Raw genomic sequence first — 72,089 nt, 5'->3', positions numbered from 1 at the left:
ACTCTTCTGGGAAGCTTGAGGCACTCTGCTGAGGAACTCGCCAACACTCCAATCTCCACCATGCCGGGGAATAGCACTGCTGCTAGGGAAAATACCACCCTCACCAGGGACAACCTCCTCTGCACCCAATCCGCTTGGGGCCTTCGCTGGGGAAGAAACCACCAACACACTCTGTGGGGAAAACAACAATCTTCGACTTGCTGGGGAGGAAAAAGCTAGCAACGGACACCTCCGCTGGGGAAATAGCAACCTTCAGGCCTGGCTGCTGAGGAAATATCGGTCTCGAAACTGCTGGGGAGATAACCATCCCGACCCTGCTAGGGAAGACACAGACCTTGAATCTGCTGAGGAGATAACAATCCCGACTCTGTTTGGGGAAATAAGGAAAGTCTGTCACAGAACACCCGTCGACTCGTCGAACCCTGGTATCCAACATCTAAATCCGGTGTCAGCTTTCCATTTTTGAGAGCTCCCAGACTCATCTGGATTTTTCTGATTCATCACCTTGTATTCTCGCCTTCTCCGTACTCCTCGGAGATTGCACCCCCTGGATTCATACAAACTTTCCAGTCCTCAGACTTTGAAGAGTTTTCTTGATTAACCCTCCAGGATCGTCGTCATCCTTCGCCGTCTTTTTACCATTCTTCTATCCCACGTCCCTGATTGGACTCCACGGGGATCTTTTTGTCAAAAAGCTTCACATCACAACCTGCAAGTGAGTGAACATATCTAACAGCACCTGCAAAAAAGATTGTTAGATAAAAACGTGCCCCAGGTGTGCCAAGATTTCAACACCTAGGTCACTCAACCTTCCGAATAAGATTTCAGGTTTTCAATCTTATAAACATGCACTGGAAGGGACCTGTATGTCTCAAAATGCAAATATTCTTTATCAAAAATACATGGATGTTTTTGCAATCAAAGCGGTAATGAAAACAAAAACAAAATCATTTGACTGAATATGCATTTTATTGATTGAAAAAGGTGTGGCTCAAAATTGAGCAATACACAGGAAGCAATTCCTGAAAAGAGGTAATTGCGCACAAAAGGAAAATCTATCCTAATGGCAACGTGAAACCGCGATCTCATCGAGTTCCAACTCGGTTACACCCCATATGTCCTCAGACTCTCCGTGCTTTTTGCCTTCTGAACAAGACGGTTCCGACTGATCCCTGTCGGGGATTATCCATGTGTCTTAACCCAAAGCTACAAAAGATCATGCTAGACGCAATTGTTCGTTTCAATCCCTCTTTTGCCTGGACCGCCCTTTCGGGTTTTCAGTCCACCGGGATACCCTTTTTTGCCCAAGCCGCCCTTGTGGGGTTTTCGACTTGCCGGGTGTACAGTTTTTTTTTATCCCTAATTTTTGCCCGAACCTTCATTTTTTTTTCTGGTTCGCCGGGATGCCCATTTTTGCCTGGACTATTTTATTCTTTTCGTCCAGCGGGTCTCTTATACGAAGTATTTTTTTAACTGCGTCTGTATTCACAGGGGATGGAAAATCCTCGCCATCCATGGTCATCAACAACAAGGCTCCGCCAGAGAAAACCTTCTTGACCACGAATGGACCCTCATAATTGGGTGTCCACTTGCCCCTACGATTGTTCTAAGGAGGAAGGATCCTTTTCAGCACCATATCTCCCACGTGATACACACGAGGTCGCACCTTTCGGTCAAAAACATGCTTCATCCGCTGCTGGTACAACTGCCCATGACAGATGGCCGCCAACCTCTTCTCCTCAATCAGGCTCAACTCTTCGTACTGAGTCCTTACCCATTCAGCCTCTTGCAATTTTACGTCCATCAGGACTCTCAACGATGGAATCTGAACCTCAAATAGCAACACAGCTTCCATCCCATACACAAGTGAGAATGGCGTTGCCCCAGTAGACGTGCGGACCGAGGTTCGATACACATACAATGCAAACGGAAACATCTCGTGCCAATCCTTATAGGTCACGACCATCTTCTGCACAATCTTCTTTATATTCTTATTGGCTGCCTCAACCGCCCCATTCATCTTCGGACGATAAGGAGAAGAATTGTGATGCTCAATCTTGAATTCCCGGCACAGTTCTGCCATCATCTTATTATTCAGATTAGAACCATTATCAGTAAAGATTCTCTCGGGGACCCCATATCTGCAAATGATGTCTCTCTTCAGAAATCTGGCAACGACCTGCTTCGTCACATTCGCATAAGAGGCTGCTTCCACCCATTTGGTGAAGTAATCAATAGCCACTAATATGAACCGATGCCCATTCGAAGCCGTAGGCTCAATCTTTTCGATCATATCAATGCCCCACATAGAAAACGGCCACGGAGACGACATCAAACTCAACGGATACGGAGGCACGTGCACCTTATCGGCATAAATCTGGCATTTATGACACTTCCGCACGAAGTTGAAACACTGGGCCTCCATGGTCATCCAATAATAACCATCTCGTAACAACTTTTTCACCATTACATTCCCACTGGCATGGGGAAGACCCCTCGTGTACCTCTTTCATCAATTGGCTTGCTTCTTTGTCATCGACACATCTGAGCAAGACCCAATCAAAATTCCTCTTGTACAACATCCCATCCTTATTCAGATAGAACACCATGGCCAACCTCCTCAGAGTCTTTCGGTCCTTCTTGGATGCTCCCTCAGGATATTCTCGGGTTTCCAGATAGCGCTTGATATCGTAATACCACGGCTTCTCATCATCAGGTGCTGTGTCAACAGCAAACACATAAGCCGGTCTATCCAGACGTCCCACCTCAACACTGGGGAACTGATTCCACCACTGTATCTTAATTAAGGCGGCGAGAGTGGCCAAAGCATCTGCCAAAGGATTCTCTTCTCTAGGCACATGATGCAATTTCACCTTGGTGAAGAACGTCAACAATCTCCTCGTATAATCCCGGTATGGAACTAAATGAGATTGATGCGTATACCATTTTCCGTTAACCTGATTCACAACCAAAGCTGAATCTCCATATATAACAAGGTTTTTGATTCGCAAATCAATCGCCTCCTCAATCCCCAGGATACAAGCTTCGTATTCAGCCACGTTGTTGGTGCATTCAAATGTTAGCCGGGTAGCAAAAGGAATGTGGGATCCTTTCGGCGTAACCAAAACAGCACCAACTCCACTACCATTCACGTTAACGGCCCCATCAAACATCAGAATCCATTCGGATTCAGGGTCAGGCCCCTCCTCCGGGATTGGTTCCTCACAATCTTTCGATTTGAGAAACATGATGTCCTCATCAGGGAACTCAAACTTCATCGGTTGATAATCCTCAATGGGTTGCTGGGCGAGGTAATCAGACAATACGCTCCCCTTGATTGCTTTCTGAGAGGTATACTGTATATCATATTCGGTTAAAATCATTTGCCATCTCGCCACCCGTCCGGTCAATGCTGGCTTCTCAAAAATATACTTGATCGGATCTATCTTGGAAATCAACAAAGTGGTATGAACCAGCATATACTGTCTCAGTCGGCGAGCAGCCCAGACCAAAGCACATCAAGTTTTCTCGAGCAGTGAATATCTTGTTTCACAGTCGGTAAACTTTTTGCTAAGGTAGTAAATCGCATGCTCTTTTCGACCAGACTCGTCATGCTGCCCCAATACACACCCCATAGACCCCTCGAGGACCGTCAAGTACAGAATTAACGGTCGTCCCTCCACAGGAGGCATCAGAATCGGAGGCTCCTGCAAATACTCTTTTATCTTTTCAAATGCCGCTTGGCAATCATTATTCCACCTGACCGTTTGATATTTTCTCAACAACTTGAATATAGGTTCGCACGTGGCTGTTAGATGAGATATGAACCGCGAAATGTAGTTCAATCTACCTAAGAAACCACGAACCTCTTTCTCTGTTCTCGGTTCAGGCATTTCTCGTATTGCTTTTACTTTAGCAGGATCAACCTCGATTCCTCTTTCGCTTACAATAAACCCCCGCAATTTTCCGGACCGCACTCCGAAAGTGCACTTATTCGGATTCAACCTCAGTCTGAATTGTCTCAACCGGTCAAACAACTTGGCCAAATCTACCAAATGCCCCTCTTCTGTCTGGGACTTTGCTATCATGTCATCAACATAGCATTCGATTTCATGATGAATCATATCATGAAACAAAGTCACCATAGCTCTCTGATAAGTAGCACCGGCATTCTTGAGACCGAATGGCATCACCTTATAGCAGAAAGTGCCCCACGGTGTGATGAACGTTGTTTTCTCCATATCATCTGGCGACATTTTGATTTGATTATAGCCAGAAAAGCCATCCATGAAGGAAAACACCGAGAATTGAGCTGTATTATCTACCAACACATCGATGTGAGGTAGTGGGAAATCGTCCTTCGGGCTAGCTCTATTCAAATCCCGGTAGTCCACACACATTCTCACCTTCCCATCCTTCTTCGGGACTGGCACAATATTTGCGACCCAAGGCGGATAATTAGTGACAGCGAGGAAGCCAACATCCAACTGCTTCTGAACCTCTTCTTTAATTTTCATGGCCATCTCAGGTCGAGTTCTGCGCAACTTCTGCTTCACTAGAGGACAATCTGCTCTCAACAGTAGCTTGTGCACAACGATATCGTATCCAACCCTGGTATATCTTGATAGGACCAGGCGAAGATATCAACATAATCTTTCAACAAGGCTACCATCCTGCTCTTAACATTTGCCTCCAAAGCAGCCCCAACTTTCACTTCTTTCCTGACCTCGTCGGTACCCAGATTCACAACCTCAACCTGCTCCCCATGCGGTTGAATCACCTTCTCCTCTTGTTTCAACAACCTGGCTAATTCCTCCGGAAGTTCACAATCTTCTTCGCCTTCTTCTTCGGCATGATAGATCGGATTGTCGAATTCATATGAGGGTGTAACAGGATTGTTATCAATGAGATCCGAAGAAAGATCGCATCTGCATGAATGTTGATTCATGCACTGCTTTAGAACCGAAGCGAAACAATTTAAAAGAAGAATGAAAATAAACACTGTCATTTTTATTTTTGTTTTAAACTGCAAAAATAAATGAAAAACAGGGAAACACCGCTTTAATGAAAAAAAAAACATCCTTTTATTTATGATGCAAATATTGCAAAATGAAACATGAGGTGGCCCTTACAATGAACCATTACGTTTCGGGAAAAACGTATGGCTTTCATGCAAACAAAATTGAAAAACAGGAAATATTACTCTTCAAGTAGAGTGACAGTGATGATCTTTTCGGCCTTCCAGTTCCGAACTTCCATCCCTGGTACGCACGGCTTTATCCATTGATCTAGCTGACAGTCACTGTCAACTTCTTCACCCACCATACAGATGTGATCTGGATCCAGCATTCCAGCACTAGTGAACGTGAATGACGTACGACGTCCTCTGCCCTGTCCAGACGAGCCTCGGCCCGGCTGATAACCAACCCCAAATCGGTATTTCTTGGCGGCGATGTCCATCATCTTCCCCCAACCTGGAGCTTCTCCATTCTTCACCACCTCGGCAGCCTGCCTGTACGAAGAAATGGACGACTTCTCCTCTTTAGCAAAAATAGCATTCTCCACCTTGACGGTTTCGAATGCTTGACTTGGCGTTTCAACAATTTCACCATCCATTTCAACATACTTGAACGATGATAGGTGGCTGACGAAGATGTCTTCTTCCCCACAAACCGTGACGGCCTGCCCGTCCCAGATGTACTTCAGTTTCTGGTGCAAAGTCGAAGTCACTGCCCCAGCAACATGGATCCACGGCCTACCCAACAAGCAACTGTATTCCGGCTGAATATCCATGACACAAAAAACGGACTTAAACACCTCGAGCCCGATGTTCACTGGGAGCTCCACTTCCCCGAACACAGCCCGCTTCGAACCGTCAAAAGCTCTCACCACCAGGTCAGACGGCCTCAGCACTAAACCATCACAATCCAGCTTTGCCAGGGCTTTCTTCGGCAACACATTGAGCGATGAGCCGGTATCAACCAACACGTGCGAGAGCACGACTCCTTTACACTCCATCGCAATGTGTAATGCCCTATTATGATTCCGCCCATCCACAGTCAAATCCAAATCAGTGAAACCCAGCCCATGGCTGGCATTGACGTTTGACACCACCGTCTCCAATTGATTGATTGTTATCTCATGAGGAACATAGGCTCTCTTCAGTATTTTCAACAAAGCCTCTCTATACCCCTCGGAGCTCAGCAACAAGGACAAAATTGAGATCTTGGATGGAGTCTGTTGCAAGTGGTCAACAAGCTTGTACTCTGACTTCTTGATGATCCTAAAAAATTCTTCAGCTTCATCATCAAGTTCTTTTTCCGACCCACCAGGCGCCGGTGTCACCACAGGAGTACCCTCATTTACCACCTGCTTTCCTCTTGCCCTGGCTAAAGCCTCGGCCTTATCTTTCTTTTCTCTCTCTCCATCCCCACTCCTCAACGCATCAGGTGCAAACAACCTTCCACTGCGAGTGAAACCACTGGGTCCGGCATTATCGACCTTTGAAACGGTGGTTTCACCTGCAGCTTGATCATCCAACTTCTCCCCATTACAGTAAACCTCTCCACCATAATGCCACGGCACCGCATCATCATTGTCATAAGGAATAGGCCCAGGTACCGTGATGGTAACCGGAGCCGCATCTGCCAGCGTTGACAAATCAGCCAGATCGAAATAGATGGTTATGGTGGAGACATCTTCCTTCCCCGAATCAATCTTTTCAAATCTGAGGCTTCCCTCATCCATCATGCTCTAAACAGCTTCCCTCAACAAAACACACCCATTAGGAGCAACAGTGCACGCATCACAACAATCATCACAGCCCGGAAAAACCCCATTCTTCAACAATTGTCTCTTGACCTCAGCCAATGGAGTCTTCAACTGGTCCACATTCATCAGCCCAACGGTTCTACCATCTTCAGAAATTGCATTCACCCCCATTTGACCATGCGCAGGCATGGGATTAGCATTCACATTTGGAGATGGAGCAAAATTGATAGCTTTAGAATCCACCAAGTCCTGGACCACATGCTTAAAATATTTACAATTCTCCACATTGTGTCCAGGAGCACCAGAGTGGAATTCACATTTGGCATTCTCATCAAAACTGGCCGGCCTCTGGTTACAGGTGGTCTATCAAATTGACGGTCAGTCATTCGCCCCCGCACCTGATACCCGGCCCTCTGCGGTCTCTGTTGAAACGGTTGTCGTTGTTGTTGCGGTTGTTGTTGATGTTGTTGTGCAGGCTGATTGTCAGCAGGAATTGTTACCGCAGCAGTGTGCTGGTAGTAACGATCCCTACTCTGTCCTCTTTGGGCATACACAACACTTGTATCACCCTCCTTCTTCCTCTGACCATTCCCAAAGGGCTTCTTCGATCCAGACAACGAAGCACTACCCTGTATCTTTCCCATCTTTAACCAGCTTTCTATTCTTTCTCCGGCCACCACAATATCAACAAAATTGGTAATCGGGCATCCAACCATCCTCTCTGCAAACGTCCCCTAAAGGGTACCCATGCATAAATCAGACATTTCTCGGTCTACCAACGGAGGTTGGACTCGGGCAACCAGCTCTCTCCACCTCTGTGCATATTCTTTAAACCCCTCATTTGGCTTCTGAGACATACCCTTCAGCTGGGTACGACTAGGAGCCATGTCAGCATTAAATTGATATTGTTTAAAGAACGCATCACCAAGATCCTGCCAGCTCTTGACATCAGATGACCTCAATTTGGTGTACCATTCCAAAGACCCCCCAGACAGACTGTCCTGGAAGAAGTACATCCAAAGCTTCTGGTCGATTGTATAAGCAGAAATCTTTCGGACAAAAGCCTGGAGATGAGTTTCCGGGCAAGAACTCCCATTATACTTGTCAAACACAGGCGCTTTAAACTTTTGCGGGATCACAATCCCTTCAACAAGCCCCATGTTCGACATATTAACAACCCCCGGAGTAGCATAGCTTTCAAGAGCCCTGATTTTCTCCTCCAGCACCTGAATCTCTTTGTTTGGTGGTTGGACACCGTACTGCCCAAACTGTTCATTAAGCACGGAAAACTGGTCTTCTTCTCTGTCCTCCTCGGCCCCGAAGAAAGGAGGAAACAGATTGTCCTTCAGATTGTTGCCCACCGGTCCTGGTCCACCGCCTGTGGCAACACCGAAACCACCCCTATTATTAATCACCACACCAGCAGTTGTCTTCTTTCCGAGATCTCCTCCATCCCTGGAACCACCAAGGCCATGGTTGGAGACACCCTCTAAATTGATACCACTGTTGGCAGCTGAAGCCCGCTCGAGCTTCTCCACTTTATCAGCAAGCACTTTTTGCCCCACGGAAAACCCTTGCATGACATTGATCAGTTCATTCATTTTCTCCTTCAGCTCGAGAATATCTGCGTTGGGTAGATCCATCAGCCTGGATGTGTTGCGTCTGGTAGGGTATCTGTGCGGACGTGCTGCGTGCAAAGGAATGATTCTACGTGCGCGAGCAATGATTCCTGAAACAATCAAGCACGTTAGAAACCGACACCTGCAAAATAGAAGACAAGTTATTATGATTATGCATGAATGCAATGTCTATCCATATAAGGAACACTCTGTCTTTCGATCCTGGTTTCATCGAGACAGATAATAATTTGACTGCAACATTCTGACATCAATCGTCTGATCTTGCCAATCCGAGCAGAGATATATGATTTAGCAAAGATATCTCCCAACCATGTGTGTGCGATGTGAGTGTGCACAGAGAAGCAAATAAAGCTTGAAGATCAATCACTGAATGAAAATAACCACTGTATATCAAAAGTGCACTACAAGTGCAAGAGTCATACATCAGGCTGATACAAATCAAATACAATTCTCCAGAATCAGAAAGAAAATACAAACAAGTGAATTCCGTCAACAGGCCTGACGGTAATCCACCACATGATAACAAAAGTCTACACCGAAGAAGGTCCCACAGACGGTTCTGCATCATCAACCATCCTAGTAAACTTCACGGCGAACCTGAGCTCAGTGTTCTCCTGCTGCAGTCTTCCTATCTCCTTCTGGTGAATCTTCATCTGTCTGAAATAATGATCCCTCTCATCAAGATAGTGATCTCTCTCAGCAATAATCTTCGCTTTCTCAGCTTCCCCTTCTGTGGCAAGGACTTTAGCTCTGACATCTCTCTGATTCTTCACAAGGATCTGTCTCCTCTTCTCATCTTCAATATCCCTCAAAGCTCTAGCTAGCTTCTCCTTGGTAATGTCATGCTCCTTTGTAGATGACTCCAACGCTCGGCTGACCTTCCGATAATAAGCGGTGTCTATCTCAAAGCGCTTCACCTCCAAAGCATGTCCCTTATCCTGATCTTCTATTCTCCCTTTGATTTCCTGATTAGCCATCTGAATCCTAGCAACACTCATCTCTAACTCAGTCTTCTCTGCTTGCAACTGATCTCTGGCCTTCTTCATCTCAAGGAACTCTTCCATGCTGACAGAAGACCATGGCCCCTCAATCAATGGACACCAAGGATCGCCTCCAGGAAATGGTAGATGTGTGAGCTCAATCCTCTTCCCAAGCCAATCATCAAACGGAGGAAAAGACTTGTTATTGACCTTACCAAAAGAAACCTTGCCCTTCCTCTGAATGTCACGCCACTCATCAGACACTTGCCTCAACTTTGGCTGATTACCCTCAATCGGGAAGTATAAAGACTCCTGAATCTCTCGCCCGAGAGGAGGACCCTCCACAGCGAATCCCATCTGTCTCCTAAGAAGCACCGGGTTGTAATTAATGCAACCTTGAACTCCTATAAGAGGCACATTGGGAAGACTCCCACAACTGTAAATGAAATCTCGTCCAGCCATACCATTGTGAGTCCAAGCTATGCCCTTGGCTCGCAAACCCATCAGCCTGAATGACCACTTGACAGTAGGATCAAGAAAGACAAAGGCACCTCTGGAAGGCAAATACCCCATGAACCATTTGTACAACAGCTGAGCACAACACCGGATCAATCCCCCACGCCGCTTCTAGTTCCGATTATGGACCGAATAATAGACATCTCCAACCAGGGTAGGAATGAGATTCCTCTGCACAAACAATCGGATGGCATTAATGTCCACAAAGTTCTTCTGATTGGGGAACATGATGATCCCATAGATGCTCACAGCAATTAAAGCACAAACGGTCCTCCAATTACCCAAAACAGCATGCTCCTTTACTTTAGCCTCCAAGAAACTTAGATGGAAACCGGGCAACTTTCCCTTCTCCTTCAAACCCCCCTTAGTCACCTCTGGGCTCAAGTAAAGAGCACGAGAAATCTCAGCAACATCAAGTTCCCCCTTAGTGACATAGAATGGAATCTGGTCTCTGATCTGAAGACCCAGGATACTGGCATAATCTTCCATCAAAGGCCCTAACAAGTAATCTGGGAACACAAAGCACCTCAAGCCCGGGTCATAGAACTGGAGAAAAGTGTGGATAGCACTCCTATTTGCATCAGTAAGCCTGAAAACCAACTTCAGAATACCACCGTATCCCTCACGGAACAACCCCGCATGGTCAGGTGTAATCAATGCTATCATATCTCTCAGCACACCAATCTCTGGGTCGAAGAAACTGTAGACGACGTCATCTTTCAAGCCGGTCCTCATGTCTGGAACAAAGAAGTCTCTCAACCAGGATCTCGATCAAGAATGTCCCCTGCATATGGATAAACATGAGTTAGATGCAGATAAATGCAAAATGTGAATGATGCTGATGTATGAATGCAATGCACTGAGCCATCCTCCAAGTCATCTGAACATCCACTGCACTGAGTTATGGTCTCTGAACTGATCACAACCATCTGAGGTACTGAATAACCATAAATCCAACTTGGAAGTTCCGAAATAAACGGAACTGAAGGATACATCACCATCATCACCAGAAAGTCCTCTGAACAGATAACCACAAGACACTCTGAACCAGCCCAGGGAATCCTGAAATAAACGGATCCCCACTGATAAATACCATGGACAGAACTCCGACGTCTCAGAAATAAATCCGTAAATCCGACTTATAAATAGGACTCTGATCAACAACTGAACCATTAGTCACCATCAAAGTCACCATCAGAACATGCATCTGTAAGAATCAACCCTCCCCTCACAGGTGAATTCTAATCAGGTCATCCTAAGGCGGATAATGGTCTCGACAATCGGACAAGATACTCAACGGATTTGCCCTTTCGGGTGTGCCGCTGCAGCTCTCATAAGATCATCTCAACCAAAGATCCGGGAAAGAACGGTCACCGAAGTCACCAGCTCAGATGAGGTAACTCAACCAAAATGGATACTCCACGAAGGAAAAGCTCCCTCAAAAGAACCTCGTCCGGCTTGTGGTATCTCAAGTCGCCAAAAACATGTTGACCTAACATGAGAGGCAACATGCGACCACACTAATCTTAGGTGTATACTCGGGCCTGGGTTTTAGCCCCACTCAAAACACCCACCCCAAATCAGAGGAACCAACCTGTACAGAGTCAACACAATGATAGTATGATGCATGCAAACATATATGCAAATAACCATAAAATAATAATCATAAATGCAATAAATAGAGCAACACAAGCAACCAAAACTATCCTAGAGAGCGCTAGGAATGACTCGCTTAGGGAAGATGGACCAGCAAGAGGTCAACTTCCTAGTCCCCAGCAGAGTCGCCAGCTGTCGCAACGCGAAAAACAACCGACGGGAAAAACAAACAAACAGAGCCGCCACCGTGCGTTATTTATCCCAAAGGAGGGAAAGGAAACGCTCGAAGTAAACATGGAAAGGAATGGTCTTACGACCGGAGATTACAAGATACGAGAGTCGGTTACGCAAGGGGAAGGTATTAGCACCCCTCACGTCCGTCGTACTCGACGGGATCCACGCTCAAAAGAATAGAATAAGGTTGCTAAATAACTGCTCAAAGAATGCACACACACTGGAATCAAACACAGATGGAAGAAGGAGGAAGGTGACTCGGCAGGATGTCGCATCCTGGTCCTACGTAGTTTGTCAGAAACAAACATCAGAGTCAACGTAGTTCGGGGAAATGGGGAACGGGCTCGCTAGGATATCGCATCCTATGCCTACGTATCTCATCTAGAATGAGAATCAGAGCTACCGTAGTTCGGCTAACGCACGCCGAAACAAAACACAACACAAAGACACTGAGACGTCAAAGTAAACACACAAATAGAAACAGACTGCCAATGGCTGGTCTTACGTCCAACTCCGAACACACAAACACAAACGGGAAACCGAATGCCAATCGCTGGACTTACATCAGACTCCACACACAACAAACACGAAAAGGAAACCGAATTCCAATCGTTGGACTTACATCAGACTCCAAGCACACAACAAACAAACGGGAAACCGAATGCCAATCGTTGGACTTACATCAGACTCCAAACACACCACAAGAAGGAAACGGAATGCCAATCGCTGGTCTTACATCCAACTCCTAACAACCACAAAAAAGGTTATCAAACAGACAAGCTAATAGGGAGTCTGGAACTCGAGCCTAATAGCTGTCAGGCAAACACAAAAAAAAATAAAAGGTTGTCAAACAGACAAACTAATAAGGAGTCTGGAACTCGAGCCTAATAGCCGTCAAACAAACACACACAAAAAAGAAAAGGTTGCCCGGAGAGATCTCGCACGATCTCCTGCCTACGTACCTCATCTGGTATGAGGATCAGGGCGACGTAGTTCCCCTTAACAGGGGAGAAAATTCTATCCTAACCAGAGACTGGGAAATAACAAACTAAAAGGGAGACTAACTCGAGCCTAATAGTTGTCATGTAATCCACAATAATCCTAGGTTAAGGTTTCTAACAAGAGTTTGACTCACACAGGCAGTGAGTCAACTCAAGTCTATCTCTACGTACATTCAACTTCCTTGAAAGTTGATTATATGACTCCTACAGAAAGGAGATGAGAAGCAAAGCAGATAAACATCAAAAGCAGTCAACACACACTATACACAACCAAGGGGGCTCAAGCAAGGTTGGGCTTTAGTCAAGGGGTCATATCGACCTTGACAAACAAGCCAGATACTGAAATGGGTAGTCAGGCTCTTAACCTCTAACATTAAGAGTTAGGGTGGGCAGATGAAATGGAGATGAGGGTTATGCCTCATAGCTCTTAACCCAGGCCTGGGTGAGCTTGAATCAAAGAATGTGTGGGAGTCCAGAATGTGGGACTCTATTCCACATGACTTGACACAACAAGATTTTGGGTTTTTATTCAAAGTGCATCAACACAGGGTGTGAGCAAGATGAATGACACAACTGAATAGCAGGGGATGTGTTGCACATCCCTTTTATCTGCCAATGCCTCTTCACTTAGGAGGTCTTTACATGTACAAGGCACAAAGATAAACAAGCAAAAGCATTGCCTCTTAAGGAGGGCTTCAGGCAGGTGCCTGCCAAAATAACATGACAGGTCTTCCAGACTACATGGAGATCAAGGAAAATACCTAAGTGGTATGCCAACCACAAGCCAAGCAAAGCAACTCAAATAATGAGTTAAAGCGGCTAAAGTACATGTAAGAAAAGCTAAAACAGTCAATATTTACATTTAGACAAACATACAACAGTCAATAGATCTCAACAGACAGACAAGTCCAATACACACAATGAGTAAGCCATAAGGCAAACACTCAAATGAATTATCATCAAAGCCTACAAAACAAACAAATGTTAGCAAACAATAACAAATGGCCAAGCTCAAATGAAGAAGCAACATCAATCATGGAGATGCATGCTTGAACCTGAAATTCACAACTCAAATGTGAGTACAAACCCCTAGGGCAAAGCCTAGGGTCAAAAGTGAAGTAAAAAGCCAAATCAGAAGCTAAAAATCAACATGAATCATCCTTAATCAATCATGAACATGTCCTAAAAAGGAACAAATCAAAATCATCAAGCAAGGTCATCATTCCACCAAGAGAAGGCAATGCACACAACATGATCATCAATTGGACATACAAGATGAGAAAATGCACATTAAATCAGAAATGGCTCAAACAATTCTGGAAATTTTCATGAGCATACATCATGTCTAATTCAATCATCATACCAAAAATCATAAATAGAGGAGCTCATTTGATATGGATATGAAATTGCACAAGTTGAACATCCAATTGTGTGACACAAATTGTCACACCATATAAACATATACATAAAACAGGAATGGAAAATGAGAAAAACATTAAACCAAGCCTAAAATGTCAATTATCATGTTAAGGATCAACACACAAAATTTCATGGCATTTGGATCAATATTGAGCATTTTATGATAGAAAGAAGGAAGCAAGGTCACAAGAGCATACATGACCAAAGCGTTTAGCACAAACAAAAATCCAGCCATGCACAAATTCAGAAATTAACATCATAAAATTATAGACATTTCAAGGATCAAGTAGCAAAAAGCCAGGAATTATTTGGATCATTTTTCAATTTATTATGCATTTTCAAAGTTAGAAAAAATATTTGACATGAACATGATCACACACATGGAAAATGGAGGGAAATGTAACATGCTGAAATTAATTTGAAAAAACGTAGCCACCAGGAATCGAACCATGTTGCAATTTGAAATGAGCGCTGAAATGAAAATAATATCCAAAATGTATGAAGCAGGAATCGAAGTGAGTCTACATGAAACACTGAGTTTCATTAAATGACTCAGCATCCATGTCATCGGTCAAAGCAATGCGTGGCATGGTCAGCGAAACAAGGTCCACTCATTTGGCTAGCAAGGCGCTCACATGGACGCGCGCAAGGCGCCAAACCCTAGCACAGTCACGCTGAACCAGGCGGCGGCGTGCCGTGTTCACATGCGGAGGAAACAACCGTCTCCTTCGTGGAGACGGTGGTGAACAGTACTCATGAACTTTTTTTTCTCCAGATTTCGAAAATGAATACACCATTGGAACCGTTATGCTATGAGGAACACGAATCCATCAACAATTCATGCTAAATCCTATTGTACAATGAGAATCGAAGAAGAATACATATGAACACAAAACTTTAAACACATATATCTCACTCAATAATCATCCGTTTTTTATGAAATTTAGATCAGAATTTTCAGCGTGGAAAGATCTACAATAATATGCACATAAAATCATGAATTAAGAGGTTCGAATTTTTGACCTCTTGAAGATCCAACAATGGCAGTGGCAGACCCAAGGCTTGGCAAGCGTGTAAATCCACTCCTATATCACTGTTATGAAGCTTGAAGTTGAAGTTGAGACTTGGAACAACTTAGATCTTGCTTAACAATCAACTTCCATTCTTGAGTTCTTGAGCTTGCTATGCACAATTTCCACACGAATTCCACAATCCAAGGCTTGATCTACACTAATTGAAGATCACAAAACCAGAATATGTAAGAAAAACCAAGGCTTATGTGAAATTTTTTTGAATTTTGGTTGAGAGAAAAAATTGGAGGGAAGAAGAATTTTGAGATCTAGATCTAGAATCCTCTCAAATTCTGTTATGATTATGAATATATATGCTCCACTAATCACATCCAAATTATAATTAGGCAAGGTTCAGTTGAGATTAGCAAAGATAGGGTGTGTGACCAAAAATGACAATTTTTGTGGTGCATGGCAATTCCAAACGTGAACAGTACCATGTGCATGGCCAAATTCACTTTAAATCCTCTAATTAACACAATGACAATGGTGATTTGTTCCCATGATGCACCAATTTTGAATTTATGAATTTCCCTCCAAAATCTTCATGAATAAGCAAATGATCATATGTTCAAATTTCATGTAATGTGTAGAATGATTCGGAAAGTTCATGTCATGAGAAGAATTTTTCAAAAAGAACCACTCAATTTGGAGTTATGAGTCAAAAGATATGCCCTTTTGAAGTTTCAAGCACACTTGGCAATGATTTGATCATATCTCCTCAACCATTCATAATAAATTCATGACCTTGGGCTTTTTGGAAATGGGAGAGAAAGATCTTCAACTTTAATGTTGGACAAAAATTCATTTGAGGCTTATTTGATGATGTAAGATCAAGTTGAATTTGAACCAAAAACTTTCCATTTTTGGAAACTTTCAATTACAGGTCACTTTCCATTTTTGGAAACTTTTGATCTGACCTCAAATTCTTCAAGATATACATTTGACATGATGAATAAGCTTCTTTTGAACATGAATGAGGTGTTGAAACTCATTTCTCCACCTCCTAACCCTCAGTTGACTTTCTGTTGACTTTCTGGTTGACAGATGACTTAGAAGTGCTCTGATCAGCTTGAGCCTCAACCACCTGAGGAATTGGCTCCAAAATGAACCCCTAGCTTTAATAAGCTCAATATAATACTCATATGATCTCCATCCAAGAAATAAACCCCATCTCCTTGAGAAATCCTGACTGGTAGAATGCAACTGACTAGGGTTGACCAGAGGTCAAAACCCTAATCCCAAGGAATCTGAGCATGAATTCTGAAACCTTTGCTAAGGACACAACCATGCTGATGATGATGTACCCTTGCAATCAAGATAATACTCAACCTCTTGAAAGATCAAGAAAACCCTAATTGAAGCACAAACCTCAGATGGCTAGTGATCAATTCATGAGACCCTCAAGCTTGAATCTCTTAACCTCTTTACCTTCTGAGAAAGACTTAGGAGGATGACTTGTTTGTTCTCACATGATATGCAACATGCAAATACCTAGTTTCCTAAAAAATGAAATGCAATATGCTAAACTAGTCCCAAGAAGAGGAGGGCAAATTTTGAGGTGTTACATACGGTAGTAACGATTCTATGAAGATTTAAGCAATAGTGAGTCCATTGGTCTCAAATTTATGAAATGCACTATGATATGTGAATCATGCATGCATGCAAATGTTTCTTTTTATTATTATATTTTCCTTGTTGTTTCCAGGGAATTATGAGATTCTTTTATTGCCGTGAGCAATCATGGAGTATAAAAATGGAGACAGAAGATAATGTCCAAATAAAGGGAAATACACCTTTTATTCATATGGAAGAAATAAAGGGTACAAATACAAATCAAAAATATGCTCATCAAGCGACAACATGATCAACCTGAAATCTCTCAAATACAACTCTACAGACAGAGACAAAATGAAATACAACCCAAGGGGTGTCATGTGGAAATATAACATCATAAGCTTCTTCCAACAACTTGGGCAGATCTTCCAGTGCATGAACATCAAACTGAGCCAGATGAGCATGCCTATCATTCTAGTATTGCACATCCTTGAGAAGGTTGTGCAACAGCATATGATTAGGTCCATTGAGAAGATCATGCAGGAAGGAGTCCTTCTGATCCAAAAGAACTTGAAGATGACGAATGTGCCTCTCCCAATGGGTGACCTCTTGGTTAAGCATGTTGATGTCTTCAACATTCTTGTGAGCTTGACCCTTTAGCTCCCGACTTTCTTCAAACCTCTTGTCCATGTCAGCCTGATGCTGAGAAAGAGAAATTTATAGTTTCTTAGTGTAAGACCCCAATTTTGACCCTAAGATCCCTCATGCAATTTCATCATATGCATTAGCATTGGGATCATGCCTTGGCATCCTCCTTACCCCTCTTTCATTGGGTTTGCTTTGGGAGAGATCACCAAGTACTATTTGATTGTATCATACTTGTATATCATCATTTTACTAACCAAAATACCAAAAATATGTCTTTGCATTTTCCTAACTCTTTTATAGGTAGGGCATGATCATCATTGATCTATTAAGTTCATATCTAGGGTTTAAGACCCTCATAGCTAAGAGCACAACCGGGGATTGATTCACAATGTCTCAAAGCATCATATATGAGTCCCAATGATCTTTACATGATATATTGATCAAGCATTCTTCAAGAATTTAGGGGTGATTTGCCTTGGAAACCCTAGTTTGATTGGGTATCTTAAGTAACTTCTCCAACAAGCTATTTCACCAATTGATTAAATTTCTCAAAGGGCATTTCAAAATTCAGCATCTTATGCATATATGATCTACCATGAGCCTAGAAAGTCAAGAGAATTGGAAGTTAGCAAGTTGGTTGATGGTGGTTGGCCAGATGAATTCATCTGATCAAAACTAGGTCTCCCTAGACCCTATCTCCTACACTTTTCACCATATGAAAATGATTCTAGATCAAAGTTACTCTAAATGACATTTCAAACAACTTTCATGTTGAAGTATATAACTAATTTTTCTTGGAAAGTCATTTTACATGTTGAAATATTATAGGTCATTTTGTCTAAACCCTAATTTGAAAGTCAACTTCCCAAGACCATAACTTGCTCAATTTTTATGAGATGAAAGATTTCCAAGCTTCACAATCAAATTCAAGATGTATACTTCACGTTTGATGTTTGGAGTGAGAGCTAAATCAACTTTTATGAGCATGTGATATGAGGATACATTATAGGTCATTTTTGCCCTATACCATTAAACAAGTGATTTTCCTCAACTTCAAAAATTCATAACTCTATCATTCTAAATCCAAATGACATGACTTTGGTGACCATTTTGAAGGTCTTTGAAATAGATACAACTTTGATAAAGACACTTTTCTCATTTGGAGCTCACCTAAAAAGTTAAGTAAGGTGGAATATTGAGATATATGACTTAACACTTAGAAATATTTTCAACATGTTGAAATTTCCAAACTTCCACCTCAAAATTCACCATGATCCAAGTTCCAAATGAAAAAGTGTCCAACATTAAAGTTGTTCCCCTTGATCTAAGCTTTCCAAAGAGTCCTATTTCATGCATTTTGGATGAGGTTTCCTAGCGCTCCGCATGGTCTTCACAGGTCTGCATCAAGTGGAAAAATCAAATGTCCAAAACTTCACATTGCATTGCCTTGCCATTCAAGCATCATTTGAACTTCAGTACAATTGCAATTGGATCAAAATGGATTGCTTCATGGGCCTGTACACACCCATGCAAGCTTGTGCATCACACTACCAAATTTAGCAAATTTTCAAGTGTGCAATTATCAATCCCAAATGCTATAAATACAAGGCCTCTGAGCTCATTTCAAACAGACCTTGCGCGCCAGCTTTTGCCCCCCAATTGAAACCCTCACAATTCAAAGGAAAACCTAAGAATTTTCGACTTGAAAATTGAGTTTGAATCTCACTGTTTGGAGATTCAAAAACTCCAGGATCCAAAGCTTTGTTTCATTGCCAAACCACTTCTGCAAGCTCCTCGAGTGTGATCAAGTCAAGTTTGAAGCAAGCAAGATCCAGTTCTGCACATCATTGAAGGTAATTTTCAGAAATCTTCTTCTCTTTGATTCTCACTCAATTCTCATCAATTCTCTTGGATCTTTGGTTGTCTGAAGTCCTACCAATGTAGGCAAGAAGATTGAGTTGCTTTGAGGTCAAATCGAAGCAACTCAGTTAACACACCTCAAAATTCAACTCCTCATATCTTTTTATATATTTGGAGTTAGTTGAAATTGAGGTCAGGTTCGTGCTCTACGCCATTTTTTCTTTCATATCATGTCCTTCTTTTTCATTTTTTTGATGGTGATGACTGAACCAGTTCGGTGAGCCTCGCCTGAGAAGGTGACCGGAGTTCCAGCGCCGGTGGTGTGCTAGACAGGTTCTGAGCCATTGATCTCATTTGAAATGTTTTAATCTCACATGTTGGTTCTGATTACCATTGGTGTGGCGCGCTGACTCAAATGTACCATGGAGCGCGCATTTTCATCCACTTGATCTGCCACCTCAATTAATGAGGGAGATCAAGTGGTCCACGTTTTTTCTGATTATTTGAATTTCATTTAATTTGTTTTGTTTTCATTAATTCATATTAATTTTAATATTGATCCAAAAAATATGAGAGTTTCACCAAAAAAATATAAATAAAATCCTCTTTCATATTTTGAATTAAAATTATTTTTTGGATCATTATTAATATTTTTCATGATTTAATTGATTTTGTTAATATTTTTAATTGTTTAAAAATACTTTTAAGTTTCCAAAAATTCTGAAATTTTTTCTCCAAGGTCCTTTGACCTTTTTTGACCTATGATAAATCTCATGGCAATTTCTTTGGTGTTTTGATGAGGTTTTAGGAATTTGACAAACCATATTTAATTTAATGAATTATTTTTAGTATTTTTAAATTGAATAAATGTCAAATAATTGTTTTGAGCCATTTTAATTGTTTGTATAAGTTTGACTTGTGTTGTTGGGCCTTGGTCAAGGTTGATTTGACTTTTCTAGGTTAAGATCATTGGATTTAGGGGATTGATGGAATGCATATTCCATCTCCCAAAATGAATGAATGATCTTAATTTGGTAAAAGTCCTCCTTTGTCCAATTTGAGTTTTGATCCATTCCCCTCCCTCTTCATCTAATTCCCCTTCTTTATGCATCCATTTCATTTGGCCTATGATATCTCAAGGTCCTAAGGCTAGTTGATTGAAAAATCAACATAAGTATGGATGAGATTAGGCCACCCCTTTTGCATATTCTTTTTGTGTGTGGTATGTTTCATGAGCATAGTCCATTATACTATGTCTCTAACATGCATTAACACCAAAATTCTATTGCACATCCTCAAATAGTTGTGGCTTCTACATAAGTCCAATTACGATTGCTTAACATAGCGCTAAATTTTTGACACAAAAAGGCATAACATTCTAGTTAGTGAGATTGTAAGTCTCCCATCTTTCATGGTATTGTGTGGAAACTTGACTTTTTTTCCTTCCTTTGGAAGATGTCTTGGTTCAAGGATCCATGCTTGTGATAAGTGGGTTGAGTGTTCTCCAAAGAATGACCTAAAAAATAAAAAAAAGCAAAAGCAATACTAACTTTTAATTCATTAACAACTAACATTTAATTTCAAGCCATTTACTTTTAATGCCTTTTAATTTTAAACTCTATTCATTTGCCATTATTCATACCATTCTAATTGTTTATATTAATGTCATTTTCACTTTGTCCACTTGGACCATATTGTGTGATATAACTTGTTTGTGCGTATTTTGTTTGCTTGTGTGGTCTTTGACCATTAATGTACATAATAAGAAGAAAAACCCTAAAAAACTTTTGTGTGGACTCTTGGTTTGATCTTGGATAATTGGACTTAGAATTTAGACAACATCCCTATCAAAAAGGACTTGGCCAATGCCAACTTTCATGTAACCAAGTGCTTGTAATTTGAAACTTCATCTGATACATCATTGAAGATCCATCTGAGTTCATCTGCAACATGATCATTGTGAAGTTGTTATTTTGAACCTGTGACTTGTGGAATTCATCTGTTACATAGGCCAATTTGAAGAAGATTATGGAGTGACTAAAGCTTGGATGTGGCTTTCTTTATTTGATGCCTTGCTCTTCAAGTTAATATGTTATGCATTGTTTGTTTCTTGATTCTAATGTCCAAGGGAATTTGGGTTTCTATATGGCATTCTTGCCTATTGGATTGCAGCACATTGGTCAGATCTTTTCAAATCTTAACTTTTAAATTTATGCTTAGGATTAGTCTCTTCATCTCCTCCCCATCTCTTTAATTTCAAAATCTCTCCCTCCTTTTAAAAAAACTTCTTTGCTTGTGCTTGTCTTTCTTTATATTTTAAACTTAGACCCTTTGAAAATTAGAAACTTTGGCCTTAGTCCATTGAATTTTCAAATTTCTTTTCTTAAATCAAACTTGTAAATAAACTTAACTATACTTGACTTAAAATTTTCAAAAGCCAAAAAGAACCAACTCATTCAAACCATTTTCTAGGCCCTTGTGCCTTTCAAACTTAATTTTTTGATTAAAAGCAATGTACCCACTTTAAAATTTGTATCATGAACTACGAGGTTTTGATCCCTCATTCTTATGTTGGTACGTAGGCACAAGTCCGAAGGTCTTATCAAACACAAAAATATAATTAATGAATTCTTTTCTCATCCCCCCATTCTATTTGTTTGTAAACATCACTTTGTACAAAATACATATGCCCACAAGAAAGGGCTCCCTAGGAGTACCTAGGACACTTTGGGTGCTAACACCTTCCCTCTGTGTAACCAACCCCCTTACCTATAATCTATGGCATTTTATTAGTTTTGATTTGAAAACTTCTTATTTTTGGATTTTGTTCGTACTTTTCCCCTTTCCCTTGAAAATAATAAAAGCGCGGTGGCGACTCTTGTTATTTGATGTCTTGCTTACCCATAGCTTGATGATCATGAATTTACCGCTACACTTAGCACGACTTCGTTCTTCTTTTAACTCCTTCTTGCAAGTCTCCAACTGGTCTTGCAGTTTCTTGAGCTGATCTTGGAAGTTAATCTCTATCTTATAGACTTTGTACTATGCTTCGGCGAGTTGCTTCTTCTTAGAAGAAGGGCTTTCATAAGTACCCTTCAAAGCTTTACCTACTTTCCTCCTTTTATATTGTTCATCCCGAATCTCTTTGGCAGTCTTGGCTGCTATTCCCTTTTTTGGTTAAGGTTGAGCTTCAAGTTCTCTCTATCCAAGGTAAGTCTACCAATGTCAGATCGGAGATCAGTATTCTCCTTTTCCAACATTCTGATAGTCTCCTTGAGTTCGTCAACCTCTGAAATAGGAACAACAACAGGCTCAACAAGTTTGATGATCATGGATGGCTCAGGTGGAAATGGCAACAAAAATTCTCCGACCCTCTCCTTAAACCATTGTGTGTTGGCTTCCTTGTGAATGTAAATCTTCTTTCCCAACTCAGACATTCCTTTGCGACAAATTTCTCCCCATGCTCTGATAATCCTCTTCTGAAACTCTGAGTTTTCAACCCCTTCATACAAAACAAACTCCTCTAACTGCTTGGAATCTGGCTTGTCCAAAATTGGGTAGCCCAACTGATGTAACAGCAATCTCGGATTATAGTTAATTCCACCCTTTGTACATAAGAGGGGCACATTGGGGAAATTACCATAATTGAGGATGATCTTGACATTGTCGTAGCTTCTAGAATACCAAGAAATATCTTCAGCTATAAGAGACATGATCCATTGGGATCATTTAAGATTTCTTTTGTTGTTGACGAAAGGACCCTTGCTGGGTAGATGTGAAATATACCATCTATATAACAGGGGGATACAACACATGATGGTTCCTTTCCTCTTATGATTCGTTACATGGATAGAATAATAAATATTAGCAATAAGAGTAGGAACAGTATTCTTGGACATGAAGAGATAGATATAAACCAAATCCATAAAGTCTTCCGTATTCGGGAACAAGACAATCCCATATATGATCAAAGCAAATATAGTGTTTGGAGTCACTTCACCGACCTAATAATAAGGCACCCTGTAGGCCTTACCCTTCATTTTAGATGTTGAGGCAACACTCACCTCTCCTTACTTCTTCTTAGGGAAACCAACATAAGGCTTTTTACCTTCATTTGACGTGGCAGCAGCGACGCCTTGAATCTTCCCACTCTTTAGGCAAATCTCAATTCTTTCACCGACGACCACCAAATAAGAAAATCCTGACGATGCACTTCTAACCATTCTATCCAGGTAGAGGCCTTAAAGGTTACTCATTAACATATTACCAGTTCCTTCTCCAAGAGAGGAGGTTGAACCCTAGCAACCAGATCCCTCCACCTCTAAGCATATTCTTTAAAAGATTTTTCCGTTTTCTGGGTTAAATTCTGAAGCTGAGTTCTGTTATGCACCATATGTTGGTGTAAGCCCTAGAGGCCAATACTTTTGGTACTTGTATCGAATTATTTAAGGCTTTTTCTGTATTATGTTTGTTTAATAAAGTCCCTAGAATAGCTAGTCCGTTTAATGTATCAAGTATGACTTAATCATGAGATCACATTAAACATAAGGACACTATTCTTAAAGTATCCGTAGTCGAGCTTTATTGTGAAGTGGGATAACATTAAAGCATTAAGACTATTATGTTTGTAGACTGATGATCATATCTCATGGATCATGGATAAAGAGTTATCAAGTCTTAAACATAGGTACGAATATTAAGAGTAATATTTATACTGGATTGACCCGCTATGAGAATACTATATAGAATGTTATGCAAAGTGTCATAAGTTATTCTCATGGTGATAATGGTGTATACCACTCTTCGACCTGAAACCACTATGGACCCTAGATGTAGAGTCGAGTGCTTTATTGCTGATCCAACATTGTCCGTAACTGGATAACCATAAAGACAGTTGATGGGTACTCCACAAAGCATGCTGAGGGACATGAGTGACTTAGATGGAATTTGCCCATTCTGCATAACAGGATAAATGTCTATGGGCCCAATATTGAACTGGACAAGGATGACACGGTCTATGCCTTGTGTTCAATATAGACATAAGGGCAAAGGGGTAATTATACACATAATTATTATCACAGAAGGACTTGTCAGATCACATGACATTTTCGTGTCTTGGGTAGCAGTGATGTGTTGCTAGATATCGCTCACTACTTATTATGTTAAATACGTGATTTAATATAATTGCCAACGCCGCAAAAACCTATAGGGTCACACACAAAGGACAAATTGATGAGAGATAGGGTAACTAAGGAATACCGTAATGTACGGTGCCCTTAAGTGAACTAAGGAACATCGTAAGGTACGGTGCACTTAAGTGGAGTACGAAATATGGTAAGGTACCAAATACTTAAGTGATTTTGGCATATTATGAGATATGGGCCAAAATACACTTAAGTGGGGTTTTTAGCTTGAAGCCCACACAAGTGGTTCTATAAATAGAACCCTTGGGTAGAAGCATTGTAACACTCTAATTGGAATTTTGTTTCCCTCTCTCTCTCTCTCTCACTCAAAGCCTTCATTGGTAGCAGCTAGCACTGAGATTGAAGGAATCCGTTCGTGTGGACTGAGTAAAGACGTTGTCATCGTTCAACGTTCGTGATCGCCACAAGAGGTAACGATTTTATCACTGATCATGCCCATTCGTAAGGATCACTAAATGGAGAAATTTTTAAATTCCGCTGCGCCTTGGATGGCAATTCTCCTTCAGTGGTATCAAAGCCACTTACGAAACCATGAATCTGATAACTGTTTATTTTCTGTATTAATAGGATTAAAACAGAATGAATCAAAGATTAAATTGATATCGATCAAGTTATATATATGATATATGTAATCCTGATGCAAAATACATTATATATGATATAGTGTTCTTGTTTCATTCATTCAACCACTCAATGGTTGTTTTCCTTTGAGCGATCAATGGTCGTTTGCTTCTTGATCCGACATTAGTATGGTGAAGCAATGACGTGTTGATCAATCATACTGAATCAACAATCAAGATATGTTTGACGGTCTGAAATTGGTGCATCAGGGTTAGTGACGACACAAGGGTTGTGTTGTCAGAGAGTTATGCGATTGGGGTTGTGACTGCACAAGAGTTGTGCTTTCTAAACACTTTTTGGAACAGTGTTAACCGGTTAACGCATATGGTTAACCGGTTAATGCAATACGAAATAAAAAATTTAAGTTTTTCAAACAGTGTTAACCGGTTAACGCATTTGGTTAACCGGTTAACGCAAGACGGAATACAGTTTTCCAACAGATTTTCAAACAGTGTTAACCGGTTAACGTATTTGGTTAACCGGTTAACGCAAGACAGAAAGAAATTTTTTGAACAGATTTCAAACAGTGTTAACCGGTTAACGCATTTGGTTAACCGGTTAACGCAAGGCAAAATTCACCCGTTCGGCTAACTTTGCGTAATGTGATCGGTCGTCGAGATTTAATTTGGTTTTAATTGATTAAAAGAATTAAAATTGATAATAATAATAATGTGTTTATTATTGTCTTGTGGTGATCGGTTATGGCCTTAGTTTTCCTTTATTTTGATTTGGGTTTTAAAATACGACCTGCGTGTCGTGCCTCTCTTTTAATCTCTCAATGTAACTTCTTTTCTCATCTCACTCCCTCGTATGTAAAACGAGTTTCTTTATGTAATGTAATGTTATGAAGAAAGCAAAGAAATCAGTGCCAAAGCAGGACAACCTTGAAGATCTTGCTTGAGGAAGCTTAGATCGTTATTAGGTTAGCTTAGGTTTTCTCATTGGCTTGGGAGAACAACTGCGCTAGGGGCCATAACTGTTTCATTATGTATATATGTATGTTGATGCATGTGAATGTATGTTGATGCATGTGAGAGACGATTTATATGATAAATAAGCCGGTGAGATCAGAAAAACTGCAATTCCCTTAAATTAAATATTAAGTTTATGCTTTCCAAGTTTTAACACTCATCAAGACTAGTATCGAATAATGTAGGTTTCGCCTACGCGAGGTGCATGTTCTATATTAGTAAGGTGCGATGGGATAATTGTAATATCCAACTGTTAAAACAATGGGTCAAACTTAACTAAACAAATTATAATAATATTATATGTGTTTGCTTTCCAAGTTTTAGCTCTCATCAAGACTAGTATCGGACAATGTAGGTTTCGCCTACGCGAGGTGCGTTTTCTATATTGGTAAGGTGAGATGGAATAATTGTAATTTCCAACTGCTAAAACCATGGGTCAAACTTAATTATAATAATATTATATACGTTTAGAAGCAAGAGTTGGTAATGATCCATATGATGGATTGGAATAAGGAGTTATTCACCCAACTGAAATTTTCGACAATTGTATGAGATACAACTGGAAGGAGTTCCTACCTAAATAACCTAGTTTTGTGTAATCCTCCTACGCGGACTTAGAGCAAAGTGAAATATGGATCTCGACCCACTAGAAAATTTTCCAACGGGATTTTCCGAATCAAATGATGAGGGTCATTTGTTTTGAGTAAAATAGTGGGAGCATATTTAATTAAAGGCCTAATTAAATATGTCAATGATACTTATATTTTCATTAATCCTTATGTAGATTACCATGACAACAAACACCTCTAACAACATCTTGCGATCAATCCTTGACAAGAAGAAATTGTCTGGGACAAATTTTCTGGATTGACACCGAAACTTGAGGATTGTCCTCAAACATGATAAAAAGTTGTATGTCTTGGAGAAACCTATTCCTGAAGAGGAACCTCCTAGTTCTGCACCTAAGGCAGAAAGAGATGCTTATAAGAAGCATGTCGATGATGCCAATGAAACTGCTTGTCTCAAGCTAGCTACCATGAACTCAGAATTGCAAAAGCAACATGAGAACATGGCATCGTTCGATATGATCGAACACCTGAAAATGCTCTATCAAGAGCAAGCAAGGCATGAGAGGATTGAAGTTTCAAAAGCCCTTTTTCAAGGCAAGTTAGCTGAGGGAGCCCCTTTAGGTCCCCATGTACTCAAGATGATTGGGTATGTGGAAAACCTTGAGAGATTGGGTTTTCCCCTCAGAAAGGAACTTGCGACTGATTTGATCTTGCAATCGTTGCCAGATAGGTTCAGTCAATTTGTCCTAAATTTCAATATGAATGATATGGACAAATCTCTTCCTGAACTGCTAGCAATGTTAAGAACTGCTGAGAAGAATTTGAAGTCAAAAGGGAAGTCCATTCTGATGATCGGAAGTGGAAAGGGACAGAACAAAAGGCCCACCAAGCAGGGTGATAAAGGGAAAGGCAAGGAAATTGCCAAACCCAAACCCACTACTGCTGCTTTGAACCCTAGTGGAGGCATAGTAAAAGAAGGCACCTGCTTCCATTGCGGTAAGACCGGACACTGGAAGAGGAACTGCCCAAAGTACCTAGAAGATAAGAAGAATGGAGTAGAGACTTCAACTTCAGGTATTTTTGTTATTGAAATTAATTTATCTACTTCTGCATCATGGGTATTAGATACTGGATGCGGTTTTCACATTTGTACAAATGTGCATGGACTAAAAAGGAGTAGAGATTTGGCAAAAGGTGAAGTCGACCTACGAGTTGGCAATGGAGCAAAGGTTGCTGCCTTAGCCGTAGGAACTTATGTATTGACTTTACCTAGTGGTTTAATAATTCAGTTAGAGAACTGTTATTATGTACCTGCAATTAGCAGGAATATTATTTCCGTTTCTTGTTTGGACAAGTTTGGTTTTTCATTTATAATAAAGAACAATTGTTGCTCAATTTATTTGAATAATATATTCTATGCTACTGCACAAATGAACAATGGACTATATGTCCTGGATCTTGAAATGCCTATTTATAACATTAATACTAAAAGGATGAAACCTAATGAGTTAAATCCAACTTACCTTTGGCATTGTCGATTAGGCCACATAAATGAGAAACACATTTCCAAACTCCATAAGGATGGACTCTTGGACTCTTTTGATTATGAATCATATGAGACATGCAGATCTTGTTTAATTGGAAAGATGACAAAGTCTTCATTCACAGGAAAAGGTGAAAGAGCTAATGATCTTTTGGCCCTCATACATACTGATGTATGTGGACCACTGAACATACCAGCCAGAGGAGGTTTTCAATACTTCATCACATTCACTGATGATTTCAGTAGATATGGTTATGTGTATTTAATGAAACACAAATCAGAGTCCTTTGAAAAGTTCAAGGAATTCAAGAATGAAGTACAAAACCAACTAGGTAAGAATATTAAAACTCTTCGATCAGATCGAGGTGGTAAGTATTTAAGCCTAGAGTTTGATGACCATCTGAAAGAGTGTGGGATCCTATCCCAACTTACTCCTCCTGGAACACCCCAATGGAATGGTGTATCTGAGAGAAGAAATCGAACCCTGTTAGACATGGTCCGATCCATGATGAGTCACGCCGATCTTCCAAACTCCTTTTGGGGACATGCACTATTGACACCAGCTTACACACTTAACCGTGTTCCATCCAAAAGGTGGAGAAGACACCATATGAGATATGGAGTGGTAAGAAACCACATATGTCTTACATGAAGATTTGGGGTTGCGAAATTTATGTGAAACAAAAAATTTGAACTAAGCTTAAGCCCAAATCTGACAAATGCTTATTTGTGGGGTATCCTAAAGAAACAAGAGGGTATCACTTCTACAATCCTTTTGAGGGCAAAGTGTTTGTCGCTCGAATTGGAGTTTTCCTAGAAAAGGATTTTATTTCTAAAGGAATCAGTGGGAGGAAAGTAGAGCTTGAAGAAATTCAAGAATCACAAAGCATCGATACACCTATGGAGGAATTAGAGCAGGAAACACAAGTGGTTGTGGAAGATCAACTTGCTCAAGTAGAACAAGACCAGCGTAGGTCGGGCAGGATACGTCACCTACCTGAGATATATGGATATCTCATAACTGATCAAGGTGATGTATTACTCATGGATTCATCAAGAACGAAGATGAGCCTTGTGTCTACAAGAAGGTTAGTGGGAGCATGATCGTTTTCCTGATATTATATGTAGATGACATATTACTCATTGGAAACGATGTCCCTACCTTGCAACGAGTAAAGTCTTGGTTGGGGAAATGCTTTTCTATGAAGGAACTAGGTGAAGCAGCCTATATATATTAGGAATCAGAATCTATAGAGATAGATCACAAAATTGCTTGGCCTAAGTCAGAGTACATAGACAAAGTGCGGAGACGCTTTAATATGAATGATTCTAATGGTTATGTGTTTTGCTTAATTGGTGGCGCTGTGAGCTAGAAAAGTTCAAAGCAAGATACAGTTGCTGATTCTACAATCGAGGCCGAGTATATTGCTGCCTCAAGTGCAGCAAAGGAAGTTGTTTGGATCAAAAGTTCCTTAGTGAACTTGGCATAGTTCTTGGCATTGTGGATCCCATTGGTCTCTATTATGATAACAATGGTGCTACCGCACAAGCTAAGGAGCCTAGATCTCACCAACGATCCAAACACATACTTAGGCATTATCATCTCATTCGAGAGATAATAGATAGAGGAGATGTGAAAATATGTAGAGTACCTACAGTTGACAATATTGCTGACCCACTTACAAAGCCTCTTGCGCAGCAGAAGCATGATGGCCATACTAGATCTATGGGCATTAGGGGTATGCCTGATTGGCTCTAGTTCTAGTGGGAGATTGTTGGTGTAAGCCCTAGAGGCCAATACTTTTGGTACTTGTATCGAATTATTTAAGGCTTTTTCTTTATTATGTTTGTTTAATAAAGTCCCTAGAATAGCTAGTCCGTTTAATGGATCAAGTATGACTTAATCATGAGATCACATTAAACATAAGGACACTATTCTTAAAGTATCCGTAGTCGAGCTTTATTATGAAGTGGGATAAAATTAAAGCATTAAGACTATTATGTTTGTAGACTGATGATCACATCTCATGGATCATGGATAAAGAGTTATCAAGTCTTAAACATAGGTATGAATATTAAGAGTAATATTTATACTGGATTGACCCGCTATGAGAATACTATATAGAATGTTATGCAAAGTGTCATAAGTTATTCTCATGGTGATAATGGTGTATACCACTCTTCGACCTGAAACCACTATGGACCCTAGATGTAGAGTCAAGTGCTTTATTGTTGATCCAACGTTGTCCGTAACTGGATAACCATAAAGATAGTTGATGGGTACTCCACAAAGCATGCTGAGGGACATGAGTGACCTAGATGGAATTTTCCCATCCTGCATAACAGGATAAATGCCTATGGGCCCAATATTGAACTGGACAAGGATGACACGATCTATGCCTTGTGTTCAATATAGACATAAAGGCAAAGGGGTAATTATACACATAATTATTATCACAGAAGGACTTGTCAGATCACATGACATTTTCGTGTCTTGGGTAGCAGTGATGTGTTGCTAGATACCGCTCACTGTTTATTATGTTAAATACGTGATTTAATATAATTGCCAATGCCGCGAAAACCTATAGGGTCACACACAAAGGACGGATTGATGAGAGATAGAGTAACTAAGGAATACCGTAAGGTACGGTGCCCTTAAGTGAACTAAGGAACATCGTAAGGTACAGTGCACTTAAGTGGAGTACGAAATACGGTAAGGTACCAAATATTTAAGTGATTTTGGCATATTATGAGATATGGGCCAAAATACACTTAAGTGGGCTTTTTAGCTTGAAGCCCACACAAGTGGTTCTATAAATAGAACCCTTGGGTAGAAGCATTGTAACACTCTAATTGGAATTTCATTTCCCTCTCTCTCACACTCAAAGCCTTCATTCGTAGCAGCTAGCACTGAGATTGAAGGAATCCGTTCATGTGGACTGAGTAGAGACGTTGTCATTGTTCAACATTCATGATCTCCACAAGAGGTAACGATTCTATCACTGATCATGCCCATTCGTAAGGATCACTAAATGGAGAAATTTTTAAATTCCGCTGCGCCTTGGATGGAAATTCTCCTTCACCATATCTATATTATACTGATACTGCTTCAATAATGCTTCAGCGAGTTCTCTCTAGGTTCGGTATGCGTGCGCTCGAGTTGCATATACCATTCCAGGGATGCCCCACTAAGGTTGTCCTAAAAAAGTGTATTAAGAGCTTTTCATCATCAGAATATGCTACTACCTTTCTGCAATAAGATCGAACATGAGTCATCGGGCAGCTGACCCGCTTATACTTTTCAAAAGCTGAAACTTTAAACTTGGCTGGAATATTCACCCCAGGCACTAGGCACATATCAACAGCTTCTAAAACGAAGGTACCAAATCCTTCTGTAGCTTTCATCTTCTCTTCTAAGACATGGAACTTCTTCTCCACCTCAGCTGGTGAACGTCTATAAGCATCATAAATAAAATCAACTTTATGGATGTAGAAAGCGTCTTGGTGGTCATCAATCTCAGTTTGAGCCCCCCCCCCTAGACAGGGATAGAAAAGGCATGAGCAACATTTTGGTGAACGGGACCACCCTTAGGTGGTGTCTGGGTCACAACTGGAACATTTCCTTCCAATGGATTCACTGGTGTAGTCAGAAATGGATTAGCAGCAACAACTCTTAGGTTTGCTTGACGGACCTCTTCTTGGCCCCTGGCCATAGTTTGCAAAACTTCTATGAGCTGACCCATCTGGGCCTTCATGTGGGTCATATCCTTTCTTAATGCAACTTGGTTCTGCTCCAACTAGTCAATGATTAGCTTCTGATTAGTGTGAGTATTATATGGATGTTGAGAAGTTAGTTTGACGACAGTAACGAATTTGTGAAGATTTAAGCAATAGTGAGTTCATTGGTCTCAAATTTATGAAATGCACTATGATATGGAATGATGCATGCATGCAAAAGTTTATTTTTATTATTATATTTTCCTTTTTGTTTCCAGGGAGTTATGAGATTCTTCTATTGTTGTGAGCAATCATAGAGTATAAAAATGGAGACATAAGATAATGCCTAAATAAAGGGAATTATGCATTTTATTCATATGGACGAAATAACTGGTACTAATACAAATCAACAATTTGCTCATCGAGCTATAGTATGATCAACCTGAAATCTCTCAAATACAACTCTACATATAGAGACAAAATGAAATACAACCTAAGGAGTGTCATGTGGAAATATAACACCACAAGCTTCTTCCAACAAGTTGGACAAATCTTTTAGTGCATGAACATCAAACTGAGCCAGACGAGCATGCCAATTATTCCAGTATTGTGCATCCTTGAGAAGGTTGTGCAATAACGTATGATTAGGTCCATTGAGAAGATCCTACAGGAAGGAGTCCTTCTGATCCAAAAGAACTTGAAGATGACGACTGTGCCTTTCCCAATGACTGAACTCTTGGTTGATCATGTTGGTGTCTTCAAGATTTTTGTGAGCTTGACCCTTTAGCTCCAAAATTTCTTCAAGCCTCTTGTCCAAGTCAGTCTAATGCTGAGAAAGATAAATTTCTACTCAGAAGGTAAATTTCAACTCCTTCTTGCAAGTCTCCAACTGGTCTTGCAGTTTCTTGAGCTGATCTTGGAAGGTAATCTCTGTCTTGCTGACTTTGTACTGTGCTTCGGTGAGTTGCTTCTTCTTAGCAGAAAGGCTTTCATAAGTGTTAATACCTCAGGATTGGCATTAATTTTAGAAAACAAATAATGTAATCACCTCTGTTGTTTTAATATGTTGGGTTGAAGAAATTCAACATCTGGACCAACATGTCATGTACGATGTCACGACGTCAGGTCTGTGACATCGCACATGTGTAGGAAACTGAATTAATTAATTCAGTATATGTTCTGGGATCAGCAAGGATATCTGGTGAATATCCTAACTCCCAGGTGGAGGTCTTGAAGACTAAATCAGAAGATATATAGGCTCAAAATATGGAGATATATATGGAGAGAGTTTAGGAACTTGAAGACCTTGTTTGTAGCAGAATTTTTCTGCTGAAGTTGCAACAGCAAAGAACAAGTCTGCTGCAACTTTCTGAAGGCCCAAATCCAGTTGGGTGATTAGGTTATAAATAGCTGATTGTAATCTAGTTTTTGGAAGCCTCTTAGAATGAATTTTTAAGGGTGTGTGTAAGGTAAACCTCCCAATCTGGGGGAAGGTTACCATGTGTTCCTCAGTGGTAAACCTGAGAGTGTTTGTTACTCAAAGCCTGTAGGCAAGAGTGATTATGTTCTTGAATGAAGCTGTGAAGCAAGTTCAAGGTGTTTGCACATTACATTGTATTTGTAGTGATAGGAATGGAAACTGGAGGTTTCTATCTAGGAGTTCCTAGGTATAGATTGCATTGGGTAGGGATTAAGTGATGAGTTGTAAACGGGGGAGTTTAACTCTGAATTGATACTACTAATAGTGGATCTTCTTCCTGGCTTGGTAGCCCCCAGATGTAGGTCATGTTGGACTGAACTGGGTTAACAATTTCCTGTGTTTGTTTACCTACTGCATGTTATAATCATGTCTGCCATAATTCAGGTTGTGTTACAGTCTGCCAATCAAGTTAATAACAAACCTGATACATAGCCTTCTGTTGGAATGTCAATCAGAATGTTTTGACATTCATCAACAACAGCACATACTGTTTAATAAGCTGATGAATTCAGTTCAGTATGTAGTGAAGTCTGGTTTTAAAAAGCATATCAGACCTGGCCAAAAGAGCAGTTGGAAATTGTCAAACTGGATGTCTTGACAGTTCTTCCAGTAAGCTGATACTGAAGTTGAGACTGGTTGGTCTTTTACAGTACAGCAAATTTAGCAGTCTGTGTTCAGGAACTAAACAGACTGAGCATATGGTTCTGGGCTTGGATGTCAGACGGAATATTGTGACATTCATTCCTGTCAGCATATGCTATATTGTTGGATGGTTAGTTTTTCTGTTTCAGGATTTTTCTCAGGCTATTCTTCAGGAATCCACCAGCTGATCTAAAATCTAGGAAACTAACAACTAAGCTACAATTAATGAACCTAACAAATAATCTATTTGTTAGCTCCTTAATAAGTGGAGATTAGTTTAACTTGTTACAACCTTTAATCTAGGAAATACAAGTACATGACCAACAAACTGGAACAATGTAACAGATGATGTCCAAAACAGGATTAAGACATCGTGCTGATAACTGTGTAGGAAAACAACAGTAGTGAATGATATGGTGCACATAACTAAGTGTTCCTCCATTCTAGGATGACTTAGAAGGAGAGGATGTGACACTGTGAAAGGGTGCACATTAGTACAGAGTGTAATAACTGTCTTGCTGTATTAGGTACAATGTTAGATCAGATGTCATGACTTGAAGTAGAACATCTGAATACTGACTACACCAGAATTTCAATTGGTATCAGAGCAGGCATCCTGTTCTGTCTCTGGATGAGATCCATGGGTGATACTTTCTGGTAGCTGGCAAGGAGTTATGTTAGTACTGATGTTGGAACCTGTGTAAGGTTCTGTAATTCCCTGAATGGTCCCTTGAAGTAGGTGGATGGACTGTTCATGACAGGAATGGTGTGTACCTGTCTCTGGAGGTTGGCAATAGGCCTGTGTGTGGGACAGCTGTGCCAGTACTAAATCACATTCAAACCTGGTATGGTCTTGGAGGCCAATCTGGTGAAGTGTGTGGTCATAGGTTGAGTTGTATTATGATTTCCGCTGCATAATACCTGGCAAAACTCAAACTCTGATGTAGTTTCCCCTCATGTGGATGAAAGGCTGCTGTGTTCAAGATCTCATCATAATCTACTGAAGATGTCAAAGATACGTGAGTCTCCTCAAGTCCACTCGTCATGACGTTCTCACTTCAGGATGGTAAGAGTCACTTAATCACTGATTCTCTTACTCTCTTGAGTAGTGTATATGAAGACCTTGAAGACCTGCAAGGAAGGTTTGTTCCAAGGAGGTGGAACCAATGTTCTATGTGATGTTAGAACATGTTGTTCAACAAGTATGCAGCTACTGGTTGAAGAGCAGATGTTTTAGGGTTCAAACAAAGGGATAATTCTGTTTGGAACCTACTCCTGACCTGGAAGAGGAGACATCTGTGTGTGCTAAGTTGACAAACGCAGGGTCAACTGGGTGTGTGCTCAAGAAGGTCATCCCTAGAAGTTGAGCTGGTTGAGATGTGACATTGTGCAATCTCCTGCTGTTTGGCATATCCCTGCAAGTTGATCAGGATTGGATAGTTGTTCCCTGAAGTACTATGGTGTGTTGGAAGACAAGTCTCCTGGATGTTAGCAGTCAATAATGGGGTAACCTGATTGTGATATCATTTAAGGGGGCTGGAACCATGAATCTTGTTATTCAAACACCACGTTCAGAAGTGGCAGTTCTTACTAGGAGTGCGAATATGAAGATTCATAGGTTGGTTGAGGTAATATGCTCTGGCAATGCATATCTACCATTGACTGGTGTTGTTTGTCTCACTAGTACTTATGGTCAGCTGAAGTCTGATTGGTCTGATTGGAGGAGTTAGTTGCCACTGGTAGGGATAGTGTATGTCATGTTGAGACATATGTGTACAATGCATGGATATTGGTGTGGAGTATCCATGATTGTTAAGTTGAGGGGGAGTCTTGGTTAACCTCCTCAAGTCTGGTCAGCCTAGGGTCTGGTTGGCTGTTGACCTGTGTCACATGGGTTCTGGTGGTTGTGTGTCACATTTGCAAGGAAGAATTCATCTCTCTCATTCCTAAGAGTGAATTTAATCTGGGAAGACTTTCAAAATTGTCTAGGTGCTTGCAAGCAGAAGATGTTGACACAAGAAGAGTATTTTCAAAGTATTCTTATGGTGGAAGTATCTGAAGGGATGATTGGGAAAGGATTTAAGATCAATGTCTACTTGTGCCAAGTGCAAGTGTTTAATTGATTATCCTTGGAGCTCAAGACAACTGATGTTCTTAAAGATGTTGGAACATCTCTTCTCCAAGACCCTGTGCAGAATCACAGGAAGGACAGTACACTGGGGTATGATCTATCTCCTTGGTGGCAGCAAAAGCACATGATCTCTGAAAAGGTTTCCTGGTAAGAAACATGTTCAGCCTTGGTGTGTACAAGAAGAAGAAGGCATCATAGTCTTGATGGTGGTTACTTGGATCAGTTTATTTCTGATCTAGGTAAGGAAGTGCATTGGCTAATGCACACTGTGGAGTCAAGAACAAGTGACAGCATTCTTGACATCATGGAAACAGCCTTGCCTTAGGATGTGGAATCCTTGGTAAAGCTGAAGGGTTAGTGTCTAACTGGTCCTTCTGAAGACTCATACATCAGAGTGTCTGATGTCTTTGGAGAAGAAGCAGGGATTCATCAAGGTGTGAGCTTGGATGACTTAACTGCAAACTTGCAGGATGGAGGTTGTTTACTCAAACTTGGTTCCACAATCAAGTCTATGAGAACATTGAACTCTTGTTCTGTGAAGGGAGGAAGTTCTTTCAAGTGGCAGAAGAAGGAGCTGAATTCAACAGCTGGATGTCAAAACACAATGTTGTGACATTTGGTTCAACATCAGATTCTTAGTTGATGAAGTGGCACATCAACTTAAGATAGAAGGGTCTGCAGGGTGGTAGATTGGACACTTCAAAAGGCTTGAAGTTCAAATTTCACCTGGAAGGTCAGAATATCTTTGGGAGAAGTCTGATACACGTGGAGAGGTCAAAAAGCAGCATTTGACCTGTTCATATGAGAATTCATGAAGGAGGTAATCAACCAGTGGCATTTGGTCTATCTCAGAAGTGAGTTCGAAGAATCAAGGTAATCAACACAAGGCAGCTGATTAGTCTTGAGGAAAGTCTGAGACAAATTACTTTTGAGCAGAAAAGTATTAAGTTGAAGACAAAAGGAGGTGTTCTCTATTCATCTCTTGGAGCTTGTGGTAGAAGTTCTGAGCTATCTATGGAAGACTGTCTCTGGTAGTGGGATGAGAGTGTATATATCCCAACGTATGTCTGGGATCCTCTGGCCCAAGCTGAGGACTCAGTAATATCTGAAGTCTATCAGATAGTGCTCCTTGTGATGCTGTGAAGGAAGTCCCAGCTGATGTTAAAACATCTTGTGAAGTGATCTTCTGTTCTGGTTAGAAGAGAAATTGACACAGAGTGTGGATGTGTTCAGCCAAGAGGGTTGGACAGAGGGTGCGCTCTTGAAGACATGAAGATGCGTCTTATGTTTTCCTTTCATCAAGTGGTCTGGAATCTCTTTGAATCAGGAAGTAGGTGAAGGTCCAACCTTGGGATGTTGGATATGATCATGTGTGACCTCCAAGAGAGTAGGTTGTCCATGACAGGGGGAGTTGTGCCTTTGTGTTGCAAGCAATCACCAAGCTTGTGGTCTATGTGCTCTCAGATGACTAGGTAGTTATCAGGATGCTGTGATGTATGTCAAGGCTGAGTGAGCAGAAGAATGTCTGACCGGATGTCATGACATTGCCCTGGACATTGCTGTTAATTCCTTCTGAATTATAAAGTCATTAGGAATTATAAGGGTGATGTGGCTAAGTCTGATAAACCAGAATAAGCCTGTTGGCTACAGCTGTGTGGTACAGGGGGAGTAACCATCAACTGAAGTGTGAAAAGTTGGCTGTAGCAGTGCTAGGTGTCAAGTATCTACTGGAGGTATGACAGAGGTCTTGTTGAATACTGGCTGAATGCAGGAATGTTAAGACATCGCGTGCAACGTGTCCGACTGCATATATGGAATGGTCTTCATGCACTGGAACGGCTGTTTTGGAAAAGAAACAGTCAAGAGCTATAAAAGGTATTCAAAGATAGTCTGAGATTTTGTTGGTGATTCTCTTACTGTTTCTCAGCAAAAATAAATGCATCTTGACCAAGCATTTATTTCTACCGGAAATTCCTAGGCACGGGCTGGACTATTTAAAGGATGCAATAGCCCTCTTCCTCTTACAAGAAAAACACTCCATTCTCAGAATCATGGGGTATGTTAAGGTTTGGGCAAGCTGCGCCTGGATCTGGTTTTGTGAGGGCTTCCTTTACAAATGTTTAGCTAAAAAGGGGGAGAGAAATATCCTGGGGATGAGAATGTACCAGAAGAAAGCCAACTGTGGATGTGGCAGCAAACAGAAGTTGGCATCAGGCACAAAATCCACCAACTGGGGTTTCCACTTGTGTCTTGTGATCTGAGTTAAGAAGACAGTTGTGCCTTGTGATCTGAGTTACATTGTCTATGTACTCAGCATTACATATTCTTCTGGAAGCTCTCCGGTTGAGGGGAAGGGTTCTGGTACAACTGAGTATTGTCCCTCCTCTTCCTCATGTACACCAACATTGGTGTTCATGGTGGGGGAGATAATAACAGAGGATTATTTGTTTTAGCTAAAATTTGCCAAAGGGGGAGATTGTTAATACCTCAGGATTGGCATTAATTTTAGAAAACAAATAATGTAATCACCTCTGTTGTTTTAATATGTTGGGTTGAAGAAATTCAACATCTGGACCAACATGTCATGTACGATGTCACGACGTCAGGTCTGTGACATCGCACATGTGTAGGAAACTGAATTAATTAATTCAGTATATGTTCTGGGATCAGCAAGGATATCTGGTGAATATCCTAACTCCCAGGTGGAGGTCTTGAAGACTAAATCAGAAGATATATAGGCTCAAAATATGGAGATATATATGGAGAGAGTTTAGGAACTTGAAGACCTTGTTTGTAGCAGAATTTTTCTGCTGAAGTTGCAACAGCAAAGAACAAGTCTGGTGCAACTTTCTGAAGGCCCAAATCCAGTTGGGTGATTAGGTTATAAATAGCTGATTGTAATCTAGTTTTTGGAAGCCTCTTAGAATGAATTTTTAAGGGTGTGTGTAAGGTAAACCTCCCAATCTGTGGGAAGGTTACCATGTGTTTCTCAGTGGTAAACCTGAGACTGTTTGTTACTCAAAGCCTGTAGGCAAGAGTGATTATGTTCTTGAATGAAGCTGTGAAGCAAGTTCAAGGTGTTTGCACATTACATTGTATTTGTAGTGATAGGAATGGAAACTGGAGGTTTCTATCTAGGAGTTCCTAGGTATAGATTGCATTGGGTAGGGATTAAGTGATGAGTTGTAAACGGGGGAGTTTAACTCTGAATTGATACTACTAATAGTGGATCTTCTTCCTGGCTTGGTAGCCCCCAGATGTAGGTCATGTTGGACTGAACTGGGTTAACAATTTCCTGTGTTTGTTTACCTACTGCATGTTATAATCATGTCTGCCATAATTCAGGTTGTGTTACAGTCTGCCAATCAAGTTAATAACAAACCTGATACATAGCCTTCTGTTGGAATGTCAATCAGAATGTTTTGACATTCATCAACAACAGCACATACTGTTTAATAAGCTGATGAATTCAGTTCAGTATGTAGTGAAGTCTGGTTTTAAAAAGCATATCAGACCTGGCCAAAAGAGCAGTGTGAAATTGTCAAACTGGATGTCTTGACAGTTCTTCCAGTAAGCTGATACTGAAGTTGAGACTGGTTGGTCTTTTACAGTACAACAAATTTAGCAGTCTGTGTTCAGGAACTAAACAGACTGAGCATATGGTTCTGGGCTTGGATGTCAGACGGAATATTGTGACATTCATTCCTGTCAGCATATGCTATATTGTTGGATGGTTAGTTTTTCTGTTTCAGGATTTTTCTCAGGCTATTCTTCAGGAATCCACCAGCTGATCTAAAATCTAGGAAACTAACAACTAAGCTACAATTAATGAACCTAACAAATAATCTATTTGTTAGCTCCTTAATAAGTGGAGATTAGTTTAACTTGTTACAACCTTTAATCTAGGAAATACAAGTACATGACCAACAAACTGGAACAATGTAACAGATGATGTCCAAAACAGGATTAAGACATCGTGCTGATAACTGTGTAGGAAAACAACAGTAGTGAATGATATGGTGCACATAACTAAGTGTTCCTCCATTCTAGGATGACTTAGAAGGAGAGGATGTGACACTGTGAAAGGGTGCACATTAGTACAGAGTGTAATAACTGTCTTGTTGTATTAGGTACAATGTTAGATCAGATGTCATGACTTGAAGTAGAACATCTGAATACTGACTACACCAGAATTTCAATAAGTACCCTTAAAAGTTTCACCTATTTTCCTCCTTTTGTACTATTCTTCCCGAATATCTTTGGCGGTCTTGGATGCTCGTTCCTTTTTCTAGCTAAGGTTGAGCTTCAAGTTCTCTCTATCCAAGGTAAGTTTACCAATGTCAGATCGAAGATCAGTATTCTCCTTTTCCAATACTCTGATAGTGTCCTTGAGTTCGTCAACCTCTAAAATAGGAATAACAATAGGCTCAATAAGTTTGATGGTCATGGATGGCTCAGGTGGAAATGGCAACAGAAATTCTCCGACCCTCTCCTTAACCCACTATGCGTAGGCTTCCTTCGTAATGCAAATCTTCTTTCCCAACTCGGACCTTCCTTGGCGATGGATTTCTCCCCATGCTCTGATAATCCTCTTATGAAACTTTGAGTTGTCAACCCCTACATACAAAACAAACTCCTCTAACTACTCAGAATCTGGCTTGTCCAACATTCGGTATCCCAACTGACGTAGCGCCAATCTCAGATTATAGTTAATTCCACCCTTTGTACCTAAGAGGGGAACATTGGGGAAATTACCATAATTCAGGTTGATCTTGATGTTCGTAGCTTTTAGAATACCAGGAAATATCTTCAGTTATAAGAGACATGATCCTTTGAGACTGTTTAAGATTTCTTTTGTTGTCGACGAAAGGACCATTGCTGGATAGATGCAAAATAAACCATCTATATAGCAGTAGGATACAACACATGATGGTTCCTTTCCTCTTCTGATTCCTTACGTGGATAGAATAATAAGTATAAACAAGAAGAGTAGGAACGAGATTCTTATCCATGAAGAGATAGATAGAAGCCAAATCCACAAAGTCTTCCATATTCGAGAACAACACAATCCCATATGTGATGTAAGAAAAAACAGTGTTGAAGGCACTCCAACTTTCAGCTTCAGCAAAGGTAATAACCTTGTCAACCAGAAACTTCAAGGAAAAACCATGGGTCCCACCCTTAGGTTTAAGGTTAAGTTCCACTTCTTTCTTCCCCATGTGAAGGACTTCAGCTAGATGTTGAGACTTAGGAATCTCCTTTGCACGGACAAACAGAACCTCATCCTGAATCTCAATCCCCAAAATGTGTAAACACTCATCCAAAGTTGGAGGCAACTGATAATATTGGAATGTGAAGCATCTCAACAGAGGGTCATAGAATTGTAACAGAGTGTGAACAACTATTGTATTGACTCCGGTGTTAAGAATACTTAGGAGATTACCGTAGGTCCTTTTGAAATTCTCTTTATCGTCAAGAACCAAGCGAGCTCCCAATCCTCTCATATTTTTCAACGGAGGTTCCACAAACTTGTAGCTACAAATGCTTCTTCAGACATAATCCATTCTCTACTAATCACTCAAACAAAGACTTGTCGCTTGAAGTCCCTAGAAATATACATGCAAAAAATAATTTCAAAATGATGTAATGGTATGCAAGCATCATGGATTCAACAATTCAGTATAATATGGAGATTCTGGATAATCCGGCCATATCACACAATTTAAGATCAAAGTTCGACATGATCTAGAAAATTTGGGTAACCTGTCCATATAGGATCAAAAGTCTGGTATGATATAGGAAATTTGGATAACATGTCCATGTAACATGACCTGTCCATGTAACTCAGTAAAGGATCAAAGGTCCGACGTATATAAGAGATCAATGGTATGAAATGTCTTGGTTTCCTGCAGAAAAAACCCAATAGCCCCTCTCACAGGTGTGTACTACTCCTCAAAGGTGGTCCCTAAAAGGTCTGCCAAAGTCATTGACTCAAATGAAAATACCCTGTCTTAGCAAATTCTCGCAGGACAAAAGTACTTCCAAGTAAATCTAGTCTGGGTGTGGCTCACGTGACAACCCAACGCGCAAAATGCAGGCTGACACAACTATCCACGAGTCTATCCCGTGTGTATACTCAAGCTCAGGTGTAGAGTTTCTCTCATATAGTATCACCCCATCCCAACAGATAATATGATAGATAATATCCAGAATACAACATCATATGAATATTTAAAGTAGTAAAGCAATGTAATAAGCAACATAAAGAAAGCGAGTAAAGCGATAAAGATAAACACCTAAAACACGCAAAGAAAGCAAACAAAACAAGGCTCGACTTGGTTAGGAAAACCCGCATCCCCAGCAGATTCTCCAACTGAAGCTACGTGAAATATACCTGAGCGTATCACACGATCAAAGATACAATAGAGTCGCCATCGAACTTTATTTATTCCCAAAGGAAAGGGAAAATATCTATAAAACTCGGTGGAAGATATGCAACGGGAAGGTATTAGCACTCCTCACATCCATGGTACTCCATGGGAACCGTTTTGAATGTTCTTTGCAAGAATGAGTGTTACTATCTAAGGATTACTCATGAAAGGGTGAAGGAATGATAAACAGGGGTAAAAAAGAAGGTAATAAATAAATGTGAGAAAAGGAAAGTAATATATAATTATGCTCACCAAGGATTTAGGCCATTATGCCTATGTATCCTCTTTCGTGCAATGAGGAAATCATAGCTCCGTAGTTCGTGGAACTAAGGCGGATGCGTTAGTTGTTTTTAATGAATAATATAAACATTCGCGTTCTACTATCAACTTGCTTGTATGCTCGAGCATGAGAGTCTTAAGCATCTATTTGTTTGCGATAGAATTGACGAACTAGAATCATACTCTAGTAGTTAAACATTTCTTGCTCGAGCATGAGAGGCTTATGTGTCGTTCACGATGGAACGGAAGTAACACGTCTTTTCTGAAAAGGTTTAAAACTGAAGATGAAGCCCAAAGGAAAAGCTGAGTTTGATGAGGTGAGTTTGCTTTTATTCTGAAAAGAGAGTCATGATTTGAATCGTACTAAAGTCTATGCATGGAGGTGAATACAGTGAGAAATTGGGTCATTCATCGCGCACTCAAAGATATTCCGAATGAGGATAGGAATTCTCCACTCTCACCCCTTCTCCATTGCTTAAGGCTCGTAGCATACAATTCTAATCGTATTGTTAATTGTTTTATGAGTTTATCCACAAAATGGTTTTAGTTTTACTGAGAGAGAAATAAAAAGGGAAGAGAAGAAACCCTAAAAGGTTGAAGTATGATCTTCAGTCTACATACCATATTTGTATAGAAAGACTTGTCAATTATTTGATTTAAATTGCACTAAAGTCTATGAATAGAGGTGAATATAGTGAGCAACTGGGTCATTCGTCACGTACCCAAAGATATTCAGAATGGGGATAGGAATTCTCCATTCTCATCCCTTCTCTATTACTTATGACTCATGATGTGCAATTTTCATCATAACTGATGAATGTTGAAGTTGAATTTCCTTGCATATCCCTGTGATGAAGGTTTGTCTTTGAAGAAAGAAGAGACTTGGCGATCCCTTGAATCAAGTTGTGCTAAGGTCTATGAATAGAGGTGAATACAGTGAGCAACTGGGTCATTCGTCTCGTACCCAAAGATATTCAGAATGAGGATAGGAATTCTACACTCTCACTCCTTCTCTATTGTTTAAGTCTCATGGCACACAACTTGGCTCATGATTAACAAGTTTTGAATACACCTTTGTTGTGCTTGAGTAGTAGTTCAGTCTGTCTTGTACTGATTTGAATTGAATGAAGCCTTGAATATTCATCTTTGAATTTCGAAGTCTTGTACAACTCTTGAAATCCAGTATCCAGTACATCTTGAACACAAGGGACTTTCCTTATTAAGTGATCAAGGGTCTTTTCATAACTTGAATAGACTTGGGGAAATGAGCACAGTCAAAGGATTTAATTGATCAAAGCGAACTTTGACCAATTGAATCAATCGTGGAGAAAAAAGTTGAGAATTTATACACAAAGAAGATAAAGACCTGAATACCCTAAGGATCACTCAAATTAACAACTAAATTTAATTTTGAACACCTAGAACTAAGGGAACATTTCATGTTATTGGTACAATCTAATCAAAAAGATCAACAAGGTTCTTGCAAGAAAGCAATTGATTAAATATTGAGTACAAACCTAAGAGATTCATGAAAAAAAATTAATCCACTCATTAAAACCCTAATCAACTAGAATTAACATTCAACCATGAAAGAATTAAAAATCACACAAATCAAGTAAGCAACAATTATCACATGCAATTAACAATCTAAACCTAATCATGTAAACTAGGTTAAATCATATTTTCTAATCATTTTCAATTAGTCAATAATTAATCCACATAGTTTATTCTAACTAAGTCAATTAATCATGTTAAAACTAGTTAAAACTATCAATTAATTCCTATATCAATTCAGGAACAATTATATTTAAAAAGGTAGAAATAATAAGAGAAGCAAAAATTAAAATTAAAATGCCACAAGAAAACTCAAACAGAGGGGTAGGAAATAGAAAAGAGGTGTAATTAGCAATAGGCCCAAGCAAAGGGTCCAAATTAAAATCAGCTAAAGCAATAGGGGTGCAATGGCTGGGGAGGTGCAGTTAGCGTGAAATGTGGGCCAAAAGGCCCAAGGTCACCAAGCAATGCTAAAGAATGAAAAGGTTGAGTGGAATATTCAGCAAGTAACGTGTCTCATGGATCGCGTACGCCAAACACGTTATTCACGTGTTGAAAAAAAATGTAGATGTCATACGGTGAACTGACTTTGTGTGTTTTTGCTTTGGAAAGCAAATGTCGCGGATAGCAAGAGTCGCCACTGACTTTTCTTTTATCCAAGAAGGAAAGGTGGAAAAGAATAGGAAAGACCTTAATTAGATTTTGGGTTCGGGAGGTACATTATACAAAGGGAAGGTGTTAGCACCCTTTGTATCCATGGTTATCCATGGGCTCTTAATTGCTTGATCACTTATGTTATTTTTCTTGTCCGAAAAAGTGTTTGTGAACTGCTTAGAAAATGTTTTTAAAAAAAAGAGTTTAACTTTGTAATGATTCTTGTATGAATGTATACAAAGTGTTCATCTCGTTTAATTTTGAAAGCGGTTTAGAAAAATATAACTGGGCAATGATTCTAGTACGAATGTATACCAAGTGGTGATTTTCTAATAGATGTTTTGAAAAGTGTGAGGTGTGAAAAGTATTTTAAAATTGTGAGTCAGCATTTAAGAGTTATACCTACCCAAGGTCTTTATGGGCATTTCCTATCCTTATGAGGGTAAAACTGTCCTTGCTATTGAGAAGCAAGTAGTTTTATCCTTTGGATGTAAAAGGGACATCGTAGGGTCATCGATTGGTCATTGAAGGCAACATTTGTAAGGATACCTTAGCATTCGAAGGGACGATCATCATTTAACCGTAGGCTACAACGAAGGGTCATCAAGGGACAAAATCGTATATCCGTAGGCAACAGCCGAGGGACTATGATTTATCTTATAGGGACATGATGATTTAACCGAAGGGTCTTTGCTAAGTGTATCCCCACATTCGCGGGACATGACCGTAATACCGTAAGGCAACAAAGAGAGGGCCAAGATCACATATCCAAAGGCAATATTTTATAATCAATTAGGTAATTAGGATGAATCTCCACAAGGGTATCCCACAAATAAAGTGGAATACCAAGCAAGCTACCTTTTCCGGGGATATGTGAACCCTTACAAAATTCAGCAAACAGGTCAGAATACCAAATGGGGTGCAATCAAGAGTTGCACCAAACAAAGGAATCACAACAGTAATGGTGTCAGGTAAACAATGCATGGTTAGAATAAAACATGTCAGATGAGCAAAGATCAAAACAGCAAAAAATCAGCGACTGTCATGTTCGCTGCTGCCTCGCCTAGCGAAGGCTTAGCGAGCACTCTCTACATGTTCGCTTAGCGATGTGCTAGCGAACAACTGCGGGTTCTGGGTTTGATGACAGCACGATTTCAGAAACTCCACACCCTATGGCATCCATTACAGCAATTACATGGTTAAACATTCAAGATATTATTTTGCACATTCATATATACTTAAACCCACATGCAAAGCCTAAGATACGTTTAGAAATTTAATCATAATGTCACATGTAAATTGGGAACATAAAACGGTAGTGGTAATGCAAACCTGTTTGCAATTGAATTGCAATGTTGAATTGGCAGATCACTCTTAGGGTTGGTGCTGAATTCAGTTGGGCGGAGGTAACCTTTGTGCAGATGAGTTTACTTCAGGGTTTCCTTTAGGGTTGCTCTGAATTCTCTCCGTCAGCCTCCAGGGTTTGCTCGGTTGCTTTTGTTAGGGTTTCCTTGCTAGGGTTTCTGTCCGTCTTCCTCCTCTTTTTTTCTTGATCTGATCCCCTTTTCTGAATGAGGTCTTTGGTATTTATAATAATTTTTGTGACCTGATGGGCTCAGAATGAAGCCCAAAACTTCTGATATTCGCAAGCTTCGCTAGGCGAGTGGTGTAGCGAAGGATTCGCTAGGCGAAGGATTCGCTAGGCGAAGGATTTTGCTCGCCTAGCGAGCAAGCCAGTTTAAGTTATTTTCTGGATTTGGCCACCTGTGTGCTGGGTCTTTGTTCCTTTAAGATCAATGCCTTGAAAAATGTCTTGCAAGATTAACGGGCAAATTTTGGGGTATGACAGCTGCCCCTGTTCAATATTCTTTAACCGAGAGAGTTAGAATGGTATGTACGCCATTCGTGGTCTGGAGGTGGAAGATTATTGAACACTTAGAATGCCCCAAAAATTTGCACTTGTTAATTAGTCTTGATGGAGATGGGCTTAAAGATGCCATCCAGGAAGTTTGATGATGAGAGCTTCGGAGTGCGTCGTACATCAGACCAATTTGAAGACATGGGTGCCACACCGGGTCGTACGCTAGACCGTATAGTGAGTCATTTATTAGGCGATATTAGGGTGAGCTGAACCTGATGAGATAAGGATCCGAATGAGTCATACACTGCTGGGGATAAAGGATCAGAATGGATCATATGCTAGATCGTATTTGAATAGTAGAATGAGTTGTCCATTAGGGGGGTGACTTCACTGGGGATGAAAGACCAGAATGGATCGTACGCTAGATCGTATTTGAGTTGCAGACTGAGCCGTCCATTAGGCTGTATCTGAGGATGAAAGGGTAGTCATACGCTAGACCACGTTTCAGAATGTACCGTACGCTAGGTAGTATCTGAGGAATAAAGATCAGAATGGATCGTACGCTAGATCGTATCTGAGTGGCAGAATGAGCCGTCCATTAGGCTGTATCTGATGATAAGGGATAGTCATACGCTAGACTACATTTCAGAATGTACCATATGCTAGGTAGTATCTAAGGAATAAAGATCAGAATGGATCGTACGCTAGATCGTATCTGAGTGGCAGAATGAGCCGTCCATTAGGCTGTATCTGATGATAAGCGATAGTCATACGCTAGACTACATTTCAGAATGTACCGTACGCTAGGTAGTATCTGAGGAATAAAGATTAGAATGGATCGTACGCTAGATCGTATCTGAGTGGCAGAATGAGTCGTTCGTTAGGCTGTATCTGGAGAAGTAAAGGTCAGAATGGATCGTACGCTAGATCGTATCTGAGTAGCAGAATGAGCCGTTCGTTAGGCTGTATCTGGAGAAGTAAAGGTCAGAATGGATCGTACGCTAGATCGTATCTGAGTAGCAGAATGAGCCGTTCGTTAGGCTGTATCTGGAGAAGTAAAGGTCAGAATGGATCGTACGCTAGATCGTATCTGAGTAGCAGAATGAGCCGTCCATCAGGCTGTATCTGAGATAAAAGGGGTAGTCATACGCTAGACTACACTTCAGAATGTACCGTATGCTAGGTAGTATCTGAGGGGATGAACATCCAAATGGGTCGTACGCTAGACCGTATTGGAACAGTTGAAGGAACCATACGTTAGGCTGAATCAGAATGAACCGTACGTTAGGCTATATCTGATAATATTTGTATATGTTGTACTTGCGATAAATGTCTGGGATGGGCTTAAAGATGCCACCACTAGGAGGATATCAGCGTGCTTATCTGAATGAATACTCATATGGATTATATCTGAAAGATGTATTTGAATTTTGAATGTAATCGATAAAGATGTCTGAATGGATCTTTATTTTGACTGTATCAGGAGGATAATTAACCTGAAAAATAAAGTTAGCTTCATGCCATGTCATGATGCATGAGATGTTTTATGCTTTCGAAAATAAATGCGAACATTGTATGCATGCGTATGCTGTGAAATGATGTAATGAATGAATTATGCGTCTGAAAAGTTTTTTCAGGGGAAAATAAATCCCACTATTCTGGTCGGAGATACTTGTATTGATGACCCTTTCTTAGCTGGGGATACTTGATTTCTGTCTGACGGTAGAAATATTCAACAGAGCCTGGCTGGGGATGGAAGAGATGATCAGTCTGTCGGGTGATACCCATTTCTTCTGGGGAATAACTGGTTTTGCTGGGGAACAGGATTTGTAACCGGACTTGTTGGAACGCATGGTTAGACCTTCTCCTCGATCCTGAAGTCTTTTAGTAACTGCTATTGCTATTTCATGCATGTATTTTTGATAAACATCGATCATATTCAAATGCATATATTGATTCAAACTAAATCAATGGACGTTTACGCAAACAAAACAGAGGAAGTAAAACAAAAGCATTTTTTTTGGAAGTAAAATTGTATTGATTTTGAAAGAGGGCCTATAAACAGGCAATACAAGGAGACAGAAATCCTAGTAAGAGGAAATTGTCAAGAAAACAAAGAGAAAGTTATGCCGAAAAAGTCCTATTGATTTTAATTCCACTACTGTCATTATGTCTTCAAGCCTCTCATCTCCTGCTGTCGGATAGAAGTGATTGGCTTGTTCAGTCCCTTTGACTTGGGTGAAGCTGACCGAGAACGGGACATAGTCATACGCTTTAATCCCTAATTTTTGCCTGGGCCGCCTTTCCAGGTTTTCAGTCCACCAGGATACCCTTTTTTGCCCAAGCCGCCTTTTCAGGTTTTCGACTTGCCGGGTGTACGTTTTTATATGTTAATCCCTAATTTTTTTCCCGAACCCTTTTGGTTCGCCGGGATGCCCTTACTTTTGCCTAGATACGTCGACCTAGCGGGTCTCTTTTATGCGTAGTATCTTTTAACTATGTCTGCGTTCACGGGATGTGGGAAGTCTTCACCATCCATTGTAGCAAGCATCATGGCTCCACCAGAGAATACCTTCTTAACTACAAATGGCCCTTCGTATGTGGGAGTCCATTTGCCTCTGGGATCACCTTATGGTAGAATGATACGCTTGATCACCAAGTCGCCAATTTGATACACCTGTCTCTTGACTCTTTTATTAAATGCCTGGGTCATGTGCTTCTGATATATCTGCCCATGACAAACAGCCGCAAGTCTCTTTTCATCAATCAAATTTATCTGATCGAGTCGAGTCTGAATTCATTCATCTTCCTCTAAGCCTGCATCTTTCATAATTCTTAGAGAGGGAATCTGAACTTCCACTGGTAAGACGGCTTCCATTCCGTAGACTAAAGAGAAAGGAGTTGCCCCTGTCGAGGTGCGCACTGAAGTGCGATAACCATGAAGAGCAAATGGTAACATCTCATGTCAGTCTTTGTATGTTACTGTCATCTTTTGTATAATCTTCTTGATATTCTTATTAGCAGCTTCTACGGCACCATTCATCTTTGGCCGGTACGGAGAAGAGTTATGGTGTTTTATTTTGAACTGCGTGCAGAGTTCAGTAATCATCTTGTTGTTCAAATTAGTACCATTATCAGTGATAACTCTTTCGGGGATGCCATACCGACAAATAAGACTATTCTTGATGAACCGTGCCACCATATTCTTGGTGACAGAAGCAAATGAGGCTGCCTCTACCCACTTTGTAAAATAATCAATAGCAACAAGAATGAAACGATGCCCATTAGAAGCATTAGGTTTAATCTCTCCAATCATATCAATGCCCCACATTGCAAAGGGCCAAGGGGCTGTCAACGTGTTTAATGGAGCAGGAGGCACATGTACTTTATCCGCATAGATCTGGCACTTGTGACAAGTTCTGGAGTGATGGTGGCAATCAGCTTCCATGGTAGACCAATAATACCCTGATCTCAGGATCTTTTTGGCCATCGTATGTCCGCTAGAATGAGTCCCAAAAATATCGTCATGCATGTCTTCCATAATCTTTTATGCTTCCTTTTTGTCCACACAGCGAAGCAAAGTCGAATCATGATTACGCTTGTATAATACAACATTACTCAAAAAGAATTTAGCGGAGAACTTCCTCAGAAATTTTCTGTCATTGATGGATGCCCCTTCAGGGTATTCCTGAGTTTCTAAATATCTTTTTACTTCGTAGAACCAAGGTTTCTCTTCTACTTCATCAGTATTCAGTTCATAACAATATGCTAGTTCATCTAATCGTGCAATGGTGATCATGGGAGCTTCATCATCCCATCCGACTCTGAACATAGATGACATGGTAGCCAATGCGTCTGCCAACTGATTCTCTTCTCGTGGAATATGTTCGAATGTAATCTCTTCAAAGCATGGGATTAATGTCAACACCCGCTCTCGATAAGGGATGAGATTCGGATGTTTAGTGTCCCATTCTCCTTTGATCTGACTGATTACTAATGCTGAGTCTCCGTACACTCTCAAAAACTTGATTCTTATGTCTATAGCAGCTCTGAGTCCCAAAATACATGCTTCATACTCAGCCATATTATTGGTACAATCAAAACATAGTCTAGCAGTGAAAGGCGTATGGCAACCCTTGGGGGAAATGATTACAACACCAACACCATTGCCCAATGCATTAGAAGATCCATCAAAAACCATAGTCCATCGGGATCCCAGTTCGGGTCCTTCATCCGGTCCAGGTTCTTCATAATCAGTAACAAGCATGACATCCTCATCTGGGAACTCAAAATTCATAGATTGGTAATCATCAACTGCTTGATGAGCCAAATGATCGGCTAACACGCTTCCTTTGATTGCTTTCTGAGTAGTGTATTGGACATCATACTCTGTTAAAATCATCTGCCATCTTGCTATTCTTCCGGAGAGGACAGGTTTCTCAAATATATATTTAATAGGATCCATCTTAGAAATCAATAAAGTGGTATGATTCAACATATACTGTCTTAGTCGGCGAGCAGCCCAAGCCAAAGCACAACAAGTTTTCTCAAGCAGTGAGTATCTTGTTTCACAGTCGGTAAACTTTTTGCTAAGGTAGTATATGGCGTGCTCTTTTCGACCAGACTCGTCATGTTGCCCCAACACACACCCCCTTGAACTTTCTAACACGGTCAAATACATGATTAGAGGTCTTCCTTCAACTGGGGGAATCAAAATCGGACGTTCTTGGAGATACTTCTTGATTTTGTCAAAAGCTTCTTGACATTCATCATTCCATATCATCTCTTGATTCTTTCTCAGTAATTTGAAGATGGGTTTGCAGGTAGCAGTCAAATGGGAGATAAATCGGGCAATGTAATTCAAACGTCCCAAGAAACCTCTGACTTCTTTATCTGTACGAGGAACTGGAATATCTTGAATAGCTCTCACCTTAGCCGGGTCAACCTCAATTCCTTTACTACTGACAACAAAGCCCAAGAGTTTACCGGATCTTACTCCAAAGGTGCATTTGTTCGGGTTCAATCTCAACTTGTATTTCTTCAACCTCTCAAACAGTTTGTATAAATGATCGAGATGTTCTTCTTCAGTATGAGATCTGGCTATCATGTCATCCACATATACCTCTATTTCATGATGGATCATATCATGGAACAAAACCACCATAGCACGTTGGTATGTTGCCCCTGCATTTTTTAGACCGAATGGCATTACTTTGTAACAGAAAGTGCCCCATTGCGTCACAAACGTAGTTTTCTCCATGTCCTCAGGTGCCATCTTAATCTGGTTATAACTTGAGAATCCATCCATGAATGAGAATACCTTGTGTTAAGCGGTGTTATCTACCAAAACATCAATGTGCGGAAGCGGAAAGTCATCTTTGGGACTCGCTTTATTCAAATCTCTATAATCTACACGCATTCGCACCTTACCATCCTTCTTTGGCACTGGTACCACATTAGCAACCCATTGAGGATAAGAAGTAACAGCCAGAAAACCTGCATCAAATTGTTTCATAACCTCGGCTTTTATTTTCTCAGACATTTCAGGACGCATGCGACGAACCTTTTGCTTAACAGGACGACAATCTTCCTTCATCGGCAAACGATGCACTACTATATCAGTATCCAATCCTGGCATGTCTTCATAAGACCAAGCAAAAATCTCTATATAGTCATGTAACATCTGAATCAATCTTTCTTTGACACTGTTTTTCAAGCCTGCTCCTATTTTGACTTCTTTCTTGTCTACTTCGGTACCCAGATTTACAGTCTCAATTGATTCCTCATGCGGCTGTATAGTCTTTCCCTCTTGCAGTAACAGTCTGGCAAGCTCTCCAGGTACTTCACAATCTTCCTCACTTCCATCCTCGGCTTGGTAGATCGGATTTTCAAAGTCATAATGAACAGTAGCAGAATTATTATCAATAGGATCCAGAGTGGGTATGGATCTGCAATTTGTTACGTGAGTGTGTGTAAGAAAACATAGCTTGTTTAAAAGATGACAGGAAAGATAAAGAGCGCAATATTTGAATGCAAAAAAAGTCCATTGATTTATTGAATGTGAATATGCTTATGAAAATGACAAGACCCTTAACGAATTAGCTATTGTGCCCCGGGCATAGACACAATGCTTTAAGAAGTTCAATTAAAAATTTGCAACACTAAAATAGCAATAACAATTACTCCTGACTAAAGGAAATCGAGATAGTGTCTTCAGCCTTCCAATTATTGAGTCCGTCACAGATTGTTGGGAAAATCCAGCTACCCAGGTCGCAATCGCTATCAGCATCTTCTACAGCATTAATCTGATCTTTGACTATGTTTTCAGAGCTAAACCCCAGGCCAAATCTATCAGACTTGTACGGTACATTGATCAGTTGACCCCAGCCAGTACTGTCGCATCGCGCGAAAAACCGGCGGGAAAACAAGAACAACAGAGCCGCCACCGTGCGTTATTTATCCCAAAAGAGGGAAAGGAAACGCTCAGAGTAAACCTAGGAAAGAACATGGTCTCGCGACCAAAGAGAATGGGTTCGGGAGTCGGTTATGCGAAGGGAAGGTATTAGCACCCCTACGCATCCGTAGTACTCTACGGGATCCACGCACAAAAGGAAGGATAAATTGGTTGCTAAAACACTGCTCAAACACTCGCACACACTGGCTGAAAGAAACGCAAGAAACTGACTGAAACTGACTCGGCAGGATGTCGCATCCTGGGCCTACTTAGTCTATCAGGCATAGACATCAGAGTCGAAGTAGTTCGGACTGGGGAGACGACACATGCTCGCTAGGATGTCGCATCCTATGCATACGTATCTCCTCGGACGAAGGAGAATCAGAGCATTCGTAGCTCGGCTAACACGCACACAAACAAAACACAGGCAAAGGCAAACGTGGAGCCTGAATGCCAATCACTGGACTTATATCAACATCCGAACCAAAACACACACAAAGAGGCAAACGTGGAGCCTGAATGCCAATAGCTGGGCTTACATCAGCATCCGAACCAAACACACGCACACTGGAACCTAACTGCCACTCGATGGACTTACATCAGCTTCCAAGCACACAACAACACAACAAGTTGATAGGGAGTCGGGGACTCGAGCCTATAACTGTCAAGCACACACTCAAACAGACAGACAACAAATTGCTAAGGAGTCAGGCACTCGAGCCTAGCAACTGTCAAACAACTCACACAAAAAAGAAAAAGGGCGCCCGGAGAGATCAGCTCAATCTCCTGCCTACATACTTCATTTGGTGTGAAGATCAGGGCGATGTAGTTCCCCTACGCAGGGATAAAGGACTATCCTAACCAGATAACAGAGGGAGACACAACTAGGGAGACTACGACTCGAGCCTAGATGTTATCATGCAAAATCATCCCTAAGTTAAGGTTTCTAGCTAACTGGCACAGGGAGCCAGACTATCCTAATCATGACTTGCACAGGAAGCAAGCCACACACACACTTAACTTGCACAGGAAGCAAGCCAAGCAAAACCTAACTTGCACAGGAAGCAAGTCTAAACTAATCCTAGCTTGCACAGGAAGCAAGTCAAACAATCCTAACTTGCACAGGAAGCAAGTCAAACAATCCTAACTTGCACAGGAAGCAAGTCAAACAATCCTAACTTGCACAGGAAGCAAGTCAAACAATCCTAACTTGCGCAGGAAGCAAGTCAAACAATCCTAACTTGCACAGGAAGCAAGTCAAACAATCCTACAAGCACAGATAGCACACACTATACACAAGCAAGTGTCTCAAACAAGGGTTAGGTTTTAGTCGAGGGGTCATATCAACCTCAACAAACAAACCTCTGGAACTGGGTGAATGCGCTCTTAACCTTGCCATTGAGGGACTAAGGTGAAGCAGATGAAAGGTGAGTGAAGATGAGACTTCACAGCTCTTATCCCTGGCCTGGGAGAGCTTAAGACAAGAATGTGTGGGTTCAGAAAGTGGGAACCTTTCTACACATTTAAAACTGACTCAACTGTGCAATTGCACAAGATCTTGGGTTTTTATCTGTAATGCATCAACACAGTGGTGTGAGCAAAGCAGATGACACACTGAATAGTGGGGGATAGATTGCATATCCCTACCTTCCACCAATTGCCTCTTCACTTAGGAGGACTTTGACTCTATGCAAGGACAAAAGTAAACAGTCACAAACATTGCCTCTTAAGGAGGACTTCAGACAGTTGCCTGGCCAAGTAACAGGCCAGGTCTTCCAGACTACATGAAGTAAAAGAGATTATACCTCAAGCAAGTTGCTAAAAAGCAAAGCAAATCAAGTTCAGAGAACTTAAGCAACTAAAGTACCTGAAAAAAGTCAAAACAATCAGCAAACAGTTCAAAAGTTTAAATCAAAAGGAATTGGTAAACAGTCAACACAGATGGTCAACTGTGCAAGGCACAAGACTCAAACACATGAGTCAAACCTACAAAACAAAGGTTAGCATATGGTAAACAATCAAGTTCAAACAAGTTTGAATGATCTTTGAGGCATTGGTGCTTAACCTGAAACAAGAACTCAATTGTAAGCTCAAAAGACCACTAGGACTAGCCTAGGGTCAAGGATGAAAGAAAAAGTCATAACAGCAAAGAAAAGTCAACCAAAGTCAAGGTCAAATATTTAGTAAGCAATCACAATTGGGCCCACATTCAAATCATGCATTATTATCATTTCATGAACATTTGAAGTCAAAGTAAGGCAAATGAAAGCACAAAAAAGTCAACAGAATGACTTGCATCAAAAGTCAACCCAAACAATCTCAAAAATCATCAAATAAATCACATTCAATCCTAACATCTAGCATGGCAAGCATGTCAAATTTCATGGCATTTGGATGAGAGGAAGGCAGTCAATGAAAATCAAGAAGTCAAACCAAATTTAAGCATGCACAATGAAGGTCAACAAACATGGGTCAACTTTTAGAAAATCATATCAGATTGAAAACAGGTGAGAAATGAATGAGATTAACACCAATGCAAAGCTCAAGATGTCTAGTTATCACATATGAAATTTCATGGTCATACAATATGGTATGAGAATTTCCCAAAGGATTTGGCAACATGTATCACATAAAGTCAACATTTGACTAGGCAGGGAAGAAAAATCTCAAATAAATGGAAAGCAGCACAATTAATTTCCAGAAAATTCACACATGAACTAGACATGTAAGGGAGGGATCATGCAAAATTTGGGGTCATTTGGATGTAAGGAAGCATGCCATTGAAAATCAAGAAAATGCATATCATTAGTGTGACATCAAATGCAACACCTAACTTCAAAAAATCAAAGCTCACACACCACATATGATAAATGCACAAACTTTACATGGAAACAAAGGTGAATGAGTCTAGTTTTACCACAAAAAATTTCAGAACCAATGGATGCAACATGAGTATTTCACAAAAGGATTGGCAATATGTATCAATTTTGTCACATTTCACAAACCCTAGAACCAATTAATATCCAATGATCAGAAAAAATATTAAAAATAATGATAAAAAACTAGACATTTTCATGAGTATGATGCAAAAATTCCCACAATTTTTGGAGTTGAAATGAATTAAATATGAATTATGGAAGTTGATGAACATTTTGGATTAAACATGAACAAATAGGATGAAGGAATGGTCAAACAAGGGTTGACCAGTGGCAATGCTGTAAATACGCACTCCACTTATCAAAGTGCTGCGTTTTGGCCACAGAAACCAAATAATTTGATTGGTTGGATTTCAATAGAACAGTACACACGCAGGAAATTCAAACCAACCAACCAATCCAAGTTCAAGTTCTGGGCAGGCTAGGGTTTTTGCAGCAACATCATGTGTTCATGATCATAAAACAAGTTTCAAGCAAAATTACACAATAGCATGGCATTGGTGTTCAGACAACAACATTCAGCAACAACCAAACACAATTTCGCATGAACTTCCTGGACAGGCTTTAGGGTTTAAATCACATTGTCAGGGTTTTAGCAGCATACAGCATGGATCATACATCTTCATGCAATCAATTAAAAACGAAATCTAACAACAGCACATAAACAGCAGGGCATTGGCACAGTAGGCTCATGCAACAACATACAAACAATAAAATCCAAACATGATTCATGTAAATTCTGGATATGCTAGGGTTTAACACAACAGGGTACATTCATCATCAACAATCCATCATGAACGAAATTCCCAGAAAATAAAATCGAGCATGGCAATAGCATCTACCAACAATAAGCATCACATATCCAGCAATCAAAAACATTAAAACAAGCTCACATAAGAGAAATCGAGGGAAACAATTTGAACGTGAAAATGTAAATTCAGATTTCTCACACATCTCTTAATCATTTTAAGCAAGGCATAGTTTAATAGAACCAGCATTCAAAGACCTTCATTAAACATGGCATAGCTTAGTGAATGATGAGATTCGAAATACTTACCAAATCTGCAGAACTGAGCTGATTTGTGATTGCTTGAACTCCAATGGTTGAAACAGGGGTTCTTTATGCTTCCAAATGATGAATAAATGAGGAATTTTGGCTTGCAACACAGCAATTCAATTCTGAATCCATTATGCCATGGGAGGTGCTTGAAGATGACAGTTGCAAGAGTGTGCTTACAGCTGAGTTTTGATGCCTCAAATCTCTTCAAAGTGATGGCCTGGTGATGGTTCAGTGAAGGGAGGCTCGAGTCTTTGCAGGTTTTGAGCAAAAAGAAACTATGTGCAACAATGCAAGAATGAGAGAGTATGAGTTTTCTGCTGTTTTTAGGTTGTGGCTGCAGCTGGTTTCATGTGACAGGAAATGTTGTCAAGCCAGGCTTAGTTCATTGAGTGTTTGGACAGCTTTTGTAAAATGCAAGTAAGCAAGGTCATTTTTAGAATGAGTGTGAATCCATGAAGCTCTGTTGGTTTGGCTGCTAGTTCCTCATGACAGGAAAATGAAGTTTGATTCTTGTTACAAGCAAGGCCAGGGTTTGTTCATTGGAAGTTTGGACAGTTTAGGTAAATGCAAGTAAGATGATCTTTTTTTGAAAATGAATGAAGTTCTACTGGTTTTGTGCTGCAATTGGTGTTACTCATGACAGGAAAATGATGGTGAAAAACAATGCAAGGCTTAAGTCTTTTGTGAGCTTTTGTTGACTGTTTTGGAAAATGGCCAAGAGTGAGAGGTTTTTGTTTAGCATGAGTGAATTAACCAAGTTTTCTTGCCCTTGGATGTTGGCTGCCAGCAGTGTTATCTTGACAGAAAAATGCCATACCTCTGCTGTTGGATGTTGCCTTTTTTTGAGTTTTGACAGCCTCTTTGCAAAATGGCCAAAAGTGATTTTTTGTATGAATGAATTTCTGTTGGTTTTGCCTGCTATTACTGACTTCTCATGACAGAAAATCATGGACAATTCTGCTGCCTTTGTGGTACAAGGCATGGCTCATGGATTTGTGGGATGTGGTTTGGTGAAACTTGTACTTTCTTTCCAAAAATCAAGCAAACTAGCATGGGCTGTATGTACTTCATGGGAATGGGCTCCCAACAAGTTTTAAATAACATTTCTGAACATATTCCAATGGCCAAATGGTTAAAAGATGATTAAATCAAAAAGTCAACTCTTGGTCAAACTTGAATTTAAATGAGACAAGTCAAAAAATGCCATTTTGATTGGCAAGGTTTTGGCTCATGAAATTTATATTTTTGGAAAGAGGAGATCAAATGTGACTTGTAGGAAAAAACCCCACCCAAATTGGCCAAACAGTTTGAGAGATATGGCCTTTTGAAGTTCAAGAATTTCTGAAATCGATTCGATCATAACTTGCCAACCACTCATGGGAATTGAGAGTTCTTGGACTTTTTGGAAATGGGAGAACAAGATCTTCAACTTTCATGTTGGGCAAAAATTCATTTGAAGCTTGTATCATGATGTAAGTTTGAGGATCAAGACTTTCCATTTTTGGTAAGTTTCAGTTACAGGCCCAGTTTCCATTTTTGGAAATTTTTGCTCTGGCTTCAAATTCTTCCATGATGGTGTTTGACATGATATATGAGAACTATTTGGACATGAATAAGATCTCTCAAACCATTTTCCATCAACAAATCACTGATTAAATGAACAGTTGACCGACAGTTGACTTTTCTAGGGTTTTGGATGACTGAACCTCTTCTGGTGAATTCCAAACCCTAATTCCTTGAGAACTTGACTTCAAGTGATGTCCCAAGACATATGAACTCTTGATTAATGAGCATGGTGCCCAAATTCCACAAGAATGGCCACCATCCACTGCTTTGGCTGACTGTTGACTGTCTAGGGTTCTTTGCCTGACTGTGCATGAACTGATGACTTCTGAACATCCAATCTTTGACCAAAACACTTCAAATGGATCTCCAAGTCATGTGAACATGTTGGACCAACCCCAGGGCCTTGGCTCCTTGAGAAACACACTTGCTTGCTTGGTTGACTGATCTCCTGATCAGTTTGACCTAATTTCTTGATTGCTTGCTCTTGAGGCAACTGAGGATTATGCAAATGCTATGCAATGGACCATGATATGCTAGGACCTAATATGAAAATGTATGTACAATGATAGGTGCAAATTTGAGGTGCTACAGCTGCCCCTATTCAATCAGCTGGGAACCCGAATGGATGATAGCAACGGCTGTCAAACTTTCAGGGTAAACAGGGATTGAATACCAAGAACCGTAGAATTTGCACAATACAGGGATCCGCCAATGGAAACGTCCACTGGGATTTGATATTTATTGCTGGGTATATATTTTTTGGGTTTTGTTTTTAAAGGGTACAGCCACATCCAGACATCGCAACGACGATGAATGGGAAAAGAAATCACAACTAGATGTCAACGGACAACTAGGAAAAACTCGACGTTTACCAAGACCAACGGAGAGGTAACCAGACATTAATGAATGACCGGAAGGGATACAACCATACGTCAACGGACGAAATGGGAAAAACTCGACGTTTATCGAAACCAACGGAGAGGTAAACAACTGGGGACGACCAGGAAAAATTCGACGTTTACAGACATCGGAAGATGATGTTTACAGACACCAAAAAGATCGACCAGACATTTACTGATGAATGGGGAGACTCGACGTTTACAGACATCGAAAGATGATGTTTACAGACACCAAAAAGATCGACCAGACATTTACTGATGAATGGGAAAACTCGACGTTTACAGACATCGAAAGATGATGTTTACAGACACCAAAAAAAGATCGACCATACATTTACTGATGAATGGGAAAACTCGACGTTTACAGACATCGAAAGATGATGTTTACAGACACCAAAAAAAGATCGACCAGACATTTACAGATGAATGGGAAAACTCGACGTTTACAGACATCGAAAGATGATGTTTACAGACACCAAAAAAAGATCGACCAGACATTTACTGATGAATGGGAAAACTCGACGTTTACAGACATCGAAAGATGATGTTTACAGACACCAAAAAGATCGACCAGACATTTACTGATGAATGGGAAAACTCGACGTTTACAGACATCGAAAGATGATGTTTACAGACACCAAAAAAAGAAAACCAGACACTTACGCACGACTGGGAATCACCGAAAGATGGTGTTTACCGACACCAAGGAAACAACACACACGGGTGCTGACAGGGTATACTAACATTCTCAAGATGACCGGGCAAGGCTGAACACTTGCAGGGGGTCTCACTGGGGAGAAACAGGATTTTCTTTCACCGACGGATGAGGAAATAAACCTCTATGGGGATTACCAACACCAATTGTTGTTTGGAGCAACTGTAACAAATGCGTTGCACAGGTTGAATCAAAAATCCGTCTCTGCAGGGAATACGGTCTAATGGGGTTTCGAACATATGAATGCATATGTTTGATTTTTCCTATGGCGTAATGCTCCATTTATGAATGGAAATGCTACGCGATTTTTGAGGATGCAATGATTACTACATGCAAAATGCAAATGAACCTTGGCTAGTGAGCCGAAATGATCAGATACTCTGACTCTGTGGGGAGACTCCTCTTGGGGAAATACTCTGCGGGGAACTCTGCTTGGGGAATGGTAAAACGACTTCACACTCATGTTGGAAAATAGCACTGCTGCTGGGGAAAGGTAAACTCCGCTGGGAATATCCTTCAGTCCACAGATAGGATAATTGCTGGAGATAAAATTCAGTGAACCTGCCTCACTCGGGGAGGAAATCGGCAAATACAGGTCTGTTGGGGATAGGCAATCCTCAGATCTGCTGGGGAATAGAAGGCACTATCCACAGACGTCTTCGCAGGGAAACATAGCTCTGATAGCTTCCGAACTTGCTTGGGGAAAAATATCTGTTGAGGAAACGTCCTCACAGATGCCAATCTGAAAAACATCACAACAAAATCCCCCCAGGGGATACATGGACAAGATACGCTCAAGTGTCCTCAACATTCAAAATGATTTTCAAATGTTTTGTCGTCCTGCACGTTATTGTGTAGCCTCCATGTTCTTATATGCAATGCTTATCAAAAATTCGGACATTTTGCAAACAAAACAGTAAAAATAAAAACAGAAGAGCCATTTATCTGAATAACGACTTTTATTGATTGAAAATGTGCCTGAGAAGGCAAATACATTGGGAGGCAATTCCTAGAAAGAGGTAACTGCGCACAAAAGGAAAAATCTATCCTAATGGCAATGTGAACACGGCATCCACTACTTCCCAATTCTGTTATAACTCACAGATTATCAGTTTTCCTCCCAACTCCTTGCTTTCTGAGAAGAATGACTGGACGGATCACATCTTTCGAGATGGCAGACGACAAAGCTCGACGAAGTACAGACAACTCAGACTGTAGTCTTCGCTTTAATCCCTAACTTTTGCCTGGATCGCCCTTTCGGGTTTTCAATCCACCGGGATACCCATTTTTGCCTAAGCCGCCCTTGCGGGTTTTCGACTTACCGGGTGTACAAATTCTTTTCATTTTATCCCTAATTTTTGCCCGAACCTTTTCTTTCTGTTTTTGGTTCGCCGGGATGCCCATTTTTTGCCTGGACTCTTTTTTCTTTTTGTCCAACGGGTCTATTTATGCGAAGTATTTTTTGACTACATCTGAGTTAACAGGAGACGGAAAATCTTCACCATCCATAGTTGTAAGCATCAAGGCTCCACCAGAGAAGACCTTCTTCACAACATACGGACCTTCATAATTAGGAGTCCATTTGCCCCTGTTATCTGCACCGGGAGGGAGGATCCTTTTCAAAACTAGATCACCGATCTGATAGCTTCGAGGACGCACTTTCTGATCAAAGGCTCGCTTCATCCTTCGCTGATACAACTGTCCATGGCATACAGCTGCTAGCCGTCTCTCCTCGATAAGGCTCAACTCGTTAAACCTTGTTCGAATCCACTCGGCTTTGTCCAGCTTGACATCCAATAAAACTCTCAGAGAAGGAATCTCCACTTCAACAGGTAGGACCGCTTCCATACCATACACAAGGGAGTAAGGGGTTGCCCCGGTCGACGTACGTACTGAGGTACGGTACCCATGCAAAGCGAAAGGCAGCATCTCATGCCAATCCTTGTACGTAACGACCATCTTCTGCACAATCTTCTTGATATTCTTGTTCGCTGCTTCTACAGCACCGTTCATCTTCGGTCTGTAAGGAGAAGAATTGTGATGTTCAATCTTGAAATCTTTACACAGCTCTTTCATCATCTTGTTGTTGAGATTCGAACCATTGTCGGTGATGATTCTCTCAGGAACTCCATAACGACAGATGATTTCTTTCTTGATGAACCGGGTAACCACTTGTTTGGTAACATTAGCATAAGAAGCTGCTTCCACCCATTTGGTGAAATAGTCAATCGCAACCAAGATAAAGCGATGTCCATTCGAAGCAGTAGGCTCAATCTTCCCAATCATATCAATGCCCCACATGGCAAACGGCCAAGGCGAATTCATGACATTCAGAGGGCTTGGTGGTACATGCACCTTATCAGCATAGATTTGACACTTATGGCACTTCCGAGCATACTTGAAACAATCGGATTCCATAGTCATCCAGTAATAACCCGCTCTCAACAATTTCTTAGCCATTGCATGTCCGCCGGCATGAGTACCGAAGGAACCTTCATGAACTTCCTGCATTAACATGTCTGCCTCGGGTCTGTCCACGCATCTGAGCAAGACCATGTCAAAGTTTCTCTTATACAATACATCATCCTGATTCAAGTAGAAGCTTCCAGCTAGCCTCCTCAGGGTTTTCTTGTCATTCTTCGACGCACCTTCAGGATACTCCTGAGTCTTGAGGAAATTCTTGATGTCATAATACCACGGCTTCTCATCAATCACAACAGACTCGGCTGCAAACACATACGCAGGCCTCTCAAGTCGATTCACCGCAACATGTGGCACATGATTCCACCAATGAACTTTGATCATAGAGGATAAAGTAGCCAGAGCATCCGCCATTTGATTCTCATCCCGGGGGACATGATACAACTTCACTTTCTTGAAGAACGTCAGTATTCTTCTGGTGTAATCTCTATACGGAATCAAATGCGGCTGATTCGTATTCCAATCTCCATTGACTTGATTGACGACTAGAGCTGAATCTCCAAATATGTCAAGAGTTTTGATCCTCAGATCAATGGCTTCTTCTATCCCCATGATACAAGCCTCATACTCAGCTTCGTTGTTGGTGACGTCAAACGTCAATCTGGCAGAAAAAGGTATATGAGCACCTTTAGGATTGATCAGCACTGCACCAACACCGTTACCATTCACATTCACAGCCCCATCAAACATCAGTGTCCATTTGTCATCCGGGTCCGGTCCTTCCTCGACAAGAGGCTCTTCGCAATCTTTCATCTTAAGATACATGATGTCTTCATCAGGGAATTCAAACATCATAGGCTGATAATCTTCAATCGGTTGCTCGGCGAGGTAGTCTGACAGAATACTACCTTTGATGGCCTTCTGTGACGTGTACGGAATGTCATATTCTGTCAAGATCATCTGCCAACGGGCAACACGTCCGGTGAGAGCTGGCTTCTCAAAGATGTACTTCACTGGATCCATCTTAGAAATCAATAAGGTAGTATGGTTCAACATATACTGTCTCAGTCGGCGAGCAGCCCAGGCCAAAGCACAGCAAGTTTTCTCGAGCAATGAATATCTTGTTTCACAGTCGGTAAACTTTTTGCTAAGGTAGTATATGGCATGCTCTTTTCGACCAGACTCGTCATGCTGTCCCAATACGCACCCCATCGAGTTCTCAGTCACTGACAGGTACATTATCAGAGGTCTCCCTGGAACTGGAGGTATAAGGATTGGAGGTTTCTGTAAATACTCTTTAATCTTGTCAAAAGCTTTCTGACAATCATCATTCCACTTGATCGCTTGATTCTTTCTAAGCAGTTTGAAGATTGGTTCACATGTAGCAGTTAGATGAGATATAAACCTTGCAATGTAGTTCAATCTCCCTAAAAACCCACGGACTTGCTTTTCCGTCTTCGGTTCAGGCATCTCTTGAATAGCTTTGACTTTTGCTGGATCAACCTCAATCCCTTTCTCACTGACAATGAAGCCTAACAGCTTCCCTGATCTCACTCCAAACGTACACTTGTTCGGATTCAACCTCAGCTTGAACTTTCTCAACCTGTCAAACAGCTTCTGCAAATTAACCAGGTGCTCCTCTTCTGTCTGCGACTTCGCAATCATATCATCTATGTACACTTCAATCTCTTTGTGTATCATGTCATGAAAGAGAGTCGTCATTGCCCTCTGATAGGTAGCACCAGCATTCTTTAGCCCAAATGGCATCACTTTGTAGCAGAACGTGCCCCAAGGTGTAATGAATGTCGTCTTTTCCATGTCTTCCGGCGCCATCTTGATCTGATTATATCCGGAGAAACCATCCATGAAAGAGAATACCGAGGATTGAGCCGTATTATCAACCAATACATCGATGTGAGGTAATGGGAAATCATCTTTCGGACTCGCTCTATTCAAATCCCGGTAATCGACACACATTCTGACTTTACCATCCTTCTTCGGCACAGGAACAATGTTGGCCACCCATGGGGGATAACTTGTAACAGCCAGAAAACCTGCATCCCACTGCTTCTGAACCTCTTCCTTGATCTTAGTTGCCATGTCAGGACTCGTCCTACGAAGCTTCTGCTTGACCGAAGGACATCCTTCTCTAAGAGGTAGTCGATGCACCACAATGTCTGTATCTAACCCAGGCATATCTTGATATGACCAGGCGAATATCTCCACATATTCTCTCAACATCTCAATCAGCCTCCTCTTGACAGAGTCCTCTAAAACAGCCCCAATCTTGATTTCTCTTTTGGCGTCCTCAGTACCCAAATTAACAACCTCCAACTCCTCCTGATGAGGTTGGATGACCCTTTCCTCCTGCTTCAGCAATCTGGCCAATTCTGCAGGGAGTTCACAGTCTTCCTCACTCTCCTCTTCAGCTTGGTAGATGGGATTATCGAAATCATACTGAGCCATAACAGAACTGTTCATAGTGAATGCCATAAGATCGCTTCTGCATGTTTGATGCTTTGTTTTAGAAAAAGAGTTCAATAAAGTCACAAAAACAAAAAAACATTGCCATTTTTATTGTTTTGAAAAAAGATGAAAACAAAAAATAGAAAGACAGGGATCACAAAGTTTGATTTCAAAAAATGTCCTTCATTAATGATAATCATTAAAACATGATGAGGCCCTACAATGAATCACTACGCCTTGGGCAAATCGTAGGATTTTCATGCAAAAATGACAAAACAACAGAAAATTACTCTGTCAGAAGAGTAACTTGAACCACTTCTTCAGCCGTCCAGTTGTTGATAGACCCCCCTGGTGCACACGGGCGAACCCAGTTGTCCAGATCACAATCACTGTCACAGTCTTCACTACCGGTTGCAGAGACGTCACCATGATTCATCAGCCCAGCGCTGGTAAAAGTACTCGGACCCGCTTGACCATTCTGCTCTGCTTGGAGAGGCTCGTAACCAACGCCAAATTTGTCTTCTTTAACAGGCAAGTCCACCATCTTGCCCCAGCCTTCAGCTTTGCCAGAATTAACAACCTCTTTAGCCTGCTTGTAAGAAGTAATTGAAGCACCTGGCTTCCTCTGCTCAGCGTACGCCACTTTCTCAAGAGCCACAGTCTCAAATGCCTGACATAAGGTTTCGTGGATCTCGCCATCCACCTCAACATACTTGAACGAGGATAGATGACTCACCAGAATCTCTTCTTCACCGCACACAGTCACAATCCGACCGTTCCAGACATACTTGAGCTTTTGATGGAGAGTCGACGAGACTGCCCCTGCTGCATGACTCCATGGACGCCCCAATAAACAACTATAGGCGGGCTGGATGTCCATAACATAGAAGATGATATCGAATACCTCAGGACCTATCTTCACAGGCAAGGTAACTTCCCCACACACAGAACGTTTGGATCCGTCGAAAGCACGAACGATCAGGTCACTGGGATTAAGCACAAACCCTTCCGCATCAATCTTCCTCAGAATCTGCGTAGGCAACACATTCAGCGACGACCTGGTGTCTACCAATACGTGAGACAAAACTGCCCCCTTGCACTCCATGGTGATGTGCAAGGCTTTGTTATGGTTTCGTCCTTCAGGCGGTAAGTCCAGGTTGGTGAAACCCACACCATGCCTGGTGCTCACATTGGCCATCACACCCTCCAGTTGATTGACAGAAATCTCCTGAGGCACGTAAGCCAGATTCAACATCTTCAGCAAGGCATTACGGTGTGCCTCAGAGCACAACAACAGTGAAAGTATAGAAATCTTGGACGGAGTTTGATTCAACTGATCTACAATCTTGTAGTCACTCTTCTTGATTATTTTCATAAACTCCTCCACGTCCTTCTCAAATGACCCCTCGGGCGCTTCCTTCTGGACAGGCTCTTCCTCAACCACAGCTTGCTTACCCTTTGCTTTGGCGAGAGCCTCAGCATTATTGTCCCTCAAAGGCTGCGGTGCGAACAGACGACCGCTTCTGGTAAAACCTCCTGGACCCCCTACATTATCCACAGCCGGACCAACAGTTGCAGGAACTCTATTCGGTAAACCAATTGTCACTGGAGCTTGATTCACTGGTCTCGTCTGACTTTCAGCCCTTCTGTTACTGCGGTAAGCATTATCATACTTCCACGGCACGGCTCTACTATTCTCAACAACCCTTCTTCCAGACGCAACGATAGTAGTCGGAGCACTGATGGTTACTGGAACGGGAATGGTGACTGGGGTACCATTCGTTGCAGGTGCACTAACGACCCTTTGTCCACGTTCTTCAGACGGTTTAAAGTAAATGGTGATAGTTGACACTGTTCCACGATCTTTTACAGCCCTACTGAATTGCAAACAACCCTCATCCATCATACCCTGGATACCGGCCCTTAACCGGTCGCAGCCATTCTCAGATTCTGCACAGCCCAAACAATCCTCATTACAGCCCGGGTAGACACCCCCATTCAGCAGACGGCCCTTCACAACTAACAGAGAAGTTTGAACATCATCAACATTAACAACCAGATCTTCAGCTTCTTTCCCCTCAATATTGTTCACTCTATGCCCACCATGCTGAGGCATAGGGTTGTTTACGACGTTAGGCACTGGAGCGAAGTTGATTGCTTTGGCATCGATCAAATCTTGAACCTTGTGCTGGAGAGCCCGACACTTCTCAGTATGATGCCCTGGTGCCCCAGAGTGAAAGTCACAACGGACGTTGGCGTCGTACCCAGGAGGCAATACTGTAGGCGGAGCCATTGTACGCAACTCAACCATCCCCAACCTGAGTAATTCGGGCAGCAGTTCGGCGTACGACATGGGTAGCGAATCAAAACGTCGATCAGGCATCCTTTGTTTGGGCTGATACGGACGTTGCTGTTGTTGTTGTTGTTGCGGTTGTTGAACTCTTTGTTGTTGTTGTTGACGAGGTTGAGGTGCCGGAATGGTCACTGCAGCAGCTTGACGGTATTCAATTCTGTTCTGATCTCTGCGGTGTTGAACAGCATTAGTTTCACCCTCTCTTCGACGAGGTGCCCCAGCAAATGGCTTCTTAGAAGAAGAGGAACCAGCATCTTGGATCTTCCCAGTTTTAATCAAACTCTCAGTCCTCTCTCCACAAATGACAACATCAGAAAAACTACCGAATGGGCAGCTTCCCATCCGGTCCATAAACACACCCTGAAGAGTACCGATAAACATATCTGTCAACTCCCTCTCCAGCATAGGGGGTTGAACTCTAGCAGCCAGTTCACGCCACCTCTGGGCGTACTCCTTGAAGCTTTCATTGGATTTCTGACATAGACTCTGCAGCTGAGTCCGGCTCGGTGCCATGTCCATGTTGTGTTTGTATTGCCTCAAAAAGGCCTCACCCAAATCCCTCCAGCATCGGATCGAATCTCTCTTCAATTCCATGTACCAGTCCAAGGAAGCCCCAGATAGACTATCTTGGAAAAAATACATCCACATCTTTTCATCATCGGTATACGCAGAGATCTTTCGATAATAAGCCTGCACATGGGTGCGAGGGCAAGAAGTACCGTTGTATTTGTCGAAGGACGGTGCTTTGAACTTGTGAGGGATTCTCAAACCTTCCACCAACCCCATATTAGTAACATCAAAACCGAGAGAATTCTGACATTCCATAGCACGAATCTTCTCAGCAAGAGCCTCAACTTTGCGGTCTCTCTCATTAACCCTTCCCAGAACGTCTTCGTCTTCACTGAGCAGAGAGAACATATCCTCTTGTCTGTCAACAATCGGAACAGGATTACGGGCCTGAGCACGGACTACTCTGGCATTAGCGGCATCTGGAACAATAGGTTGACCGTTGATTCGAATACCCCCCAACTCATCACTTACAGCATAGTTGTTGATGGGTACAGCAGCAGCAACATTGTTATCATTGACCGGGCCTCCCTCTGGCGGAGCATGGTTGATCGGTGGATTTGCAGCCTCTTGTCTCTGAACCATGGCTCGGAGTTCTTCTTGACCTTGTGCAACCCCTTGCATCATATTCATAAACTGGGCCATGCTAGCCTTCATCTCAGCCAATTCTGCTTGAAATTGATCCATACTTCTCTGTTGATTCAGTCTTGTTGAGTAGCGGTGTGGACGTTGATCAGCTATCCTGCCTAAAACAGGAACCAGAGTGAGAAGCCACGACCAAGAACACCTGTTATGCAAAATGATATGAGTATGATGCTAATGATGCGTATGATGCGCATGATATGCTCATTTCTCAGGCATTCAAAGAGCCTGACCCATCCTGAAAAGATGGCAACCTGCAGCAACAAGAGAACAAACAGATACAAGGAAAATGAGAACAACAGGGAAATACTGACAACCTTATCCATACATAAGGGTAAAAAGGTCAATACCACCGAGTCAACAGAAAATTCGCATAAACAGAGTACAAAGAAATGAATCCCATCCAACAAGCCTGGAGGTGATTCTCAACAATGAAGATCCAAAGACGGAGTACAAACAAATGAATCCCATCCAACAAGCCTGGAGGTGATTCTCAATAAAACACAAACGAAGATACAAACTAAGACAGACGGTCTTCTGAAATGAGGGTCTTCAGGTAATGGCACTGGTCTATCAACAGTGTGCATTCTGAACATTCTGGTAGAGGGGTGATCTTCTCCTTCAACTGTCTTCTGAGCTCCAAGACTTCTCCTCCAAGATAGTCCTCTGATTTCTGTCTCAACTCCATCTCCTTCTTCAACCGAGCGTCTTTGTCTCTGAGTTGCTTCTCTAGGTCTCTGATCTTCTTCTGATAGTTGGCTTCGGCTCTCTGCAGTCTCAAGCGCTCCCTATGCTCCTCATCCAACATAGACTCTATCTCCTCATATGATCTCTTCTTGCTCCTTGCTCTGCTAGCATCTTCTCCTTGCACTTCCCTGAGTTGATGGGCCATGTGCAACCTATCAGCTTTAGCTTTGTACAACTCCATATGGGTGTCTTGCTCCTTCTCCCTCAACCGACGACTCTCCATCAGAGCTTGCTTATAGTGCTCAGCAGGCACACTATCAGCAAGAATCAAGGGTGGTTGCTCTTGCAACGGTTCCATCCTATCGTAGGGTAGCAGCAAAGTTTCCACTCTCTTCTTTACCCAATCGGTGTAATCGGGCATTGCAATGGCAAACTTCTTCCCTAAGACGGATCCATCCTTCACTCCCACATCTCTCCAGGCTTTCCCTATCTGCTCCAACTTAGCAGGGTCATCCTTCTTCTCAAAACAAAAACTTTCGGCCATCTCAGCTTCGAGCGGTCTTTCACTCATAACAAACCCTAGCTGGCGAAGAGAAAGAACTGGATTGTAGTTGATGCAACCTTTGGTCCCTATGAGTGGCACGCTCCGGAATTCACCACAACTTATGATGACATCCTTCACATCCATCCGGTACGACTGCCACCTGATGTCATAGGAAGTGAGCGACATGACCCTCTGAGTCCACTTCAGAGTGCTCTGGGTATCCACAAATGGTCCACTGGCTGGCAGAAGAGACATGAACCATTTGAACAGAAGAGGCAGGCAGCACCTGATGGCTCCTCCCTTACCATGCCTGCTGTGAATGGCATAGTAAGTATCTGCTAGAAGAGTAGGGATTGGATTCCCTCTGATGAAAATGCTGATAGCAGTGAAGTCAATGAAATTTGGCATACTGGGAAATAGGATGACCCCATAGATCATGGCAGCTAGCTGTGCGTGAAAAACTTCCCAATTCCCCTTTTCTGCTTCAACTCTGGCTACTCTCAACAGGAACTTCAATGGCAGACCTACAACCTCTCCACAGGGCTTCCAATTCTCACCAACTTCCTCAACACTCAACCGGAGAGCTCTGGCAATCAATCTGAAGTCGACCTCCTTTGGGACGTCCAAGAAGGGAGTCTGATGCTGAATAGGGATACTCAATAGGATAGAATACTCTTCGAGAGTGGGTGCAAGCTGATAATCCTGGAAAGTGAAGCACCTGAGCTCTGGGTCATAAAACTGAAGTAGTGTCTGCAGAGGCACTGGATCTACTACTGTCTTCAATACTGTCAAGATATCTCCGTACCGCCCAACAAAACTCTTCAGTTGGTCATCTATCACGAGGCTACCCAACTCAACTAGCGGAGTCAACGGCTCACGGTGGAAACTGTAGGAACAGGTCTTCCGCTTCAGCTCAGGAACTGTTGTCATCTCTATCAGTAGACAGACTCTGGAATGTACCTGAGAAATGATATGCATGCAGAGATTAGTTTTTTCTTTTTCTCTTTTTTTTTGATGATTTTTTTTTTGATTTTTTTTTTTGCGTTTCTTTTGAAAAATAAATATGCTATGATGCACATGATGCAGACTGGACTGGCTGGTTGTGGAAACTCTGATACTAGGTCGAAGCTTCAGTCAAAATCGGAACATAAATCCCACTTAAGGTTAACTGAACACTGTCTGAACACAAAGTCACCATCAGAACCAAGTCACCAACAGAACCGAGTCACCAACGGTACCTGTAATGAAATAACCCTTCCCCACTCACGGGTGTAGTCTAGGCCAGGGTAAAGCTGAGAGAAACGCAGCATAAATAACCTTTCGCAGAAATACTATCATATACACACCCGAAGTATGTAACGACAGTATCCCACCAGGGTCTGAACTGCTCGTGATATCAATGTTCCGCTAAGTGGCGCCATACCACCCGCTTCCCATGAATCACTCTATTCCTAATCATCCTAGATTTTCACTCATGGTCTGGGTATTGGACCTTTTACCTCAACTGACTCCCCCCCCACACAGAGAAAAACAGACAGCCAGCCAGTAATGAATAATGAATATGAATGCAAACATCAATGCACACAATCAATGCAAACAATAAATGTACATATATACAATGAATGCAATAAAATACAACAAGCAGAAAGCAACCATAACCCTAATCCTAGAGAGCGCTAGGAGAGACTCGCTCAGGGAAGATGGACCAGCAGAGGTCAACTTCTCTATGTCCCCAGCAGAGTCGCCAGCTGTCGCATCGCGCGAAAAACCGGCGGGAAAACAAGAACAACAGAGCCGCCACCGTGCGTTATTTATCCCAAAAGAGGGAAA

General features: G+C 41.3%; 1 protein-coding gene across 1 annotated transcript; it reads right to left on the bottom strand.

Moving 5' to 3' along the window:
- Positions 1–40,921: 40,921 nt before the first annotated feature.
- Positions 40,922–41,674, bottom strand: LOC127095851 (uncharacterized). Its single transcript, XM_051034483.1, has one exon. The coding sequence runs from the start codon at positions 41,672–41,674 to the stop codon at positions 40,922–40,924; it is 753 nt and encodes a 250-aa protein (XP_050890440.1).
- Positions 41,675–72,089: the final 30,415 nt, after the last annotated feature.

The sequence above is a fragment of the Lathyrus oleraceus genome, chromosome 6, assembly GCF_024323335.1.
Source record: "Lathyrus oleraceus cultivar Zhongwan6 chromosome 6, CAAS_Psat_ZW6_1.0, whole genome shotgun sequence".
Taxonomy (NCBI): Eukaryota; Viridiplantae; Streptophyta; class Magnoliopsida; order Fabales; family Fabaceae; genus Lathyrus; species Lathyrus oleraceus.
The sequence above is the reverse complement of the archived record's forward strand: the minus strand, read 5'-3'. Positions and strand labels throughout refer to the sequence as shown.

Bases quoted from the DNA above. Each gene is read 5' to 3' on its own strand.
- LOC127095851 (XM_051034483.1), bottom strand. From the start codon at position 41,674: ATGAGAGGATTGGGAGCTCGCTTGGTTCTTGACGATAAAGAGAATTTC.